The sequence below is a fragment of the Rhinolophus hipposideros genome, assembly GCF_964194185.1.
Source record: "Rhinolophus hipposideros genome assembly, chromosome: 25".
Classification (NCBI taxonomy): Eukaryota; Metazoa; Chordata; class Mammalia; order Chiroptera; family Rhinolophidae; genus Rhinolophus; species Rhinolophus hipposideros.
Window position 1 is genome coordinate 8,020,457 of NC_138071.1, and position 72,089 is coordinate 8,092,545.

General features: G+C 39.1%; 1 protein-coding gene across 2 annotated transcripts; it reads right to left on the reverse strand.

Annotated features, from left to right (window-relative positions):
* Positions 1–9,751: 9,751 nt before the first annotated feature.
* Positions 9,752–56,599, reverse strand: FAM3C (FAM3 metabolism regulating signaling molecule C). Of its 2 annotated transcripts, none has more exons than XM_081038548.1 (10): positions 56,490–56,599; positions 43,612–43,666; positions 39,328–39,432; positions 32,256–32,285; positions 31,466–31,589; positions 24,321–24,379; positions 23,258–23,308; positions 21,180–21,264; positions 12,073–12,199; positions 9,752–11,462 (listed from the first exon to the last, which is right to left on the reverse strand). In XM_081038548.1, exons 2-10 carry the CDS (start codon positions 43,622–43,624, stop codon positions 11,373–11,375), a joined length of 684 nt encoding a protein of 227 aa, XP_080894674.1. In that variant the 5' UTR covers positions 43,625–43,666; positions 56,490–56,599; the 3' UTR covers positions 9,752–11,372. The 2 variants fall into 2 exon arrangements, with proteins under 2 accessions (XP_080894674.1, XP_080894673.1); XM_081038547.1 differs by having other exon boundaries at positions 56,349–56,533.
* Positions 56,600–72,089: the final 15,490 nt, after the last annotated feature.

Below are 72,089 nucleotides of genomic sequence, written 5' to 3' on the forward strand. Positions count from 1 at the left end.
ATTTTCTGAGGAACTGTGAGTACTGATATGTTTGGTTTTACTTAGTTTAAAACTTGGAACCAGAAAAGCTTCCCATCAAAATATTTATCGGCAATTTGGTGAGCTGCTGGTACTTTTTGCATCACCTCCCAAAGACCATCAAACACTGAGGAATTAAACCAACCATTTGGACCCCATTAATTATTTACCCAGAACACCATAATCCACTTAGCTGACTTGAGGGGAGAAAAATCCAAATCATATCTCCAGGAACCATGACTACTCCTCAAGACGAGCCTTTCATAAAGAAAGTTGGCTAAGATGCCTTGATTTTTAAAATTGATTTCAGTTTCACTACACCAGATGTGACAAATCATAACATTTCTTGGAGTAGTTTGATGAGGTAAGCTGAGAGGAACAAATGCATGTGGTATACAGCCTGAAAGGGGACACAGTGGTACACTAGGGACGCATTTCCTTTGAAAAAGAAAATGGTATTAGTAAACACTTAAGGCACATGTACTATGTATCAGGCATTGTTCTAAGTAAATTATATATGTATTTAGTCCTCACAATAACCTCTCAAAGTAGATGCCATTACTGTGGTTCTCATTTTACACATGAGGAAAAAGACACAGTGACAGGGAATTAGGTAACTAGCCCAACATCTCACAGAACAGACTGGTTCAGAGTCTGTGCCCTTAACGATCAGATGCCTCTCACAGCAGAAAACAGTCAGTACACAGAGTTTACAGTATACCATTTAAAGTTTGCAAGATTTGTAAATATAATGAAAATTACAGGGTGTTCCTTCATGGTTTTGGTTATATAAACTTGGTTGAGGTGCAGGAGTGAAGTGATGGGAGAATGGAGACCTTAGAATTTGCCGTGAAATGTAATGAAAATACACTGCCTCTTGATTTCTAAGCTCAAAGTGATTTCAACTGCCTGCTATTTTAGATCCCAGTGTGGCTAACAGTTGGATTCTGCAAGAGCCTAACAATCATTCCAAAAGCAAATGACTAGGGTTATAGATCAAACTAATTTAGTGAGACATTAAATAAATACTTACATCCTTTTTATTGTTGTGCTTACAGCCAATTGTTACATAAGGTGTTATTTTTAATAGATGGAGGAAATTTACCATTCGTAATGGTTGACATTTGCATCCAAAGAAAAACCGCTAGAGATGTTTCGCATGATTAAAATCTCTTGAAACAAAATCATGCTAAAAAAGCAGCCTCTCCCACTAGTTGTAAAGGGAAAGTAATAATAAATGTGGACCAAGTCAACACAAATTAAAGTTTCATGTGTGACTTTTTTAATTTGCAGAATAAGTGAAAGCATCTGATTTGTGTGTGAGAATTGGAAAAGCAGGAAGAGTGGTGGCACAGGGCTTATTTCCCTCTGTCAAGTTGCCAGTCTGAATCTTTAGGGTAATTCACCTCCATGGAGGCCAACAGCTTTCCCTTTGGCATATTCCTAACAACCAAACACCCGTGATAGTGGCCCATATCCACCCAGCCATGTTTAGCCAAGAAAAAAAAAAGGTAGCCCCTAATAGATCTGATAAGAGGAATATCACAAAATTTAACTGTACGTTTAAACACACCTCAAACCCTTCATAAAACAAGGAAAGGTATAAACATACAGAAACTAAGTCAGTAATTACCTGCTTATTTCTAGTGCAATAATCCCTACTTTTAAAATAAGCTCTTTAAATTCGTTTGTCAGTTGTACTTTTCCCCCCTCAGCTTTACTGAGATATTATTGACTTATAACATTGAGAGAGCCTGAAGTCTTATTCACAGTTGTTGCTTCATCTCCAACCCTCTGGCAAACAACTAATTTTTGCTCCTCATCAGGCTCTATGCAAGGCAAGAAATAGCTGATGGCACAATAGAAAAATGGGAAACTGAAAATATGAGTGTGATACATCGTCTTTAACATATCCCCTTCTTAATAGGCACGGGCTAAATAATTTTACAAGCTGAAAGATAAATGTCACTATTCAGAATGAGGAATTTTCTCCTCTGCCAGCTTGAACATTTTTCATTTCCTCAAATGCCCAATTTATGATTTCTTGAGAAACTACACTTCAAAATTTGTTGACTAAATGTAGGAACAACAATCACAGAATTTAAATTGCCACAATTCCTGTAACTGCGCCTATGTCCTACACCCCCGGTGCTGTAGAATTATTAGGAACCTCCTCCAGAGTATTCCCATAGTAGAATTTTAACACTCCCTTGCAAGGTATTAACAAGAATTGGCTTTCAACCTTATTCCTGGGTCAAAAGTTTCAAGTTTCTACAGGAACAGAGGTAGAAGTTCATGTAATGATTTTACACCTCAGGTCCTCTCCCTAAGGGACAGCAGGAAATCATTTAGGGTAGGCTGCACTCCCCGTGGCAAGGGCACATAGGACTTCAGGCCCAGTTCCCATTTCTCACACTTAAGCAAATTCTCACCTATGACTCTCCCACTTCTTCCACCCAGGGCCTACACATAGAAGCATAACTCTCAGGGTGTCTTCTCTACAAACTAAACACATTTTGACTACAGTTCTCAGCATCATTTGCTTGTAAATCTTTCCTCTGCCAAGAGCTTGGATTTGCAAGATGTTCTCTTTGCAGTTCATTTCTGCTCGTGTCACATAAAGCACACAGTACTTCTCTAATCAAGCTCCCAATACACAGGGGTATACAGAAGTCACTTTTCAAATGTGCCATTTTATTCCCCTGGTGATACAGAAGGCTGAAAACTTGGCCAGGGAGTTCCCTGGCCCCAGTACTGAGTTTGTTCATCTGATTGTGTCACATTCAAGCAGTAGAAACCGCACTGTGGACGAGCAGGACTGTATTTGAACGCATAATGCATTGCTGAAAATGTTTGACAGTCAAATGTGTACATTTCAAATAAGAGACTTACTGTTATAAAAGTATCGATCCAATGTTTTTCAGTCAAGATGGTGGAGTAGGTAAATATTGTGCTTACCTCCTCTCAGGACCACGTCAACTACAACTAACCCACAGAATAAGCGTCATTGAGAATTGCCTGAAATCTTGCTGAACCAAAGCCCTACAACTAAGGAAATGGAGAAGAAGCCACCTCGGGGCTGGTAGGAGGGGCAGACATGTGGAATGTGTTAATCCCACACTCGCATGTGACCGTTAAAAATTGGGAGGGATATCTTGGCTGCAGAGGTTCCACCCTGAGGAGTGAGGGGTCCCAGCCCAGGGTTTCAGTGCTGGGAAGAGAGGTCCCCATAATTTCTGGCTGTGCAAACCAGCAGAGATTGTGGCTGAGTGAGACCGAGGGTGGCTGGAATCCCCGGTGCTCATCTTAAAGGGCCCGCACTTGGACTTACTCGCTGGTGGACTCACTCACTCTGAGCTCCTGTGCTGAGCAGCAGCTTGAAAGGTACCAGGGACATGTAGTTGGGAACTGACTTGTCTAGTTTCAGGGTCAGTCCTGGAGGGGCAGCTTTAGCCCAGACAGGAGACCAGGTGGAAGCCATTGTTTCTTTGTTGAGCCTTCCCTCTCCCAGCCTGCAGACACAGGCCGATGTCATATGTGAGTCTCCATCCAACTGGCTATCATCTTTCATCTGCTCTGTCCCATGATTCCCTGAGATCACACCCCATCCAATTTTCAAGCAACCCAAGCCCCTTTCAGTGGCTTTTCCATAAAACTTGCCTGCCTAGGCTCATGCTGCAGACTTTCCTAAAATCTCTCAAAGGTTCACAAAACCCAAACAAGCAGTGTCTGGCTTGGGCACGGTCCCATACCTCTGGCTGAGCAGCCCTAAGCCTGGCACTAGCAACAGCTGGTCTTGGCTCATGGCTTGGACTCTCAAGTCACCTCCAAACACAGCACAGGTGATGGTTATCTCTGGCTTGCTTTGTGGCTCATGCCAGGTGGCCCCGGGCAGGGCACAGACTGCAGCTGAACTTGGCCTGCAGTGGGTACTCCCCAAGGAGGCCCTGGGGATGGCAGCCCCAGTGGCCAGTTTTGGACTGAGCTGGAGCATCATTCTGCTACCTCCAAAGACCACACACCCAAAGGGCAGACTGGGCAGGCACCAGAGCCCTGCTAATGCAAACTCTGCTCTGTCAGGTCAGCCCCTGCACAATAGCTCCTCCACTGTAGTCACAGCCAGTCCTCACAACCAATCAATCCCTCCTATTGACATGTGAGAAGCAACCAAGGCTCAACTATAACAGGAGGGCACACACAACCCACGCAAGGGACACACCTGGAGTACCCAGCTCTGGTGACCAGGGAAACTGCACCACTGGGCCCCACAGGACACCTACTAGATAATGCCATTCTACTAAGAACAGGAAACATAGCAGCCCTACATTGAAATAAACACAGGGAGGCAGCCAAAATGGGGAGATAAAGAGATATTTCCCCAATAAAACAGAATGAAGCTCTAGGAAAAACAAACAAACAAACAAGAAAAAACAACTAAACAAAATTGAGACTAGCAATCTACCAAATGCAGAGCTCGAAACACTGGTTATAAGGATGCCCAGTGATCACAGGGAGAACTTCAACAAAGAGATGGGAAACATAAAAAAGAACCAGTCAGAAATAAAGAATACAATAATTGAAGAATATATTAGAGGGAATCAACAATAGATTAGATGAAGCAGAGGAACGAGTCAGTGATTTAAGGTAGCAGAAAACACCCAATCAGAACAGCAAAAACAAAAAAGAATCTAAAAAAAATGAGGAGACTTTAAGGGGCCGCTGGGACAACATCAAGCATACAAACATTTTAATTATAGGGTTACCTGAAGGAGAAAAATAGAGAGCAAAGAATTGAAAATATATTTGAAGAAACAATGACTGAAAACTTCCCTAATCTGGCAAAGGAAATAGACATACAAGTCAAGGAAGCACAGAGAATCCCAAACAAGATGAACCCAAAGAGGCCCACACCAAGACACATCGTAATTAAAATGTCAAAGGTTAAAAAACAAAGAGGGATTCTTAAAAATCAGTAAGAGAAAAGCAGTTATATACCTACAAGGCAGCTCCCATAAGACTGCCAGCTAATATTGCAACAGAAACTTTGCAGGCCAGAAGGGATTGGCAGGAAATATGCAAAGTGCTGAAAAGGAAGGACCTTAAAACCAAGCAAAGCTCTCAATTATAATCGAAGGACAGATAAAGAGCTTCTCAGACAAGAAAAAGCTAAAGAAGTTCCTCACCACCAAACCAGTATTGCAAGGACTTCCTTAAGACAAAACAAAAAGCAAACAAAACCAAAAAAATGAATAAAACGGTAATAACTACATATCTATCAACAAATTACTTTAAATGTAAATGAATTAAATGCTCCAATCAAAAGATAGGGTGGCTGACTGGATAAGGAAACAAGACCCTTACATATGCTGCCTGAAAGTAAAGAAATGGGATAAAGATATTTCATGAAAATAGAAACAAATAAACAAAAAGCTGGGGTGCAATCGTTACACCAGACAAAATAGACTTTAAAACAAAGGCTGTAACAAGAGACAAAGAAGGACCCAGTAATCCCACTTCTGGGTATTTATCTGAAGAAACCCAAAGCGCTACTTTGAGGGAATATATGCACCCCTATGTTCACTGCAGCATTATTTACAATGGCCAAGATGTGAAGGCAGCCTGGGTGTCTGTCAATGGATGAATGGATAAAGAGGAGGTGGTGCATATATACAATGGAATATTGCTTGGCCTTGGAAGGAAATGGGTTCTTGCCATCTGAGGTGGCATGGATGGACCTGGAGGGCATTGTGCTGAGTGGAGTGTCAGACAGTGAAAGACAGATGCAATGTGATTTCACTTATATGTGGAATCTAAAGAACAAAATGAATAAACAGAAACACTCTCATTTTGTTGGTTGTCAGATGGGAGGGATGTTGGGAATGGGTGAAAAAGGGGGAAGGGATTAAGAAGTACAAATTGGTTGTTACAAAGTATTTATGGGGATGTAGGGTACAGCATAAGGAATATAATCAATAATATTGTAATAACTACATATGGTATCATATTGGTACTAGATTTATTTGGGTGATAGATGGGTCTTGGGGGGGCAGGGTGAAAAAGGTGAAGGCATTAAGAAGTAAAGCATAGTGAATATAGTCAATGATGTCAGTTGAGTACTAGTCAGAAGGATCACTTTTTATATAAATGTCTAACCACTATGCTGTACACCTGAAATTAATATAATATTGAATGTCAACAGCAATTGAAAAATTTAAAAAGGGCAGGGGAAGTTGAAGGGGAGTAAGAGGTTCAAATTTCAAGGTATAAAACAAATAAGTCATGGGGATGTAATGTACAGCATAGGGAATATAATCAATAATATTGTGATAGCGTGGTACAGTGTCAGATGGTTGCTGGACTTATGGCGATCACTCTTTAGGTATATAAAGGTTGAATAACTATGGTGTACACCTGGAACTAATATAATATTGTATGTTAGCTATATTTTAATAAAAATCTTTTTTAAAAAAAGTGTTGATCCCAGAAAGCAAAACTTTCAGAACTCTTATTCAAGATTCGTCTTGCGCCCGCGCTACCTTGCAGATGGCTAAGAACCTTCCCAGGCCTCTGAGCAAGAAGCAGATGCTGGTGTGCGAGGGCACGCCAGCTGAGTCCCAGCATCTCCTCTGACCGGATGGCTGTCCCATCTTGCCCTGAGCAGCAGCTGGGTGGATAGTTAAGAGGTTATGAGGAGCAAGCATCAAAGTCTGTTGTTCTGTGCTCTTCCAGACTGCGGCTTCAGCAGACAGCTCCCCTGTGAGTCTCCTCAGCTGGCTGTGGCCAAAGGAGAGAATCAGACAACACTGGCTGCCTCTGGCTAAGGCCAGGACTTTCCCCTGCAGGTGTGCCAGCCAGCAGGCAAGCTATATGATCATTTGCAATCTAGCTGCCAGGAGATGCACAAAAGCTAGAATTCTGCATATGAATGAGGTCAAGGAGAACCTCAGGTGAACAGCTGCCTCCTCTCCTATAACCTGACTGCTCTAGTCATTTTATGGTTCCCTTTAGGCTTGTTGTCCAAGTCCGCTCGGGCTGCTGTAACAAAACACCATAGACTGAGTGGCTTATAAACAACAGAAATTTATTTCTCACAGTTCTAGAAACCAGGCAGTCCAAGATCAAGGTGTCAGCAGATTTGGTGCCTGGCAAGGGCCTGCTCCCTGGTTGAAAGAGGGCCATCTTCTCGCTGTGTCCTCACATGGCAGAATGGGCAGGGAGCTCTCTGGGGTGTCTTTTATGAAGGCACTAATCCCATTCAGGAGGGCTCTACCCTCATGACCTAATCAGCTCCCAAAGGCCCCAACTCCTAATACCACCACATTGGGGATGAGGTTTCAACATGAATTTTTTGGGGGGATGCACACATTTCCGACCATAGTACAGTGGTACCTCAGTTTTCGAACTGAGGTCTCCATTGACGAACATTTTGGTTTATGAATGTCATAAACCCAGAAGTAAACGCTTCGGTTTTTGAACACTCCTCGGAAGTCGAACATGTCCCATGGTTTCCACTGCGTGCAAGATCCTGAGGCCTAGCTCTCGGCTGTTTTTGAACGTTTCAGAACTCACGGATTACGTTCGAAAACCGAGGTACCACTGTACTTGGTATGATGGGATTGGAAAGCTCAAGAAGCTGACTTAATTTTTTCCTTGGGCTAAAATATTATGAGCCTGCAAGAGACATAGTCAACAAAAATGGAAATACTACCAGTTACATTTCATGAGTAGTTTGTTCCAGGCACTTGGGTTACCACAAACACACAGAATTGTCCCTATTTTACAGGTGATGACAGACTTTTTCAAGGTCCTCATGTAGCTGACAGTGGAACAGAGAGACAGTCAGGCATGTCTATCCCCTTAACCAGTACGCTACACTGTCTCATTACAGAATTCTCTTTAAGATTTTAGGTCCCTTTTCCCTCTGGTTATCAAGGGACGCAAATATGGGCAGATTACATGGAACCTTAGGAGTTTGCAGTTTCATAAATCAATTTTCCCTAAAAGTGGGGAATATCTTTTACCAGTTGAGTCTCCACTTGTTCTTTCAGTAGTCACTGCACTCCAGCAGTAGGCACAATGTCTGCAGAGCTGAACAGTGAGGTTAGTGATGGCAGGAAGCTGTGCCCGTGAACTAGCTGTGCTCGGGAGGACTGTCTTCCCTGTGTGAAGTTGGCTGATAAACTGCCCATGGGACTGCCCACAAGAAACCTCTCTTCTGTCTCTAACGACAGGGCTGGCCAGTCCCTTTAGCTTTCTGAGCACTCCTAGAAGAGACATCGTGGTGTGGAAAGTGTTTCCTTAATATCGCTGCCCTCCAGTAGTCTGCCCCTCAGTGGTTTGGAGGAAGGGTCTGGTGGATGGACCGTCTCTTAGGTTCTCGGATGGCCTTTCACCATGCTGCCTTCATCCTTTGCTGCTCTCTTCCAGCTGCCTAGCAACTGACTGATATTCCCCAGCCAAGCTTGTCTGCTTTCCACTCTATCTAACCCTTAAGTTGAGTGGAATCTCAAGAAAGTAGATGGGGGACAAGCAATTGGAGAGGACAAGTCTAGTTAAACTGAGGATGCTTTGAGGGAAAAGGAGATTAAGTCATTGACATGTGACAATGAAAACCCAAGTATATGACAGAAAAGTCATCCTGGGAAAAGACAGCAAAACAATTCTTCTGAGGAAAGCTTTAGAAAAGGTAAAATCTGGTACTTTATTCTACAACACTTAGTTTGTGCTTATAGGTGTCCATGGCTTAATCCAAGAGTTTAAGTGGCAAGTCTTTTCCCTGATCAACACGAGCAATTTTTCCTTTTCATATTTCTAAAAGTATTCTGAATGCATTACACTTTTAACTGCTTTGCTAATTAAACACAGCATATTTCCCATTCTTTCATTTAAAAATGGGGAGCTGTTAACCAAACTGAATCAAACTATCACCTTTTTTTGCGGAGGTCAAATTATTTATAATTTGTATAAACTGTTAAAGTATCCAGTGCGATACAGGCTAAATGCATTGTGCTTCATTGTGCTTTTAATAATTATGAAATATTAGCTCATTCATTTCCAAACAAACACAATAAAATATGGGAAGAACAAGGACAGATTTTACTCTAATCAAATTAAAGTCAGCATAAAGACTCTGGTTCAATTTTTCTTCCAGTTCTCAAATATCACTTATTTTTCCTACTGTCTTTGTTTAGTTTCTAACAAGCATAATACACTTGCCATGGGAAAGCATCTATGATTACAAATAAAAACTATGCATCCATAAGTCCTTCAACACGATTTCAAATACCAAAGAGTCACCGCCAAATTTCCAATTTTAATAAATAAAATTCTTAACATTAAATAAGCATTGTTTCATTTATAATGCTGATTTTTAAAAGACGTCTAACAAGGAAATGTAGTAAAATTATTGCTTCCAAGATTAAGTTGGTACAATCTCTACAAGACAGAACTGACACAAGAGCAAACTACCCCAAAGCAGTTTCATAACTAATCTTTATCCCTTCTTTTGACATTTGAGACACCTTTACAAAGCTATCATTTTACAGTCTTTATCTTGAAAGGGATGACCTGCTACTTAAATTCTATTCACGTTAAGATGTATCTATCCTGAGGATATTAGTGTGTTGAACCACCGAAATGCAATTTTGCATGTGAAGCAGTACAATAAATGCTTGACAAACCTGAATGTGAAGTTCTGTAGGTATATGACCCTGTCAGACAATATAAAAAAAAATTCACAACGCAAAACCAAGAGTATTTATTTTCCTTATTTAAAAAAAAAAATGCGACATTTATTTCACAATCCCTGGAACTGTAAAACACCTGTTCTTTAATTTACAGAATTGAGAGAAGTATTTTAAATGTCAAAATATACATGCTGAATGTGATTTAGCATATAGGCACCATCATCTGAAAAGTTTAAAAAAATTGTTTAGACTTGCATGGTGCATTTATTCATGAATTACACTCAGTTTGAGGGAAGAAACAGGACCCCAAATCTCATTAATATTTAAGAAATAGATGAACAGTTTCCAACTTGGTTTACAGCAAAATAAAAAATACTGCTCTTAGGTTTCTATACAAGTCATCTAAAATTTAGATTCAAAGTGTCAGTGCTGCCTTTTATTATGAATGGTAGTTTGATCATTAAATTTGTGTTCCAGTTTAAGATACTTCCTATATAATAAGTACTTAATGCCTCAAAAAATTAAAAAAAAACAAACCAAAAAAACCCCCGAGTCATTTAGTGAACATCTAAAGTTAACAAAAAAAGTTAGATCTCTTATATTTTTATGTAGAATTGGGTCTAAAGTCATTTTGTATCAAATAAAATTATTTTTTAAATGGTATCTGTCCATTCAGCAATTATTTTCTAAATATGTCACCATATAGCTTCAGGCAAAAACTGCTAGTATGAAGTTAAATAAGTAAATACAAAATTTCTTGGTTTACAAATCAAAATTATTGTGGTAGTAAAGCATGCCTCTTTCCAAGCCACTTTGTCAATGCTGATAACAATTAAACAAGGAAAATACATGCCAGTATTGCTCTAAATATACTGACACGACCGTCCTCGATGATCTAATTAGGTTGGTTGGGGAAGGGACTTGGCCTGGTTCCCCAGGTCTGTGGAGCTGCCAGCTCCACCCTCACTCTAAATAGCTTATACAAGATCAAGTCATTCACATTGCTAACACAAAATTCCAGCAAGCTATAATCATGAAAGTCATCTCCATTTATATATTTACTTTTTACTGTATACATTAAAAAAGGAATATTGTGCTTTTCACATATACAAATTTTCGTATTACTTGGCTTGTTGGGAAGGGAAGAGAAGGACTAAGAGAAGAGGTCTACCAGGAGAGTCAAATTGTAAAGTAACATTACACACACAACTAGCCAAATACCTTTTTAATTTAAAAGACATCATCAAAAGGCAATATATATAGAAGAAAACAATGCCTCCTCCCTCAAATCCACATTATTCCATGATAGATTTTCACATCAACCAGTATATCTATCAGTATACATTTATATCTAAATGTATCTATCTACATTTTCCACTATCTGTTTAGTTATCCATGAGTATGCTTTTAGAATTAGAAGATGTCCTTTCCATAGCAGTCTAAACACTGCACTATTAGAGAAATATGCTTAGACGTGGTTCAGTGATTTGTTCATTATGACAACTATTTACAGAGATATCTATTTACGTTAGCAATAAATAATCCTGCTATCCAAAGAGAGTGCTCGTGAGCACACCGAGGGCTGAACGCTCTGAAAATATTTATACAGTGTCTCAGCTGTAGCTCCCCCATCAGTAGTGAAAGTGCAGGTCCTTCCATTTCTCCTCCTTAGTCTTGCTTCTGGGGGATGCAGCCTTCCATTTCTACAACTTCAGGCCAGCCCTCATATTTGTTTGTGTCCTTATTGTTCTTTATGTGCTGTTGGAACACAATAACAGTATACAGTTTTTTACAAACTTGGGTGGACTGCTTATCTGCAATAACGTGCTTCAGTGCACTCATTTCACTAACACTCATGCCAGCAATGGGTTCACAGAAATTATTGTTCATGATATTAGATGAGCAGCCCCTGGGGCTTGGCATAGAGTGGCAGGCCTTCAAATAACAGCTGAAAGAACAAAACAATGTAGCTGCTTTTTAAAGGGTCATTTGTCAGCCCACAAGTTAAATTTACATTCTACTAAGTCCTAAAGTATTTCCAAAGTTCATTGAGTAGAATATCAAAAGCTCAATCAAAACCTTTAATAATCAAAGCTTCCTAAAAGGCTTAAGATAAATGTAATCATATGCCCATGTATTGTCATGTAGGGGAAAAAAAAATTCCATGCAGAATTTTGACTCTTTTTAAACACTGAAATTAATACACTGCCATGTCACGTTGAATAACTGATACCAAGAACTTATACATATTTATGAACATATTTAATGTCTGCTTTATCTAAGTTTTAAATAACTGGGATAGGAATATGGACCATACGATTTCACCATTTGCTTTCATCCGTGAATGATGAAAGTCTAAGACACTCACCTGTTCAAAAGGGCTTTTTGTCTTAATGCCTTTCCCACCACAGAAGACCCAGTTGTCTCTAAAAGCGAGATTGGTAATCGATGTGCTCCCCAGTTCAGCAATGAGCCGCCGTGCCTCATCGTTGAGTCTTAAAGTGAGAAAAAGAATAAATAATAAAACAAACATAGCACACTCTATGTTAGCTAAGTCATACTGATTCCCCTGGGATATTTAACATATAACATGAGACAAAATGAGAAAATGTCAGCTTAAATAAGAGAACATTAAAAACAGAATAAAGAAATGTTTTCAGAGTAACAGTCCTACTATTTGAACTTTTTAAAATTTAAGTATAGTCGGTTTGCAGTGTATCAGTTACATTAATTTCAGGTGTACAGTACAGTGATTTGACATACTTATCTCTCACAATGTGATCACTCCACTAATTCCTACTAGTTGAATTCGGTAGTGACAAAAGACATGAAATCTAGCAATTAATTTTTAAGTTTATTCTATTAAAAAGTACCTCTTAGATGTCTTTATTTCACACCAATAATTCACTTTCATCTACATCTGTCAAATAAATAGGGGATACCGCAGATAGTAGACACCCATCCAAGCTAATCTAAGGTCTTAAGCAACCAATATCTTTGTAAAACTAAAAATCACTTTGAATCTCCACTAAACCTTTTGTAAATTGCATTTGAATTAAGGTAAACACTACTAGAAATCTAGATGTTTCTAATCTTATGTTTTATTTCAAATAAAATGAATTTTGAGACTAGGAAGATAAATTGTACCTCACAACTGCCAAATGGTTCTTTAATAAACATGAAAATATTACCCAGATAGCAGCTAAGTACCCCCCAGCAGGAGGACAATCAGCGACAATAGCCAACTGCCAAGGAAACAGCTAAATGAAAAGATGCTGTTAATGAGTTCTGTGTAGGTTATGATCCTAATGCTGAGTTGTTCTCCATCTCCCCTCCTGCCTCAAAAGGGAGAAGAAATTCAGTAGATTCATGCTAGCTAGCTGCAGAGCTAAAAACAAAACAAAACAAAAAGGTAACTAAGTGCCAGCTGTGCACTTGAGTCCTTTACATCAGCCAAAACACGGCAATATGATCAACTAGAGAGGGTGACCTGTTAAAATCGAAGGCAAGGTAAGTTTTTGTTTTGTTTTGCAAATACTAGCTGGAGTATCTTAACCTGCAAGCATGCGTGAGGAGGATACTTGGTTATCACACCGAGTTCTCTGAAACAGCCCATGCTAATATCAGTTAGCTCCTTTAATATATTAATGAAAACCAAAAAAATACTAGGTACAATAGTCCTCATTTAATTGACTTAAAGAAAAATGGGACTTTTTAAAAATTTTCATGAAGCAGGAAAGAACTACACATAACATTAGATACATGCATATTACAATTTGTGCAAACCACGGGATGGGGAAGTGGCACTGGCTGAACCCCAGCCCTGGGCTGTTGTCTGCGGGGGACAGGGAGAGTTTCACTAGAAGCAGTTAAGAAAATCAGCTGTTGTCCTGGAATAGTTAGCCTTTCAGACTCAAACCTGTATAAAGCGATGCATTACAAGTACAAATAAAAATAAATGAAATGGCTGTGCAAAAGAACCAGTGGCGTCTCAGCTGCCTGAAGAATGTGAGCCTTTCGCATAGAAGTACCACTAAGTGCTTCTGGCTTGCTCCCCGAAGTTTGTCTACAGCCGTTTCCCATGCCCACCCTCACATGAATCAGCTATCACTTTTCATTTGTTTGCTCACTTGGTAAGCAACTGTTGTTTTAGAGAGGTGCTCCCTGAAAGCATTGCCTGAACCCCGTTTTCTTGTTTTCAAACAGTGTCAGCATGTCTTGGACGTTTGTGGACGTGGAAAACAGTCAAATTCCACTCATTAGTTTATTCAGTTCTACTCTCTTAGAACACTTTATTTGCATCATCAGCTAAACAGGTGAGTTTTGCAGCTATAACAAGAATAAATAGCATCGAAATGCAGAGGTCTGTCAGTAGGTTCACTGGGCAGCTTAGCAAGGACGTCCTACAGGGCGGTCCTGAGGTTCGATCACATTTACATCTCAGAACAATCACAAACTGGCACCTTGCAGAACTGAGGGTTGCTCATAAAGAGCCGAATGTTAAGTTCACAAATGCAGAAGGGATTGCTTTATATCCAAACAACTGCTTGCAAAGTAGGTGGCTATCCAAATGCAGCTCTGACACCCTGCAAAAAGTATGTAAACTCTTTCTTATCTAAGAATTTTACATCAATTAAGAAATATATTAACAGGCAGTCTCATTTTGACATCTTTTCTTTTGATTTTCGGAAGTGATCATTTTGATATGAGTGAATAAACTAAACCAATTTAGCCAGACAGCTAGAAGCAACTTGAAAATTTAGCTTCATGTTTGGATTCCATTCCTTTCTCTCCTTACTTTCCCATGAGAACACCCTTGGATCCTGCGCAGGAAAGGGTTCACAGAGCAGGCCTGAGTGGCTATCCTTAGCAAGGCCGAATAACAACACTGGTCCTTGACCAGCCTCGGGAGACTGGGATTTGGGGAGGGCTCTCACCATTCCCAGAACTCACTGGAAGGGCTCGCTGTGCCTCAACTGTACAAACAATGCAGTTTACGATAAATACCTATTTTCTTTCTAGCAGTCTGCAACTTGGGGATGTGTCAGGTTGGGGGTGCCTACGTGACCAGCTCCTGATAAAAACCCTGTGTACTAAGTCTCTAATAAGCTTCCCTAGGAGACAGAATTTCAGTGTTGTCACCATTTATTGCTGGAGAAATTAAGCATGTGCTCTGTGACCACCTGGGAGAGGTCTCTTGGAAACCTGACTTTGCCTCATGCACTTTTGTTCTTTTGCTGCAACAAATGGCAGCTGTATGTGAGCAGGTCTATATGCTGGGTCCTGTAAATCCTTCTAGCAGGTCACCACACCTGGGGGTGGTTGTGGGCACCCCTGTCCCCATCTGTATCTAAATGTACTTTTAGAACAAGATAATTCTCTTGATGGCTTCTAAAGTTTTCTGATCTGCCTATGTAGAATTTAGAGGATTTTATTAGTCTTTTTTGATATTTTCTATTTAACTAAGCAAAAGATGATTTCATAATTCAAAAACAAGTTTAAAACCATACAATACAGCCAATAGTTTAAGCATTAGATGTCAAATATACAGTAGATGTCAAAATGCCCCATTTTTTAATAGCCACAGTAACTAATGTAGTTATATAAAGCATGAAACTTAGAGATAAGCTGTTTTATTACATATAGGAACACCATGAGTGTGCTACATATATTTTAATCTTTACTAATGGTCATAATTAGCTGAATTGTTAAAAATTTCTATGGAATAAATTACTTTAGTTAAGATCTTTTTTAAATGAATAGAAAATTATCCTGTGACAAACCAGAAGGTAGACAGAGATAGGAATCAAGTTTTCCTAGAACAGACTCCAAAGCTGCACAGAGACAACTAGAGTAGAAATAGAGGAAGAGGGAACTGAAGGTGGGGTGTCTTGGGATCTGCTTCCATCTTTGATGGGAAAGGAAGAACACTGGATCGTCCTTCAGTCACACCATCAAACCCAGCCAGGGCTCCCTTTCTCTAAAAGTACACAAAGCAAGAAGAACTGATATTCTGGCTTCAATTCTGACTAACAAGAAGGGACCAGTTGACAAGTACAAGTGTCAAGAACATTGGAAGAAAATCACCATGTTACCTTAGGAGTTTGCAGAATAAGAAACTCTAGGCAAAGGGGACCATGTAGCCTAGACTTTAAAGGGAGCACACATATTATACAAAGTTCAGATTAGAAACTCTTATGAGATAATATGACTCCTTAAAAAACAAAAACCCTAACAATGTCCACTATGTAATTTGCTAATAATCTCAGGAAAAAAGGGAGACAATTTCTAAATTAGTGCTGCTATAGGAATGTTCTGTGATGGGCTGAAACTTCAAAAAGGAAGTGTACAAAAATACAAGGCAAATCCTACTACCCATGACAAAACTTTTACTAGTACTATCAGGAAGGTCTGTAGTGCTTAGAATGAGACGAGACTCATAAAACTCTAATAAAAGGCCGCAGAAAAGAGCTTTTGCTACTAAGTGTGAATAATGAAGAGAACCACTGTTTCACGAGAAACATAATATCCAGATCAAAGCACGATTGTCTTTTCCAGGAAGGCAAACATTCTTTGATCAACATGAAAAGGGAATGGCATTCAAGAATGTCCATATAAATGCTTGAAAGTACATTTAAACCACTAGTACCACACACATCACACACCTGAATTCTAAAGGAACTTGTTAATATAACCTTCAATGTAGTGACAGTTATTTTAGAAGCATCATGGAAAATGGAGATGCTAAGATATTAATAGCTAAACATTCCAGTTTTCAAAAAAGGCAAGGAATATTTTAGAAATCAGGGTCCAATAAAACCAATTCCAATTCCTAGCAACCTTCTTGAAGGGATTATTACAAGGAGATGCTGTGAGCATGAAAACAAAGAAGGAAAGAAAGAGAGGTGGTAGTGGGAAGGAGGGAGGAATGAATAAATTCAGGTTACCGTCATTTCAGCGATTTCGGCTTCGGAACAGGTTTCGGGCAGATCAGGGTACTGGAACTAGCATAGTTCATGAATTTCAAGTGAGCATCTGATAGTTGCAGAAAATAGTCTCTATGAGTAAAATAATGACAAAGCAGCTGGACGGTATGCCTGTTAGGGGCCATTGGCAGCTGTCTGAAAAGTAGTTTCTGCAGTTGATTAATAGACAAATCCCCTGCAGGAGGCCTTTCTAACAGGGTGGCATACTTACCCTCGGTAAACATCTTTATCAATGACTTAGATTTAAACATAAGAACGACTTTGGAGAGAATACAAAGCCTGGATCACAGAAACCTCATAGGACAAATGTCAGAATCAAGGCCAAGTGGGCCAAAATCAGCAAAATTAAATTTAACAAGGATCCACGAATATCAAGTCCTTTGTTTAGATGAAATCTAATCAAGTTCTGACTAGGGAGAAGACCTGACTTGGCAGTGCTTAAAACACCAATGTCTGAGATCAGATGAAAAGATTTGAGAATTTAACTTGACCAAAAACTCAGGAGCCAAAAATGTGATGGGACTGTTTAAAAGAAAACTAATACAAGTCTGAATGAATATTCAAAGAAATGTAATCTCTACAGCATGGTAAGCTAGCATCGCTATTGTGCCCTGGACTGGCCAGACCACATCTGGAACACTGTGTTCGATTTGGGGCACTCGATTTAAGAGAGACAATAATGAACTAGAGGACGTCCAAGAAATACAGCCAGGAGGGTAAAACCAGAAACTTCACATGATACATAGTTAAAAGAGCGATGTGTATTGAGCCTGGAGAAAACTAAAAAAAAAGGCTTTAAGCTGCAAATACTGAAGCCAATGATTTGGGGACCATATTTATTGTTCTGTTGTTCCATTTATCCAAGAAAAGGACTGTGGGGTGAAGTTAGAGGGAGATCACCCTGAGAACATAACATTTACTGAAGGATCGTTTAATGTTTTGCTTCACATAGAGGAATAACAAGGATAACTGGCGCCCTTAGAGGTGAGCAGTGGAGTTATTTACAGAAAAGTTCCAAGGGAATCTGGCCCAGGGTTGTGATACTATTATTTCAAGTGACCCTGAAGATCTCTTACTTCAAGACATCTATATTTAAAAGCTTCACTTAGGCATGAAGCTAACATGTCATAGACTATTCTCTCCAAAAGGAGACATATGACAGCACAATTTAACTTGCTCATGCAAACTATTATAATCTTTATTAAACAAACAAAAAACAACTTATTTTATAAAAGGTTGAGGTGGAAAGTAGGCATCATTAGAGACTTGCACCCCTTAAAATGTGAGTTTTCTTGGATATAGGTTGTTTTTCTATTTTGTTTTTACAAAATCAAGATTAACGCTGGCCTAAACAAAGGTAAAGAGGTTTCTTCAGGGCAGAACTTCAGAGCCTTTTATTGTAAACCCCTAAAAAGGTACAAAACACAAGGTGTCATCCCCAATAATTATTTGACCATTATTATAGCTTTAAAGGACTGGAGTTCCACTGAATACACTTTGGTAAATGCTGAGATGGAAACCAGTCCCAGCTTTTCTGCTGAAGTTCAGGATAGCCCAGAAGCTCAGTACGCATGGAAGTGACTAAGGAAGACCAGAGAGGAAGAAGGCAGAGCGCCGAGTACTGCTGGCATAACAAGCATAGCAACTCCTTATCTTGCCGAGAACAGGCACATCCATTTTGTCCTCACTGCTCTCTTGGGTAGAAGCGGGAGAACAAACCAATTGTTAGGAGGTAAAATCCAGTAGCCTTATATAAGGAAAAGCCGTAACACAGCAGAGCTTTTCATTCCCATGTAAGAATGGGTATGGCACAGCTGATGAGTGGCTTCAAAGGTTCAGCTATCTGCCAAGCTGTGTGGTGATATCTTGTCATATTTAACAGAGGTAGATGGCCCGTCATACGCAGTGTTTTTCCATTTCCGTATAAAGGACATGATGTTTGTAATTTACTTCACCACTGTTTAAAAGAGGGAAACACTCGAAATGTAAATTCATGTGCCCCAAATTGAAAATGCATACAAGCTGAATTCATTGAAACACACAGAAGCTGACCAAGTTTAAACACATCGACGTTTACATTTCTCCTTTTGCCTTGGAGGTTGAACCCTGTTCTGAGGCTCTTTTGGGCATGAGATGAAGACCAGTAAAGAGCCGCTAAAAAGAAAACATCATCCTGGCCTTAGTTCATAGGCATGCCTGCAATTTATTATTAGCAGAAGGGGAACAGGTCTGATGCTCATCAGGTGTAATAATGAAATAACCTGGTGGAAAACAGAGGTCATGTGTGTCTGTTCAGAAAAGTAGGGCTACTTTTTATAACACCTCAAACGATATACGTAATAACCTATTCTCTCAGCGAAAGCAAATAGCAAGTTACTCGTTTTCTGATTAGGAAGCCTAATTATACTCTGTTTAGTTCTATCTACCATTGTTTCCCTGAAAATAAGACCTAACTGGGAAATAAGCCCTAGCATGATTTTTCAGGATGTTCATAATATAAAATAAGCCCTATCATATATTCCCAAAAATAAGACCGGGTCCTATATTAATTTTTGCTCCAAAAGAAGCATTAGGGGCTTATTTTGTATTAGGGGCATCCTGAAAAATCATGCTAGTGTTTATTTCCGGTTAGGTCTTATTTTGGGGGAAACACAGAAGCTATGTGGCAATGGTAGAATACGCCAGTTCTATTTCACCTTGGAACTATGGGTTTAACACATCTGTGGCTGAACCTGATAAAATACACAATGTCAGTGAAACTGTTTCAGCTTAGAAACATTCAGAAAGTGGCATTGCTTTCTTAGTGCAAATCCACAGGTAATGAAGTTACACATTAAATACATGTATAAAAAAGTCAATAAATAGAAAGACATGCCATATTCCTGTGTAAATCTTGTAATTTAAAGTCTTTTCAAGTAAAATCTGTAAGAAATGCTTTTTATTCTTGATAAAAGTTGTCTGAAACAAGCATCACAGGAAAGATATTTTTCTTTTGAGAAAGAAGACTACTAAAGAGGAGTCTGCCCCACCAGAAAGTTATTAAGCATGCTTATTTTTATAAAAGTTATTTAAAAATTGAAATTGTGTCTTATTGGAGCAGGAATAAATAGGACAGAACTTTCAAAAACATAGTCAAATTGACATAAGAACAGTCATTATAAGTCACTGGAAACTTATAAGTGGGTTTTTACAAATACATGACAACAGTGAAATCAATGGAAGATGTGCCAAATTATACATTTTAACATGAGAAATGGTTAATATTTTTAACATGAAAAGGACTCTTACATATAAATAAGAATCAACTTGAATGGTCAAAAGACAATTTATAAAAGCCAAAACACTTGTTAAAGAAACCAATCTCACCAATAACAAGAAGGTATGTTAAAACAAGATTCCTCTCCAAAACTTTTAGGATTGGAAACTTAAAAAGCTAACAACAATCATGTCATGATTGTTCTGAGAGTCATGAAACTTCTGAGAGACATGTAAAATTGGTACACACTTTAAAAAATCCTTTTTTAAAAATGTGTACATCCTTTAATTCAACAACCTATTTTTAAAAAATGTAGTTTAAGGAAATAGATAGTTCAAAAAATATTAAAATAGTATATTTTTGCCAAGTATGAAAATTGAAAAGAGCCTAAGAGCAGTAGGTATTTTATTAAACAGATTTTAAATCATGGTATGTTTAAAAACTATACCAGGCAGACATGAGCAATTGTTATGAACAAATATTTAATTATATGAGAAAATATTCACCACATAAATAAATGAAAAGGTATGCTATAAACACTACCATTCTAAATGTTTAAGATGAAAAAAAAATATGTGCGTTAAAAAAATATGGAGATGGAAACTAAAATAATATCAATGGTTATCTTTGAGTAGTGAATTGAACTGTAACTTGTTTTCTTCTTTGTGCTTTTCTGTATTTTCCAAATTTTTACAACATATACAATTTTAAGCAAAAAGTTACAAACCATCTATTAAACTTTATGAAAAATATATCACACTTATCCTTTCACAAGTAATTTCATTTCTGGGAACTTACCCTAAGGACATAATCAAAGGTGAAAAAAGTATGTAAAAGGATGTTTATCACAATGTTACTTATAATACAAAAAATTTGGCAATAATAGGGAACTTTTATTTTAAGTAGGGATCCCTATTTTAAGGTTGGGCCATATGATCAACTGTTGGCGAACTGTGAAAGAGACTACCAAAAAATATTAATGTCAGGGAAAACAATTTAAAGTTGTTAAAAAACAAAACAGAAAAGGGTAGAACAAATTTTATGTAATTCCAATTTTGTAATATATGTATGATGAATACACAGAAAGATAGAAAGAAATATACTAAAAAATGTTAATAGTATTTATCTGGGACTTTGCTCTATTTTAGAAATATTTTTTTCAATGAGAATGTATTGATTTATAATTAAAAAATATAACTCAAAACTGTTGTATAGATTTTTAAGTTTACATACTTGGTTGCTCCATCATCATATGTTCCCATTAAGACTATGGTTCCATCTTGTATAGACTTCAGAAACTCAATAAATGGGGCCACATCTGAAGAAAAAGAAACAGTTGAAGGTGTTTTTTTTTCTTAAATGACTGAGTAATTATTATGATAATCTGCAAAGTTAATAATATAAAATATGAAGTTTGTAAATCAACAAGTTCTAATGTAGAGTAACCAAAAAGGAGATTAATAGTATGAACAGGTTAAAAAATTAAGTTTGTTCCTTAATATGATCACACCATCAACTTAAAATTTCCAATCCTGATTCATCCTATGTGTATTTTGTACTGATATTCTAGGGGCTAAATGAAAATAAACAAAAACAACAACAACAAAAAAACCTAACACACCAAAGTTATGTTAAAGCATGACTTATGACTTAAAGTAAGAAATTCAGGGAGCAGGAGAAAGGCTCATGGACTCCCTGAGTATATGTAAATTTGTTTGTATGAATACTTTTCTAAAAAAAGGATACATAAGTTTTATGCAATTCACAAAAGGATCTGTGATTTTTAAAATTATAGCAATGTGTACACACACACACACACACACACACACACACATTGATTTAAGGGATCTTCTGGGCATATCCACTTACTATAAACTAGGAGAAGGAATGTAGGTTAGGACATCACTAAAACGCAAACTAACTACGGCAAATATTACAGTCATAACCCACTTCATCTGGTGTATCAGGTTCACCACGACTTCAAAATAAACCATTTCAGCGACTATAAACTGGTAATGCAGAGAGAGAGACCCGGTACTACATATCAGTTTACACCTACACCAGTCCCCGAGTCTCACACTACATCAAAGCTGGGTCACTTCAAGTTTACTCTGGTTCTCATCACAGCAAAGACTCCAAAGATCTTCTCTCGTTCTATTTTATAACAATAGCATTTTCGATTAGGAAAAAACGTACCAGAATGGCTAACAAATCATTTCCACTTAAATGCAAAGAAGGTAGTAAACAGCAATTGTTTTTCAACGGGAGGAGTCTTTGGAGCAGTAAAGAATCTGACTGGGATGAAATACCAGAGCCTCTGGTCACATGACTGATTGCAGCAACAGTTCTGGTAGTGCTTCTAAGTAACAGCTTTGGTTGGACCAATAATGCCGTTAGGGTCTAAAATTGATGATTGCATTTTAAGTTTCCACAGTTTGACAGCTATCCTAATCGCATTCAAAAAATAAACGTTATGTGGCATCTTTTTACAAGCTGAAGAAAGATTTAGAAACACTGAACTGTCTGAAAACTCTTCAGACACTTTCCAGGAAGCCTAAAGCTGTGGGCTTCTAGGCAATATGCAAAGAGGTTGGACAGGTGCAGGGAGAGCCTCCTGTGGATACATTTCCCAAAACAACAATTTAGGGAAGAATCAAAAGCTACATCAGTGCTGATCTTCCTTCAAACTTGAAGACGAACTCCCTATCTTTGGGGCAGCATTCTTCCTCGAAGGGCCAGTTCCTCGCTTCTGCGTGCTGGTGAATAACTTCCGTTCGCTCCTTAAGGAACTTCCAAATAAGAAGATCCGTACATCACTCTAAGTCAGCTGAGCTGGAAAGGAAGTTCCATCCTTCTCTCACATATCCATCTACCTTAATAATAACCCTGGTTTTCATTGATTTTTGAGACTGAAAAATCATGTGTAAAGAAATCAATGTAGTCAGTTCAAAATGCTTCAATTAGTTATGCCCAGCGTCAAATTACTATTTTTTTTCTTTTAATTTCAGACCGAGACCTAAAAAAGGCCAAAGCTTTGAATTATTTGTCTAGCGGAAAATAGGACTCAGATTTTTTTAAATCTCAATTTTGATATTACTGTTGTTCATTACATACCACAAACAATTTTAATTTAAACAAGTATATACAATATGACTGATCACTTAAACATAGCTAGACATGTAGTGAAAAAAAAGAGAAACAATACGAACACAAAAATTGCACCATTTATTCTCTCATTAATGGGCAACATTATATTTGAGGTGATTAAGAAGCCAGAACTAGCAACAGACCGTTAAGTTATTCAAACTCACCTCCTCCCCACATGTCAAAATATTTAGTGTCTAATACTTCTCCTGTTTTTCCTGAAAGAAACCGAAGTGATATTAAATTATGCAACTAAAATATACTTTACACTGTATAAGGCAAATGATCTTATTCAATGATGGATACGAATTATCTTGGGAAACACTTAAAATCTGAACTGTAGGCATTTGAAATATATGTCTAAAAGGTCGTTTTTAGATAGGATTTTCTCACTAGTCTTGTAAGCCAGAGTAGCAAGCAGAAATTCACTACTGACTGCAGGCCATTCCAATTCAAAACTAGACATTTTTCTATCGTTGAAGACATCTTTTCATAAAATTTACATTTATTTCCCTTTTAAAATCTATTTTTGTTGTTGTTATCAATTAAATAGATAAATAGCTATAAGACCTTTTACTTAAATAAAACGAAGAAAGTAGGAACACAAAACTTTTCCTCTTGTGAAACAAATACAAAGTGTTCTCCTACACTATAGACTGGGTAAGGTGGCTGTGACTTTAATCACAGTTTTCCAGCGTTATTATACCAGAAAGAGAAGACCAGCATGCAGTTAGGCCTCACTTCATGGATTCACGTTTTCAGATCTGATTTTGCAAGAACACTCAAGATGTTCAGGGTTCAATAAATGTATCTACTATAATGAACTTATCAGAAGAAATGTGGACAAACACTGAAAAACTACATTTAATTCTTACTCTTCAACCCCCCCCACCCCCATCCAATAGTCCACCACCCTTTGTCATCTTACACCCTCTCATTCATGTCAGTCTATCTTCATATTCTGCTAGGATCCCGAAATTTACAGCAAGAATTGACCAATTTAATGTTGGATTGGTTGTATCCTGACAGTCTCCTGGAAAGCTCTCCACACACTGGAGAACAAGCTGGATGCTTCCCAGAAATCATGCTGTAAATACTCAGACACGGACTCTCCACCTCCTGTTGGTTTGTGGTGGTGGTGGGGGTGGTGGGGTGGTGATGGTGGTTGTATCAAGAGTGGCACATGCATATCTACTGACTACATCCATTAGCTAAAATAATTATTCTTACCATTTACCAAGGCGACATTGATCCCTCTTCCAACATTATTCTTCACACCACTCATTAAACTGAAAGAGAAATGTCAAGACAAATGTAGAATTAGCTATTGAACAAACACATACCAAAGAAATAAAGGCATGCCCACAAAGGCTCAAAGTATTATATGTACAATTGTTTAGTACTGCAGTGGGGAATAAAAGGTCTCTACTAAATCAGAGAAAACAGTCTAACAACTTCAAATAAGATTCCACAAATAGAAATATGTATTAACAAGTATCAGGGCAAAATACTAGACTATTTCTTGCTCTGCTGCCTCAGATATTGAAACAGCATTTTAGGAAATCCTTACAACATGTGGACACTGGGCACATAATCTACACCATCCTGAAGCAAACAACTGGCAACCTCTTCTGTAACATCAGTGCGACATGGAGTGATGGTACCCCAATCTTTCATGATCTGAAAGAACCTGGGGCGGGGGAGTGGGAGCACTCTTTCATGAATGTTCCACCGAACTGGGAAATGCTCTTAGTGATTACCAGTGTAAAGTTTCTCTGCACCCAGAAGAAGTTGTCCTGTATTTATACAATGACTGCTGCTAACCACAGTCACTTACGTCGTCATACCCGACTGCTATGACAGTACATTCAACACCCACTGGCAGCTCACAGACCATTCCACAGAAACAATGACAGTGTGAAAGGGAAGGCATTAATGACACATCTGCTTGTCATCAGTGCAGTCTGTTCGATTAGAATGATTAAACTAAAATTCTGGGTACCTTTAATAATGAAAGGTAACAGTAATATTCCCAGTGGTGAGCTATTCAGTGTTTACCAACTGGCTCGAGGCCAGGGGAAGAGTGTGCAGATGTGAAGACACACACAGACACACACACGGGCCCATATATTTACACATCTAGACATACATATGTAGGTACACACACTTATTATAAATTTTACTGATATAAAGCATGTGCAGTACGTCATTTAGCAAATAATCAAATCTAGAATACTTTACTGTAAATTCCACATGGCTAACTGATTCTCACAGAATATGTTGGTGACTTTCACAGAACGCGTATCTGCAGTTAACCTGCAACATATGAATGAGCACAGCTCTAATCTTCCAAACTCAGCGGTAAAAAAACAAATAATCTGAAGAAAATTGTCAACAGACATGAATAGATATTTCACTGAAGAGGATATATATGTGGCAAAAAAAAAAACACATTAAAAGATGTGTGACATCACTAGGCATAAGGAAAAGAAAACTGAGATATCACTACATACCTTTTAAAACAGCTAAAATAAGTAGCGGCAATACCAAATGCTAGCACGTATACAGAGAAATTGGAGCTCTTATATATGCTGGTGGGACTGTAAAATGGTGTAGTTGCACTGGAAAATGGCAATTTCTTACAAAATTCAACACACATTTAACACAAAACCCGGAATTCCTGGGCACTTTATGGCAGAGAAATAAAAACGTATGTCCACATAAAAAAACACACCTGTACGTGACTATTCATAGCAGCTTTACTGGTACCTGCCAAAAACTGGAAACAACTGAAATTGTTTGGTTGAGGACAACAAGTAATAGATAAAACAACTGCAGTACGTCCCTTCCACAGAATACTGCTCAGTAATACAAAAGGAGCAAATTACTAACGTGCGCTAGTATTTCAGAAGCACTATGCGAAGTGAAAAAAAAGTCAATCTCAATGGTCACATATCGCATGATTCTATTTATCTAACATTCTCAAACATCAAAATGATAGAAATGAGACACAGATTATCTGTTGCCAGGGGTTAGTGATGGTGGGGGGTGACTTAGAATAGTAAGAAAGAGATTCTTTGTGACGACGAAATAAGTCTGCATTTTAATTGCTGTGCTGGTTACATGGATCCACACATGTGATAAAACGACACAGAATTAGACACACACATTGTGACGATGCCAATTTTCTGGATTTTGATATTGTACTAGGATGATATAAGACAGAAGCATCGGGAAAACTGAGTGAAGAGTATGTCGGACCTCTCTGCACCATTTTGGCAACTGCCTGTGCATTCTATAATTGTTTCAAAATAAAAGTTTAAGAAACTGTTCTATTCCAATGTTCATTAAAAAGGTATTATGGAACAGGAAAGCACAAAAATTTTGATTTTTAAAAGCTGAGTAGCATTGAACTATTTATCTACCCACACTGGTTGCATAGCTGCCTTCCAAGTTCCATGTGTCGTTCTCTAAACTTTACATGCAAAGCTTAAAACTTTTTTTTATTGTGTGTGCAAGACTAGTTCTGAGAGGTGGGCCAAATAAATATATTACACACACACACAAAGGAGGGAAGTTTCCAAATACATTTGCTCTGCTCCTTTCAGAAACATGTAAGTGAACTGTATCATTGATTTGACTAGGCCGTAGCTGTGATTCACTGGCCACATGAACTATTAAATGGCGCCGTGGCTGCTCCACGCAGAGATCACGTCACAGGCGCTGCTGTGTCCATCAGAGCAGAGAAATCAAGGCAACCAGAAGCGCTATGACACTGGCTGCTCACAAGAGGGCAGCAGCTTATTAATTTTTAAAAAGTTAAATTCGGTCAGGGACATCTATAACTAACCAGCAAAGAACAAACCACTGAAGGTTTTAAATGGAGAATGGTTAGTCACGCTTACTAACACCAGGTGAAATATTTTCTTGTCTCCTTCATGAATACGCAGGTCCCCCACGCCCCCGCCACTCCGCACACCTCCAGGCCAAAATCTACAATGATCCTAGAGAGTGTACATCCTCAAATACAGCTTTGCTTCCAATACCTACTATACTTCTTAAAATGATTACTTTCGAGCAGGGTTTAACAAACTACAGCTCATGCCACCTGACAGTTTGTTTGTTGTGTTTTATTTTACTACTCATGAGCTTAGAACAGTTTTTACATATTTAAATGGTTACAATTTCAATGATTATATCGATACTTGCATAATATTCTCAATTTTACCTCTTGGCCCTCACAGCCAAAAGTACTATCTGGTCCCTTGATGGAACAAAATACAAATCCTTCAAAACAGTGTGCTGGATATTCCTGTACCAAATATTAAGATTATATAATAAAAGGTGAAGTATTACTTCTAATATCAACTTCATATAAACTGAAACTAAACAAGTATATCTCTAAAATAAAAGCTACAACGTGAACATAAGTCAATTCTATGGGTTCTCTAATAGAAAAGAAACCACAGTTTCTATTGTGTGACATCTGATGTTTATACCCAGGATTTTCTACTTCTAACTAATGAAATTCACCTTAATCTCCATAATATGTACCTTGACTGCATCTACTTGTCCTTAAAACCATGACCATGACCCAATTCGTAACTACCGCCTTTTGTCTGTATTAAGACTTCTTTAACTCTGTCTATGATACTATGGGCCTGGAAATTTGTGTGGAGGGGCTGCCCCGTGTGATGCAGGATGTTTAAGAGCATCCTGGCCTCTATGAATAGCACCTCCACAACTGTGACAACCCCAAAGGCCTCCAGATATGGACAAATGTCCCCTGGGGACCAAAATGACCCACGCTGAGAAGCACTGATCTGGATTAGTAGTTCCCAAAGTGATTTATTTACAACACATGTAGGCAAATATGAAAATGCCTCCGTACATATTTTGAGTGTCTACTTCTACATTTTAGTGAGCATATATGCAAAAATGAGTCCGTTGCCCATGGGAGGAGGCTCTGCTAGCAACTAGCATGGCCTTCCAACTGCTCTCCGCACCCCACTTCTCTAATCATTTTACACAGCTGTCAGGTCACTTTTCTCAATGTAAAGGAAGTTATGACATGCCAGTTTGAAAACTCAACAACGTGTCAACGCAGTCAGGAAAACAGCTCAGCCCTAACCTGCATGACCCGTAAGTTCCTACAGGCGTGGCTCTCGTTCACGTCTCTCCAGCTCTTTCTCATCTGAGCACGCTCTTCCTTCTGTCTGGAGGGTTCTGCCCCCACTTTTCACCTGCCCGGCTTCCTTCTTGTCCTTCAGTTCTCAGATGAGACATCACTGTGTCAGAGAAACAATTCCTGACGCACTCAATCTGCAGCAGCACAGCTCAACCTCATCTCCCCCACCCCCACCAGAGCTCATGACGTCACACCCGGCGGCCCTGCGCAGCCTGTGCCACCATCTGCAGTTCTGTTCTTGCACTCACTTCTTCAATGTCTGTCGCCCCCCATGACACTAAGTTCCATGAGTGATGCTAAAAAAATTCAGACTCTCTTTAAACCTGTTGGTGGAAAAACTTTCCGTACAGAAATGGAAGGTCCTGGAAGAAGTAGTAGATTCGGAGCTGATCTCTGCAGTTTCTCTACTGGGGATGTCTGGCCAACCCTTTGCCAGGAATCAGATTTCATGACCTTAGGCCTGACTATCAAATCCCATCGATGATTCAATCCCTCAGGGACAAGGCAGTATGGTGCCTGCACCGAGGATGAATAGGTGGCCTGCCTACCTTTCACGGTTAAAGCAACTGAAACACAAATTCTAGGCGACATCCCCCCATGCTACAATCCAATTCCCAGGCTTCCAGCCCAGTACTTATTGTGTCAGACACCACCGCCTCTGTACTATTTTTCTTTTTGACCTATATCATCTGTACATTGAAAACCTGCAGTAAAAAGAATTTGATTTCTTATTTGCATTAAAACTCACATGCTTCAAATAGGGAGAGATCGCCCAAAACAATCTAACTCAGATTAGGTATTCTGAAAGGCCTTTCTTCCTATTATTCAGAATCAAACCTGGGGCCTCTCCAGCCAAACAATATAAGATAGGGAAATGGGAACAGTCTACGTTAACAGGAAAGGTCTTATTTAATGTAAAACCTACAAACTTCTAAAATCCGAAGCTTTTCATTACATAATTGAGTAGCACAGGTCTATTATAATGAGAAATCACAAGACAACAGATTGACAATGGATTATCACTATTAGCACGAAGGAAAAAAAGGAAATGAGCAGCGGGAATCTTAAAGATCACCTAGCTCAAGCTTTTAATTTTACAAGAAAAGTGTTATTTTAAGAGGCTAACCTACCCATAGCTAACTGAAAAAGGGACTAGGATAAACGTTTAAAAGCTTCTATACTAAAAAGGAAAGACACACAAAATGCTGGGAGAAATGACCTAGTTTCCTCCCCTCTTATCTGAAAAATTACCTCCTTCTTTATTCTACATACTTAATGGGATTTTTATTCTTTTACATGAAGTTTAAATAAACTCATATCTAATCTTCCAGGCAAGAGCAGAATAAAAGCAACCAACGAAAAGTAGGATTTGTGCCTTCAGAGGCAAAAACTCCAAACAACTGATCGTTGACACTGAGGTAGGAAAGTGAAAAACCTAAAAACTGTACTTTGTTGAGCATGTCGACCAGTCAGCTCAGTGGCAAGCAGCTCTGTGCCAGGACAGGCTTGAGATTATTCCTGGATTATGTCCCACTTCGACAAGCAGCATTCAAACAGTGAAAATGAAAAGTGTCTGTTTGTGAGATGGGGTGTTCGTTATCTAGGGCACGGCTGCCAAAATAGGACTTTTTGCAATGATGGAATGAAAACTCTGTGCTGTTCCGTTTGGTAGGCACAAGCCACACGTGGCTCCTATGCACCCGAAATGTGGCCAGGTGATCGAGGAACTCAACTTTTAATTTTAATTAATGTAAATAAATTAACTTTTTCCCTATGATTTAAGAATCAAAATTAAATAGCCACATGTGGCCATGGCCACCATATGAGACAATGCAGATCTAGAAAATCCTCTCAGAGGAAATCCTTCATCTCTCCTTGAGGCTGGATAAATACCGTGCTCTTATGTCACTCTCTCTAATATGAAATGTAAAAACTTTTAAGAATCCTTAAATGTGCAGGGGGAGGGGGGAGAAATTGTATAATGAAAATTGAAATCACTTGTCTTTAGTAAAAGCATGCCGAATACATTTTCAAAAGATCAATTAAAACAAACCAGAATTACAAGAAATGTTACAGGGGCTTCTTTACAAAGAAGAAACAAAAAGATCAAAAATATGAATAACAAAACGGCAATAATTACATATCTGTCAACAATCACTTTCAATGTAATGGATTCAATGCTCCAATCAATAGATGGGGGGCTGAATGGAGAGGAAAACAAGACACTTACATAAACTGCTTACAAGAGACTCACTTCTGATTGAAAGACACACACAGACTGAAAGCAAAGGGACAGAAAAAAGCAGTGCACAAAAACAAACAAAGGTGGGACAGCAAAACTTGTACCAGAGAACACAGACTTTAAAACAAAGGCTATAACAAGAGAGAAAGAAGAACCCATTAATTCCACTTTGGGATATTTATCCAAAGAAAGCAAAAATGCTCCTTTCAGGGGACATGTGCCTTCATATGTTCATTGCAGCATTGTTTACAATGGCCAAGATGTGGTGGCAGCTGGGTGTCCATCAATAGATAAACAGATAAAGAGGTGGTGATATATATATATATATATATATACATATTTATATGTGTGTATACACACACACACACACACACATATACATATATATAACTTGGCCATAAAAATAAAAAAAATGAAATCTTATCACTTGCAACAACATGGATGAACCTAGAGGATATTATGCTAAGTGAAATAAGTCAGACAGAGAAAGTCAAATACTGTATGATCTCACTTATATGTAGAATGTGAACAACAGAATAAACAAACAAAACAGAATCAAACTCATACATACAGAGAACGTATTGATGGTTGCCAGATGGGAGGGGGGTTGGGGGGGCGTGGGTGACAAAGGGGAAGGGATTAAGAAGTACAAGTTAGTACGTACAAAGTTGTCATGGGGATGTAAAGTCAGCATAAGGAACATAGTCAATACTGTTATAACAACTATGTGTGAGCCAGCTGAGTACTAGATTTATTGGGGTGATCTCTTTGTAAGTTATATAAATGTCTAAATCACTATGTTGTACACCTGAAACTAATATAATATGTATGTCGATTGTAATTGAAAAATAAAAAATTATTAAAAGAAGCAGCTCCACTAAACACAGGCTCAATGTGCTATAATCTGATAGAACACTTTATGCTTCCACGCGGATAAATACTCACACGTTGTCTTCCAGGCAGATTTTGGGTCCCACCACATTTGCTGCTCCACTTGCCATTTTAAAAGCAAAGTGCTTCTCAGGGCAAGCTTTAGAGATGCCGCATTTGTATCTGGGGGGTTTTGTAGCTTGGGGGAAGAAAATAGATTTTTTTTTTTTAAGAAAACATGTAAATAGACTTTATAATGAGTTTGTTTCAAATCTCAAACCACAAAGGGCATTATGTAAATTACCAAGATAGACATATCTTAGAATATATACTGGGACTTTTTCTCCTGAGGGTTTCAAAGAACCTCAAAACAAAACAAAAACAAAACCACCAAGGAAATAAGCTAATAATTGACATAAATGAATCAAGTAATATGATCGTGATGAGGGTAAACATGTTTTACCTCATTTTTAAGCTATTATTTTTTAATTCAGGATGGGAAGGTTTTCAATTGTTACTCTGCATTTCAGTACAAAAATGCACAAGCAGTTACCTCAAGGACCAACTAAAAAGCCTAATGCCTCACTGAATATCTACTCACGTATTAGTTCTAGCTAGAAATTCTTTTACACACTTTCTTTCCTTATAATACTGAAGCTAAAAAACACTCATGAAGTAATACATTTATTATGAATAAATACCAAGGACATTGGGTTGTCCAATCAAATAGTATCCTTATAACTTCAAAAGCCAATTTCTAAATCAGTTTTTTCCAACATCGAACTATCTCCACTGTTTGAATATAAGTTCTTATATGCCTAAAACAGAATAAACCATCTGCAAATTATTGAGATGAAATACTTACAACGTGCAGCTGTGTCCAATGCTGATCTTGCTAAGAAAAAAAAGTTATCTTTGTTAGAGAATAAGGCTATTGGCAAGCATCCACTTTTTAAACATATTTAGAGCTAACAGGCCTATAAAAATAAAAGTGTTTGAATTATTGCTCAGTATATAATAAATAAAACATGAATATCATTTTAAAGAAAAGCGAGAGAGTAACTTGAGGCTACATAATTCACTATAAGCAATTATGTAGAGGAATTATGGAGGGTAGTAGTTTATTATAAATAAAACATTGTATTTTTACTTTACATTTTGTTGTCATTTTTAGTTATTATACATTTAAATCCCAGTCAGAAAATTATTCTACAAACTTACCATTATTTTTAATTTTTTATTTATTTTTTCCAGCTGTTCTGAGATATAATCGACACATAATATTGTGTAAGTTTAAGGTGTGCCACGTGTTGATTTGATACATTTATAAATTGCAAAATGATTCCTAATAGTATTCACTGCCACCTGCATCCCATCACATGGTTACCATTTCTTTCTTATGCTGAGAACACTGAACATCTACTCTCTTAGCAACAGTGAAGTATATGATACAGTATTAATAGCTACAAACAGTGCTGTACATCAGATCCCCACACTTGTTCATCTACGACTGGGAGTTTGTACCCTTTGAGCAATATCTCCTCCTTTCCCCCAGCCCCTCAACCTCTGGTAACCAACAATCTACTCTGTTTCTCTGAGTTTGTAAGTTGTACCATACAATATTTCAAACTTCCCTTTCAATGACTTTAAATATATACTTGGTTACTATTAGTGTATTTAAAAGTTACTGCTGCTATATAGTGCCATAAACATATGCATATAAAGCCCTGAAGTGTATACATAAACCTATCTTAGTGATTAGGCTAGGAGATTTGGGGGGTTGGAAGAACACAAGAGGGATGGTGGTGGTGGAGAGCTTTAATTTCTCTAAAATAGAAATGTACTGGGTGTGATAAAAAAAAAAAGAAATAAGGTAACTACAAGTGATTTTATAATTTATCATTTCAAGGTAGGCAGAATTTTTTGATCAAATCTTAACTTGAATTCAGAAGATCTCAACCTGACTATCTACACTAAGAACTTTTTCTAAAGCACTGATAGCTGATCCTAGCCCAGAAGATTATAATTCACATCATCAATAGTATTGTAGATTGGCCATTCCCTGATTTGGCTAATAAACATGCAGTGACATAAAGCCTGCCAGCTGTTTGATACAAATAGTCACTTAGCTTTTCTGTACTGTTTTAGATAATTGTGAACTTCCTGTGTGTAAATCCCATACTCAAACTAGAGAACAGAAAGTTAAAGCTGAAAAAGAATAGTACGTAATTGTTTAAAAAGAGCCAAATGACCAAGTAAAGAAAGGTTAATTCTCTAGAATACTCAGAACAGCATGCACCACTGATATCATAAAGGCCATGAAGAAACATGAAAAAAAGTTGAAAGCGTGGAATAATGCAGAAAACAATTTTTATCTATAAGTACTAAAAATGTTCATGAATAAGGACAAAAACCTGAATGAAACCAAAAAAGTTATCAGTTAGTAAATTAGGGTGCTGGGATGGTTCTTTCAATTTCCGTAATTATGTCATATAAGGGAAAAATAATCACAGAGACCATCTGGTCCAATGTTCTGCCTTTTGTCAACGAGAAAGCCCAGAGACTTATTAACAACCAGTGGTTAGCATCATGAAGACTAGAAATTCTCAATTTTACTTTGCTCAGGTTTTCAGATGCTTCCAGAGGAATGCTGCCCAAATCAGGAATTCTGGCCTATCTAACTTAGGGGAACAAGATGAATGGAAGCCAGCAGGAACATAACACAGCTCATTCACATATGATGGGCACTCAGCCAAGTACGTGTGCATATATTATTGATTTGATCGTCATCCCTGTTTGTAAGAGAAAGAAACGGGAACAGAGAGGTTTACGGATTTGGTTTGTTCAAAGTCATAATCATAATAATTGGCAGAGCTCGTTTTCAAAGCCGTATCTCATTCGAGCCTCCCATCTCTTATCGCAGCACCCCCGGAAACAGGAATGTCTGAGGTCCAATGATAACATGTACAACCACTGCTCGTCCCCCTGGGAAGCTAGGACGGAGCTTTCAGAACAAGCCTCCTGATGGCAGAGTGGACCGCACACTGCAGAGGGTTCCTGACTCGAGACCAGGGGTCCACACGGATGAGGAGACTACCAGAGACACCTACGTAGGTAAACAAGGGCAGCAGCCCAAACAAAGGGAGGGAATGTGGGTTTGAAAGAAGTAGACTAAGCTGAGCTAATATAGTATTGTGTTTTAGCTATATTTTAATAAACATCTTAAAAAAAAAAAAAAGAACCATCACACAGCCATGTGGGAAGTGTGAATTGGGGGAAATAGGCTCAGTGCCCTCTGCAGAACTCCTTGGGGATGAGAGAGAGAGAGAGAGAGAGAGAGAGAGAGAGAGAGAGAGAGAGAGAGAGAGAGAGAGAGATAGACTAAAGAAACCAGAAGAATGAAACTTGGGGATGGACCAGACTGGGGGGGTAATGGAAAGAGAGGAGTCAAGTTTGTCTCTCAAACATTTGGCTTTAGAAGCATTCTTGCATTTATTCACGTTAAGCCAATGAACAGAAATATCATCTCCGCACCCATTTAGGAGACGGAAGTGGAGGCTGGAGGAAGGGTTCTGCGCTGGACTTGTTCATTTTAAGATATCTGGAGAAAATCCAAGGGGAAAAGTCCCAAGGCCAGCAGTAAATGAGATCTGGGAGGCAGATATAAACTGGAAAATTAGCAAATGATTGGGTGGGGCCACCCATGGAGAAGAGGGCTAAGGAGAGAATCTTAGTACACGTGCTGCCTGCCGAAGCGCGCACCAAGGAGAGAATCTTAGAGACACCAATTGTCACCTCATGCTCAGAGGAAGAGTGACTGAGGAGAGCGAGGTGAAAGGAAACCCAGAGATGAGCCTCGGAAATGGTCAAGTTTGCTTGTAAAACTTAAGAAATATAATAAAAGTAAATGCTACTCAATTCATAAAAATGGGATGCAATTTTGTGAAAACCAGTTTCTCAATCATCAGGCTTTTATGTAAATAACATCATCTCCATTTAATTTGTATAAGAGTAAGGGGTGATGCTCAAAGGTAAAGAAATTCTTGTGTACGACTTTTCTTTCCAGGTGAAAACTACATTTATTCAATATTCATCAAAACTGAAAGCCCTCTATGAGCCTTGCAATTCTGCGAACTTTAACACCTGGAGGCCAAACAAGTAAATTTTCATAAAGAAAGCAGGATTTTCTCCACATGTAGCGTATGGGCACAGCATACAAACACAAAAATCCTGCCTTTTCTGCAACTTTTATTCCTCCAACTACCTTGATAGCTTTAATTCTTAATATCTTCCTAATACGTACAACTTTCACTTCAAGGTACAATAATAAACATTTTCGATTTGGTTTCATCAATAAATGTCTTTCAAGGAGTCAGGCTACAGAAATCAGAGAGAACTACATCTTACACTTTAGTTTTTAATGATGTGAAGTAATTTATGTTTACACTGTTTCAATGGTTTAAATCTGAAAGGGCAAAAACGAAGGAACTCACTAGAACATGAAGTACTTACTGCAGTGATACATGCAAAAATAATTTGGCCCATGTTCAGAACACTTACTAGTTGTTAAGCACCCAGGTTGAAAGCTAACACTACATCAAATCACAACCAGAACTAAAACTGTGGATTGTATCCATGTTGAGATCCTGCTTGCGACACTGTATATGGTTTTGTAAGACATTACCAGTGTGAAAAACTATGTAAAGGGTATCCAGGATCTCTGTGTATTATTTCTTGCAAATGCATGTAAATCTACAATTATCTCAAAATGAAACATTTTGTTAAAATTGTTTTTAAAGAATCATAATCTATTTTGTTAATTTCAAGTAGTAATGGAGGACACATTTTTTTTTCATTCTTCCTTCCTAGATAGAAGTTTGCTTATTTTTCTAAAATTGTACTATATAAATCTAAATTTATGGAAACTATCAAGTAAGGTAGTCTATCAACAAGTGGGGGAAAAATGGTAATATTCACCACCCAAAGAACTACAGTTAATCTCAGGGTCCCCTAAATCTATATTAATTATAGAAACAATGTTAATGTCCAGTTAAAGTTGTTACCCTTTGGTAAATAAAGTTGGATGCTAAACAATGGCAAAGACAACCATATCTCTATCTTTGCTCAATTATTCTGAAATGAGAATTAAAACATAACCATGCAAATGTAATTTTCACCAATTCAGTAGATTGGAATCCAATAAGATTTTGTGGATATAGTGGTATACAACTTCAGTTGTGACAACAAAATAAATCATGTGTCCCCAGAATGCCTACATCAGACAGCTAAAACACACAATATCACCTTGCAGGTTCCTAACATTAGGGAAAAAATCACAGTGGAAATTAAGAGACAGCTAACCTAGTTAAAGTAGCTCAGGGTCTGTTCATAGCTGATGACCAGCAGCTTTTCAACTAACCCAGCTTTCAATGAAGCTCACTTTGGAAATGTTCTTCCTTCCCATGGAAGTATCCTAACCCTCAATTACCTCCATTCATTTTCCATTCAATCAGCGCGTACTATCTGCAGCGTCCGGCCCAGCACTAGGTGGATGAAGCACCAAGATATTACTGCCCTCACGATTCAGATACAGATACATAAAAAAGAATAAAAGAAACTCTATAATGTAAGGAAGAATAAAATCAGGGCCACACTGAGATGTAAGTACTATGCACTGGAACAAACAGTTCAGAGAGAGGACAAACACATTCTAATAGGAAACGAGGGAGGTTCAAATACAATTTCTCTCAAGAAGGGGCATTTATGCGGTTTTGAAAAATGAAAAGGATTACCAGATGACGGGGAGATGAGAAACACGTGCAGGGTGCCAAGGCTGAGGTAGGAAAGGGCAGGATTTGTGCCCATAGTCATATGCAGATGGGCACAGGGGGTGTGAGGCTGCGTGGGGAGGGGCAGAGAACAGGTGAGGAAAGCAGAGGCGGGTCAGGGGCCTGAGTGTCATCCTAATTAGGAAGTGTGGATTTCACTCTCCAGCAATGGGAAGTACTAAAGGTTCATGAGTTTTAATTGGTCTGGCAGTGGTGAGATGGAAAGATATCAAAGATGGGAAACAGACATAGCAACAGCCCAGTGACGCTGACGGAAACAGTCCAGACTAGAGACAGAGACCCAAACAAGGCAAACACTGGCTTCCCCCAGCCTCTTCTCTCTGAAAACAGTGAGCCCTTTGCCCAAAGCTCTATTTGTACCAATGGGCCCATCGCCTCCCTTCTCTCAAGGATCCTCCCTTTCTTGTGTGTTCAAGCTCTGCCCGCTGTTTTGTAATTCACTGACTCTTTGTCCAAGGCCTACAGACAACTAAAAGTCTCTCCATTACTTTAAAAAAAAAAAAAAGTTCAACTTGCCTCTGCCTCAAGCTACCATCCCATAATCTTCTCCCCTTCCTATCAGCCTTTCTTAGAAGAATGAGCTACACACATTGTTTCCACAGCAACAGTGAACAAGTCCTCAATGCCTTCAGTGTTTTTCTGCCCCATCATTCAACTGAAACCAGCTGTACTCTCAAAGGCCACCAGGCTGGTCCCTTTGTAGTAACAGAAACACTCTATACAGAAGAAGTAAAGTTAGGTCTCACTGTACTTTGTAATATCTACCCTACGCTGGATCCTGGATACTTCATTTTCAGATGAATACTGAAAAATAAACGATTCAGGAGAAGAATAACTAGCACATTAAGAGGAATGGTGGACAGGGAGGATTCCATAACTTGATTAAGATGAAAACTTGTACAAAGGTGGCCTGAAAGAGTATGACTACAACTGAACTCTCTGAGATGTCACTAACAAGAAGAGAATGCCAGCAGGGGAGAAGCACCATCAGTGGACTGTTATTACTTGGGAGGACAAAAGGCACAATTTCAGGGCAGTACAAGAAAGTACTCTGAAGGAGCTGTTGTAAGAGAAGTCCCTGAAAAGATTTATACAGAAATTGATGTCTACACGTCAGAATTGTCTAAAGCCTTGCTATTTGGTATGTGGTCCATGGATCGGACCTCAGCATCACCTGGAAGCTTGTTAGAAATACAGACTCCCAGGACCCTTCCAAAATACTGAATCAGAGTCTACCTGCATTTACCAGCATACCCTGGAGAGTCCTTTGACATCAGAGTTTGAGCACCACGGGTTTAAGGGAGTCTTGAAACTAGGTGTGAGGGAGTGAATTAGGTCTTGGGGATCCCTTCCAAATACTAGTTGACGGAAAGCAAAACTCGCTATTCCAGAGAGCTGAAAGTTGTTTCATCTGATCTCTGCCTACTGGATCAACATACTTTTTACCAATTTTACAGTCGCACCTTTCATGGGTCATTTTGTAATACCTTAAACTAAACAGCAGCCAAAGCTTATGCAAACATTTTAAATGTTAATTTGCTTTATTAATGTAAATATTTTGTTAAACAATGAGTTAAGGTAGCTTACAATGGTATGCTTACAAATATAGCATTAAATAAATTGGTAAAAAGAAAAAATGTTGTAGAAGGAAAATAAGGGAAGGAAAGCAAGATGGACTTCTATGGCTGGTATTTAACATGCATTATCATGACTCCTAACCACTTGTTAATTGAGGGCTAGGTTTGGTTCCAAGTTTTGCAGCAGCCAATTCAAATAGTGTGGAATCTTCTGGAATGTGCATTCACAATGCCATGATTAATGAACCCAAGCGTGTACAAAAGAGACTCTATTAAACATATTCAAAATGTTGAGTAGAAGATTTATGACTTATACTGAATTAATTTTAAGACTTTCTATTGCATATTTTAAAATATTCTAATGAATCACACTTACTCGTCTAATTACATTTTCTTTTCTAGACAGACTAAACAGCAGAGAGACTCAATGTTGGTAAGTGGTAAAATTTAAAAACAATCACGTCAAAAAGAAGATTTAAGAAAGTCCAGGAAAGAAATGAAACTTACTTACCAAATAGATTTCCTAAACTTGCATCCATTTTTATTTCAAATACTTGAGAAATAACATAAAATGTCAATAAAAATACTGCCACAGCTACCACCAACTTTGCAGCACCTAGACAAAGGACAGACATAATTCAGCATGAGCTTATGAGCCCACAGAACTTTTATAACAGCATTTCAGTGAAAAATGTAAGTTTATAAAAAAAATTTTAAGAGTAATAAAATTTCCCTTTTGATCTATTGGTGCTTCACTTTACTTGACTTACAACAAAAATGGTACCAAATATCCATCAAGATATGGGATTTTCCTGACCAAAGATTTATCAGGTCAGCTAGAAATTTAGACAAAGAACTAACTGCGTGAGTCATCTAATTTTACATGCAAAAAAAAAAAAAAAGAGCCGCCTTTAATCACTAGCTGACTACACAAAACTATCATGGCTAATGGAAGACTGCCATCAAGTAGGCTGGATGACCCATTTCTAATCCTTTTCAAGTATAACAGGCAATAATACCAGACAGGGATGATACCAAAACACTGGACCTCTTGGAGATAATAAGGCAACAGAGCAGAATGTGCACTAAGTAAGGAGTCAAATGGGGTGTCCTATCACCAACCAACCTACCTCTCGGAGCTGCATAAGTGCCCTTGGTGTGGTGAACAGAGAATTCCTCCTCACATTTGATACCTAGTTTAAGACAGTCCCTCTCCACTCCTGGAGGACTTCATCTGACACCTATTCCGTGTGCTTCATGACGTGGTTACATGGGAAGCTCCGTGAAGACACACGCTCAGTCTTCCATACATATATAGCTTTACCCATTTCTGAATGCCTTACAGATAGTTAGCACTGCTAAAGTAGTAACCAATTCACTGCTTAATGGGAATCATCATTTGTCCTCTTTCTCCATAGCTAAGCAAATCTAAAAAAGAAAAAGAAAAAAAATGCAAGACAGGAAAGGAAATGGAAAGTGACAGGAAAGAAGCCATCTTCCTCTGGCCCTTAGGATTTCAGAGCCATCACATTAGGTTATTCAGGAACAAAATGAGTATCAGACTGTCCAATCACCATTCCCTTCTCCTACCAAATGTTTAATTTATACTGATACAAAAGGTTGATAGGATCAGCAGTCATCTTATTATCCTTCAGGAAACAAAGGTCCAGTGGTGAGGCAACTGAGCAGGATGACAGGTAACTTAGTGGCAGCACGAGGGCCAGAATCTAGGGATCCTCACACTGCTGGGTGCAAATTACTACATTCTCCCGAAAAACTACTGAAACTCTACAGGGTTAGGAAGAGTGAAAAAGCACTATATTCCTTCTAATTTCATAAACCTAAAGCAATTAGGACTACAACCTTAAGAGTGGGGAGGGAAGGAACTGCTGATGCTGGGAAAGGCTGAGGATGCCGAGAAGCAGCAGTGCTCTCAGAGCTGCAGGTTTCTGTTGAGAAACATTATAAATACAGAAGGGAGGTGGCAACAAGGAAGTGTAACTACCGTGTTTCCCCAAAAATAAGACCTAACCGGAGAAAAAGCCCTAGCATGATTTTTCAGGAGGACATCCCCTGAACATAAGCCCTAATGCGTCTTTTGGAGCAAAACTTAATATAAGACTGGTCTTATTTTCGGGGAAATATGGTACATAACTAATGACCTCACCTCCCTCCGTTTCTTATCTTCTCTTCTCCAAAAACTGTGCTTCCTGTTTTCAAGAGCAACTACAAGTCACCTAAATTTTTGTGCGAAAGACAGTAAAGTTCCATGAGGGTCTGAACGCTGTCCCCCACAGGATCCAGCAGAGTGTCCCGTCCACATTAACACTCAAAAATGTTTGCTGCATAGATGAATGGTAACAGGTGGTGCATTTCTTGTTGATCATTTAAGACCAAAGGCCTGAAGATTATAGTCTTGACATCTCATTGTCTATCAGTCGTGGGCAGGTACAACTAGAGATAACCTTTTTCTAGTCCTTTAAAGCAGATATATGAAATCTTTGTTGATCACGATTGGAATACTAAAATACCAAGTCTATAATAGATGAAAGTTCTAGACCAAATTCAATACCAACTTAACCTTAACCTACATACACAAGCTACACGCATCACACTACATATGCATGCACATACACATACTTCACACACATATGTAATAAACACACACACTATTTACTTAGTACCTACTACACAGCTAAATGCTTTGTAAGCATAATCCCACTCACACAGCTTTTCAAGATATTATTTTCATTTTACAAAGAAGAAAAACAAGGCTAAGAATTCAGATCGCATGCCTAAGTTTACCTAATGAGTCAGTTGTAGAACTGAGTCTTACACCAAGACCTACTCACTTACAGAGGACCATCAGAGGAACAAGGGGGACACAAAAGCTCTAAGGGAGAGAAAAGTCAGAGGTGGAGACACTAACTGGTAATAGAATCAGCAGATGGTCCCTGAAAGGACTGGGCCGGTGAAGACTAGCAGAGCCCCCATAATGGTGGAGTTCTGGAACTTCTGTTACAGTGAGTCTCCTCCAGAAATGACCATCATCCGACCGTGAAGTTGGAGGGGCCTGCCCATCCCAGACCCAGGTTCCCATTAATAACTTCCCCTGAGATTCCCTCTTCCTTCTAGTCATGCACTGCACTCATCTGAGTACGTCCCTACTTCTCACAAACCGAAAAGCATAAACTCTAGGCATCAATGCCTCACTGTAAGAATAACGACTATGCAGATATTTCAAAGCAACCAGGATATTTTTTTAAAAAATTAGAAAGAATCAATTGGTTTAAAAGCAATAAACTAATAGTGAATCCTCCTTATTCATTCATTAAAAAGAAATCCCCGGAAGACCTATGCTAGGAACAGTGCCAAACAGAAAATAAGCCCTTAGTGAATAATTATTCATTAATTGACCTTGGTATTAATTGTCAGAATCAGAGAAACGGACTTGATAACAAAGTTCATTTCAACTAGAATGAATGTGGAATTACGTGAGAGGGAGAAACTTGCTTTGATTATTTCAAATAACCATACTTAATTAACTAATGGACTTTTAAAATCATCTGCAAACATGTAGTCATAAATAGTCCGTCCTGCTGGATTCAAAGATCTTTTAAGGACATCATAACATGTTTTTTTTCAACCACAAACAAGCTCTTGATTTCTGGGAATATTTTTCTTCAATAATTGGACAGCTACTCAAAAAAGAATGGATTTGGGAAGTTCATGACCAAGAGATCCAGATTTTCAAATTTCTACAAAGACAGTTGTGCACACCCCTCAGTGATCTTTGCTGAATAATCATGATGTTCACTCACCTGCACCTGATTCTACGTGATTCTGGCTGAAGCAAAAAGACTTGTGTGCTTGCCCGCGCCCCTGACTTTAGTAGGTACTTCGAAGAGATTCAGCCGTAGGAAAATATTTTGTTTGCCGGTGAGAAGATGTTAATTAAAAGAAAGAGCACCTGGATTTTGAGAAATTGCATGGTGTCTCCTATGCTGCATACACACTTAGTAGAAATGTCTACGTAAAGTGTGCATTTCCTCTAGGGCCTTTGCTGTGCTGGGGGTGGGGGGTGGGCATGGAGGGGTCACACTTATTTTCACTACAGGTAGGAAGAGGGAACCAGCCCTTCCAGTTATTTGTGGACCTGTCTTTTTATAATGTGGAAGGATAACTACCTTAATATGTACTATGAACATCAGTCAAGTGGTGGTTTTCAATTTCCTCAACATGCTGCCCAAGGAACAGATGTTCTTACACGTAACCTCACTTAGATTGAACTGGAACTAGCAAACACATAGTCACTTAAGCAAAAACACATTTGGTTGAATGCTTCAATATTCTAGTATTAACTGAAGTATACACATATGAAAAATTTCAGCTTTTCAACTTTACAGCTCATTTCCCTCAATGAAGTAGAACTTAGCAAACACAAAAATCAGCCCCGCTAGGTTGTCAAATTGTTCTTTATATGGACATTATCTATGCATTATTAGGCAAATGAGCTTAATGTATAAGAACATAAACATTAAAACTGTAACTTAAATCATTTAGCATAAATAATTTTAACATAAGTGCCCCCGAACACTTATGTAACACTCACTAAATGTCCAATTTGTGATTTGCCAACTATATAAGAGCAAAGAGGCTAAATAATGATTCAACTTATTATATTTCAGCTTTGTACTCAATATAGAAAAAGATTATTTACCCTCTCCTTTAGTCATTACTAAATAAACATGTTACACAAAAAGCAAAAGTATTACTACTGAATTAAATATCTTACCTGCTACCCTCATGTTTGGTTTTTCAGTCTATGGCACTTTTCATTAAATAAGCTCCTAAAATCAAAGGAAAAGACAAACAGCATTAGGTTTAGAACAAACAGCCCTCCAACATAATTTTGTATAACACAATAGGATAAGCACTTTCTAGGCTTCTTATTTTAACACCAGGGTCCTCTTCCTCTTCATGTTTTCAATTTAAGTTTGCATAAGTATATATTCAGAAGTACAGACATACAATTTTAAACATTTCAGCAATTATTATGTTGGTGCAAAAGTAACTGCAGTTTAAAAGGTTAAAACTAATTGCAAAAAACGCACTTTTGCACCAACGTTGACGGTGTATGTTATCCACCAATGAAGAAATTACTCTTTGATAATAATAGCAATATTTTATTAGCAATATTTGATATTATCCAACAAGCAATGCATGCTAGAAAAATATCTGCGCATGTGTATTTCCCCCCTAAGAAATAACTCAAGATAGGGGAAATTTTTAAAACCAAATGGAAAAGCAAGTACATGAGCTTGACAGGAAATTCATGCCCACGTTTATCTGGACAGCTACTACAGTCGACTTAACCTATTGTACAGGAAAGGAATCCAAAAGAAATTTTTGATTAATGAGTCACATTAATCAAAAATACATCTTTCTGTTTCTATTCTCATACTGATGTTTCGATGCTGAAGTCTGATATAGTAATGCACAGCGTGCTTTAATAAAAATAATGGTCTACGCTTGAAGGTCACTGAAAGGAAGAAATTCACCAAGAGGAAGGGGGGTCAACCCCAAATGACTAACGCTCTTATGCTCACTCCCTCTCTTCTGCCCAATCTGTCCTGAAGAAAATATCAACACTTGAACTGATACTGAATCGAGCATTACTGATTTTTTTTCCTTTGTTAGTTATCTGAACACCTTCCCCATGATAGGAAAAGTCAAAGTTCTATATCTATTTAAACTAACTACTTAGTCACAGGCTTGGAAAACATGGAAAGGAAACTAGGGATTCTGAAGGCTCCATAAACCATCACAGAACAGCCGAAAAAAATCCTCAGCTTTTCAAATGAAAACCTCTAGGGGTTGTAAATCCTCTTTGGATTTCAAGCAAAAATGGACAGGCCTTTCACAACACACACATGCCTTTCTTCCCAGCGAGTATCCCCAAATAACTTCTCTCTTATCTGAGTGTGGCCTCGGAAAATTTCTCTGAAAGTGTGATAAGCAGTTGGGAACTCACTTGCTGCTCTATTTCACTGTTTCCATTACCTGCTGAGGAGGCCACAGCTGTACCATTGAAGTGACTGCCTCACATGCCTGCCTCTGTTTGCACTGCCCAAGACGCCTGCTTCTAAGCCCATCACTACAGAAGAAGGCAATATAAGGAACTACAATTACCTACCTGAATTCACAGGTCGTCCATTAAGTTTCTCAGAGAATAACATTTAGTAAAATCTCTAAATTCAAATTTCATCAAATCTCAGTTATAGCACACTTTGCATGAGTCTGCTTAAGAAGCAAATCACTGTTGCTGAGTGTAAATCAGCATGAGGAACGAGCATTGACTATATCTGAGAGCAAATCAAGGAGCCTGTTTATGATGCGCTAATCCCAAGTAATTCCTAACTGGTTTTCTGAGGAGTCCATTTCAAAACAAAGAAAATCATTACATATAATCATCTTAGGCGGGGAGAAAAAAAGCAAAAACTTACTAGAATCTGGTAGAAACCTAAGGCTGAACCTCCAACAATCCAGTGGGAATTGGAACAGGTCCAGGGAACATGAACACAGTGATGAAAGGGTAAAGAAACACCTCTGCTAGAAAGTCACAGCTCTTTAATCCACAATACCACATCAAAGAATTTATTTTTCTTATATGCTCATTAAAAGGTAGAGATAGAGAAATGAGAGCCACTTACCAAAACTTGAATATTGGGGGTAGGGGAAAATATTTTTAAGGCTGATTTAAAAAAAAACCCAAAAAACAAAACCAACTCTGACAGTACATTTGTGAAACACATGGAGGCCCAAACACCAAGGTTCTAAGTTTTAGATAAATGACTGAACCAAATCAGGTGCTAATATGTAAAGTGCACAATCATCTGAGTGTCCACCGCAGGGGGACCACAACGACGTCCCTGCACAGGGCACTGTTCTGGATAAACAGTTGAGTGTGTGATCTCCAGCCTGAAGAAGAGCCTAAAATAGTCTCAGACTGACACACTGGATTTCTTTGAATGCCTTGTCATTTGAACATTCCCTTTATCCCAACTATCTACTTTAGTCTAATTTAGGGAAGTTTTGTTAAAAACAGGCCTGAATAAGCCTGATTTAGATATTCTAGGTATTGTTCTAGAATCGATTAGCTTGAGGAACAACGAATAAAAACACAGATCAAGTGATACTTTCATTTTTGCCTTGAGAAGTGAACTCTGATGTATGTGAATTACAAGAACACCATTCTGTATTAACAAAATAAGCCATAAAAAATAATCATTGATCAGAAGGGGAAGTTCTTGCCAGTTACCGTAAACCATGCATACAGCAGAGCAACTCACACACATTTTATTATATGTAATCTTCCCAAGAGCCTTCTAGTTGTAGTGGGTATTATGACAGCATTAGAGATGAGGTCAACGATTTCTCTAAGGTCACCTGAAGGCCAAAGAAGAAGCTGATACTATACGCAAATTCACTTCCCTTTCACCTCAGCAGCTCACTTATATACTAAGCTCATTGACCAAAAGTGTATGCCAATCAATTTGGTTTTTGCATACTGCTCAGGAATTGCTCATCTTTGCTGCTAGCCAGCCACTCCAGAGATTTGAGTTTGTCAAAATGTCTAAGCATGTATATTAGAACCAAGACAGAAAGGATAAAATAAAATAAAGCACACAAACATACCCACTGATGTATTTAATATTAAAAACAACACTTAAGCCAGAAGAAAATCCTATAAATTACACTCCATAAATACAAAGAAACCATTACTCAATTCAGTCCAACTTTATCTCAGTGCTGGCCAAATGCTATTTTAAATGAATTGAGTGAAGTTCATATAATTCTAATATTCATATGAACTGGGGCTTTTCATCAGAATTAAGAAAAACAGGGTCCAAGCACAAACAGGTATAATATTTTTACTCCCAGTACTGGTTAATTACGTGTGTCAACTTGACTGGGTCGTCAGGTGCCCAGATATTTGCTTAAATATTATTCTGGGTATGTCTGTGACAGTGTTTCTGGAGATGAACATTTGAGTAAAGCAGTTTGCCCTCTCCAGTATGAGTGGGCCTCACATAATGTGTTTGGAGGCCTGAACAGACCAAAAAAGGCTGAATAAGGGAGAACTCACTCTGGTATCTGCAAGCTGGGCTATCGATCTTCACTTACCTTAAGACTTGGACTGAAACTTACACCATCAACAATCCTGGTTCTCAGGCCTGTGGACTCAGATAGGAACTACCCATCTGAAAGCCCATACCGTGGGCTCTCCTGGTCTCCTGCTTGCCAACTGCAGATGCTTTCATTTCTGTCTCCACAACTGCATGAGCCAATCCCTTACGATTATCTGTCTATCGCCTATCTATCCATCCATCCATCCATTCATCCATCCATCCACCCATGCATCTCCGATTGTCTGTTTGTCTGGAGAACCCAGACAAACCCAGACAGGCTCCCACAAATCAGAATGTAAAAGATTAAATTTTCAGTCCCAGAGCAGTTACAGAGAATGCTGAAATCAAAATGTATGATACAACTAAGTCACTAGGTTATTCTGATTTTACATTTACAAACAAAAGTTATTTAAAAAATTATTTGCAGAAAGTGCCTGCATTTATGTGAATAAAATAGAGCAAGTGTTGGCAAACTTTTTTTTTTTTTTAAACGGCGCGATGGCAAATATTTCAGGCTTTGTGGACCACACTCTCTCTGTTGTAGCTACTGAGCTCTGTGTTGTAGCTGGAAAGCAGTCATAGACAACATGTAAACAAATGGACCAGGTTGTGTTATAATTCAACTTTATTTGTAGATCCTGAAATTTGAATTTCATAAAATTTTCACATTACAAAATATTCTTCTGATTTGTTTTTCAACCATGTAAAATCCAATCATGGCTATGGGTCATATAAATCCTATGAGTTGTAATTTGCCAACACAAGATAGAGGAATAAGAAACATTTAAATTAAAAAATGTTTTAAAAATAAGAATAATAAAAATTTTGCTGACCACACTCTAATATTCCAACATTTTTTGCTGGGCTATCTGCAGAACACACAACTCCCACAAAGGCGTCTGTTGGTCCTCTGAGAAATACTACTACGGAAGTAGTTTCTGTGTTCTATATGTGTTCATTTTACATTTTCATGATCGACTACTCCCCACGCAAGAAGCATGTACTCCATTAAGAAACAACATAACGGGTCCTCTTCAGAAGGGAGGAAAAGTCCTTCCCTTCCCATCTCTAAGACAGGAATACATCTAGGCTCTGCAATGTTTTCCAAAGCGATCACAGGAGACAGTAAAAAAGGGACAAAAATTCATCTTATTATATCCCATTTCCTTAACTGTAAAAGTTACGTTGGTGAGGAGAAACTGACACTACAGTTTTCTTTATGCAGATCTTTAAAAGTAATTATTTTTGTGATGGGCTTAAAAATGGGATAAAGGGGGCAACAGTGCATCTCATGTTTAACTTTTAAAATTCCAAATATTTATCTTTTCAAAACCTTTTCTAAAAATAAAAAGTTATCACTATAGTAGAATGCTATCAAGTACCCTGTCTAATCCAGATACTACTATACAAACATTTTGCCTGGCTGAATAAATTTTGAAATAACAAAATGAAGAAGGGCAAGAAGTGGTCTTCATTTGAAAGAATCTTAACATTTAAAAAACTCAGTAAAATATCTGAGCTGCTTTCACTGCATTATGAATATTGTGAATTTAATGAATTTGCTGTTCTTAATACTAAATGGTTAACAGAAGAAATCCAGTTACTAACATGTGAAAAGTATTTTAGTACTAGTAGGAAACTGATACTGAAGCCTATAAAATGGATTTTTAAAAAAATCTATTTTAACACACGTGTCATACACCTTTTCAAAGTATGATTTGATAAGAAGGGGAAATTTTTTAAATGAATACCTAACACCTAGAAAAATACCCTACGTTTTTAAATGACCGAACTAACTTTACATTTTGACTAGAAGAAAAATGAGCAAAAAACAAGGTATTTTGGTGGTTGTTGTTTAATTTGGGAAGTGGGAGAGGAGATCTGTATAAATTCTACAGCCAAGAATAACCACTTTTTCAAAAAAAATCACTGAGAAAATATAAATGTCTCCAATCCTGCTGTAAAGTGGCCTTCAAAAAGGTGGGGCTGCAAAGCAACAGACCAGAACCAGTCAATCAATCTTTCAGAATAAAATTTCAATGTTCTGTTAAAGACCTGAGGAAAATAGAAATATGGATGATCTATGCTCGGATTTTTAAATTATCTAAACTTGTGTCATATGGCTTTTCCTGTTTTCTTAATAGCATCATATTGTAATTACATTTAAAAAGAATTAATGTCCCCAGTCCTGGAGTTAGGGGGCTCTTCTGTGCTAACAGTTTGGGGAAGAAAGACATAAGTTGGTTTGAAAGAATTCACATTGGCTTGAGATACAGGGGGTGAGAGAAGGTGAGGCGGAGCTAGTTCTGGGATAGGAGCAGAGTCCGTAGGGAAGAAGTGTTCGCTCTTTAGTATGGGTTGTGGGCACCAGTATGGAAAGACCACATGTGACATAAGCCAGTAGCAGAGGGCTCTGTGGTCTGTGTTGGTGGGTGACTTGACTGTTCTCTCCCAGACAATCTTGGAATAACCACCTGGAAGTTACTCGAAGTGGCAATACACATTCAGGAATGTGAGCCGTCTTTTGTTGGTTCTGCTGGGCAGTTGTTAACTGAATAGTGTCTTGTCTCTTCCTTCCATCCTCCAGCCTGTTCTAATTTAAGTTAGGACATCTCAGAATTTCTTCCTTGTCATAACCAAACCTGACAGATCACACACACTCCTTTCTGAAAGCAAAAGCATTTCAACATGGTTCATCTCCACACTAAGAATTCCACAGCACAGCCCCTTCAACCAGTGTGGATTAGCGAGCGATCTATAGAGATCTCTTCGGAAATTTGCGGTATCTGATTTCTGAAATATTTCAGCTGACCAACAAGCATTTAACGACGTTTTCGGTAAATACTTCAAGTGATTAAACATTAAATGGGCACGTGTTCTGCTTCTCTTCCCAAATCCAACATACCTGTTTCCCTGAAAATAAGACCTAGCTGGACCATCAGCTCTAATGCGTCTTTTGGAGCAAAAATTAATATAAGACCCGATATTATATTGTTATGTTATGTTATATTATATCATATTATTTTATATAAGACCCGGTCTTATATTATAGTATAATAAGACCGGGTCTTATATTAATTTTTGCTCAAAGACGGTCTAGCTAGATCTTATTTTCGGGGGGAAACTGTACTAGCTGAGCAACTCTTTCCTGACTCAGACATTTCATTTTCCAAGATGATGCCACTTAAGGAATAACAGTAAGCAGGTGGGGTTTTGCTTCACTGAATTTTCATCCGTGAAAACAGGTTTGTTCTCACCTACATTCACTCCTTCAGTAGCACCCAATATGCCACCCTTAGCAGTCCTTTCAAGTTGGCAGCCACAGTTCGGGTTTACTCTGGCAGGTTTGGGTATTATAATAAGCATTTAATCCTGATTATTATCACTATATCCTAACATTACTCAGGAGAGGACAGCAGGTACACATGCTTATAATCAACTAGCGGGCATGAATGAGGGGTAGGGTGATGACAGAAATCAAATGATCAAGCTACACCCAATGTCAACAGGACATTAAGTAAGCATTTCAGTGGACTGTAATTACAAAGCGGAAATCACTGAAGTACAAATAAGTTAGACATAAGACTTCTGAACTGAACCATCAACACGTAAATGGCTGGAAATGGGTAGGATGAAAAGAACAGGGGGTCAAACTGGAGTGCTTTATGCCATACAATATAGCTAAATTGCATTTGCAAAGTCATCGTATAAATATAATCATCGATATATAATCACCATCACAAATAAATGTCAAGAAAGGACACCTTAAACCCTACTGAAAACAAACATTTTACATGATACAGACCTGAAGAAATGTCGCATCATAGTTGCTTTGTTTCTTGCTTCCCGTGCTTCCTAGTACCTCTTTACCTTATCACGAACAAGGGCATGTACTTCAGTCTATTTTATTGATTCTAAGGTGCACACTATTTCCCTCATTTAACATGTCTGCAATCAGGATTAGGCTTTCTTTCTTTCTTCTTAGTAGTATATGAAATAACGGTGTACACACAAACATCTTCGATTCAATGAAAGATCATATCTGGGTTTTTTGAAACCCTAACTACAGTGTAACCCGCAGCACAATTACCAGTGGTGGGCTTTTTAAAATGCAAATTCCTGAGCCCCAAATTCCTAGGAGGGAGGACTAAAACTCCTGCATGGTTAAGGAGCTCCCCAGCTGGTTCGCATTCATGCTCAGCTCTGAGGACTTCAGATCTGCACCAATCCAAACACATGGAGAAATTTAGGGGAACTAAAACAAACAAACAAAATAAACAAACAAACAAAAACTGAGGCAGATCTAGGCCAAAAAAGCCCAAAGGTAAAATTCATATGACAAGAAATTTCATTCATTCCTTAACAATGAATGGAAATCATCCTGACTCTGGGCCAGGTCTCCTGTGGGGGTTAAGAGGGAGAGGGGGCAGTGAGTAAATCTGGGGACAGCATACTGAGAAACAAACCAGAGAACTCCTGTCTGCATGGTTACAACAGAATTTTGGATTAAAAATTACCCAAATGTCTGCTTGCAGTTTTTCATCTACCTAGCAGAATTTTCCTTTAAAAGTCATAATCCAGTTGAAGAAATGAAATGATCAGATTTCTGTAACTGAGAGCCCAAACGTCCCCCAAACAGGAAACAAAATGCTATTTAGTTCTGCCTGCTCCTTCAGAGTTCTACAACTGTTGATTAAACAATTGTAATCTAAACTACTTTAACCCTACACTTTGCCACTTAGGAGGAGAAAGATAAATGGATACAAATAAATATTATTTAGAACAATGGCAAAAATAAAATAAATACATTTAACTATAAAAAGTTAAACATAAGCAGGGTAAAGAGGTACACCCTCCCACCCCTCTTTGTAACTTGCTACAAAAAGAGACTCCAAAGGCACAAATTTATATACAGGATGACCATCTTCATCTCATGTAACTATTTTACTTACATCAGATGAGAAGTTACAGGTTCCTATTCTGAACCAATGTTTAAGAATTCCCTTACATATCCACTGCATTTTACCGTCTTTAAGTAGTCTGTAGAACTTAACTACATGAGGAGAGACATAATTCTCAGTCAGACCTTCTATGTGAAGAAATGGAGGAGCAAAGTGGTTCTACCTGCCCAAGGGCCCTGGATAGCACACCAATTCTACCAAAAAAAAAAAAACCCAAACAAACCCAAAACAATGCAAATTAGCAGCCTTTTGCAAAAAATGGGTAGTGAAAAGCTTCTAGTGTAAAATTTTCTGAACCAATGAAAAAATTCATTTCTGTGAACCACAGTTCCTTCAAAATACATTTAATGATCACTTAACTAAAGATAAAAATATCGATAATACAACCTGTTATCATGATACAACCTTTACGAGTCTCGTCGAATTTAGGATGAAAATTAATCCAGGAAATGACTCATTGCTACAGATGTCCATTTAACTTTTTCTCACCAGCACACAAAAACTCACCAGGGTCCATCAATGGATGAATGACTATAAACAAAATGTGGTATGTATCTGTAAGTGGAATATTATTCCGCCATAAAAAGGAATGAAGTCCTGGCATATACTACACAACTTGGATGAACCCTTAAACACGATGGTCAGTGCAAGAAGCCAGACACAAACGATCACATATTGTATGATTCCATTTATATGACACATCAAGAACAGGTAAATCCACAGAGACAGAAGACAGACTAGTGGTTGCCAGAGGTTGGAGGAAGGGGTGAATGGGGAGCAACTGCCTAATGCACATGAGGTTTCCTTTTGGGGTAATGAAAATGTTTTAGAACTACACAGAGATGATAATTACAGAACTCTATGAATGTACTAAATGTCACTGAATTGTACACTTTAAAATGGCAAATTTTATGGAAAGAGAACTGACTCTGGGTGGTGAACACACAATGTGATATAGATGAGGTATTATAGAATTGTACCCTGGAATCTATGTAACTTTACTAACAATTGTAACCCCAATAAACTTTAATTAAAAAAGGCAAATTTTATGTTATATGAATTAAATTTAATTTTTTAAAGAAAGGAAATTATAAAGAAAAAACTCACCAGAGTAAAACTAGAAAACTCATGAACAGCAGATAAAAAACTAACTACACTAGTAATAAGGAAATTGTAATATAAGAATAGCTTCAACCAAATGAAACAGGCCAATGAAGAAGAGAATGAAAGAACACTGATGAGGTAAACTGTGGAAACTCAGAGGTGGTGAAACACTTAAGTTCCTCCTCTCAGATTCAGTCAGCTGACTTTATTTTAGAAGATGAGTAAAGGTCATAAGACCTTTTAAAGTTTCAAGATCTTAGAATACTTGTTCAATCTCCCCAATCAGATTACAAAAACAAGGCATTGCATGATATCAAATAATTTGGTCAATGCCATTCATGAAGTAATGAAATGTAGACATAGTAGGCACTCTCACAGTTTTCAATGAATATATATATATACACACACACACATATATATATACACATAGATATAAAATATGTATATATGTATATATACATATTGTATATATTATATACCAAACATATACAATATCATACACAATACATATATATGTATATATACATATATTTAAATACTGAGACTCACCATTTAAGACATAAAATTGTGGTTAAAAAAAAAAAAAAGTAAGACTTTTATGATCCCCAACAACTTTTTTTTGCCATTTAACAGTCTCAGCCTTTTGCCCTCTCTCCAATTGCCTTTTCTTTTTTAATGAAACTTCATTATGAATCATTATGAAAAGATTAACTAGTTGGCAATGCTTAAAGTAGCAATCCACATTAAAATTTTGTAATAAAACAGCCATTAAATTTATTTTGAAAGTTGCTTTACCCAGTGGTGCTCAGTCTTCTTTTAACTCCCTATAAACAGAAGCCCCCCATACACTAAGAATTTTGGTGAGCCTGGCCTGTGTCCTTTTTAAAAAGTTTACACAGTGATGGATGATTACTAGAATTAGTGGGGTGATCACAGTGTAAATTATAAAAAGGTTGAATCACTATACTATACACCTTAAACTAACCAATATAAAACTGTATATTAGCTATACTTTTAAAAATAAATAAAAAGCCCCATTTGTGGGTAATTCTGAAAGTTCCTCAGGTTGAGAATCACTGCATTTATCTCTTACTTCTTTACTATCAAGAAATGCTGGTCTTTAACAAGCTGAGAAAACACCACGCGAAATTTGTGAAACAAAGCTTCTAACCTGTTTAAAATTAAAAAACAAAATGTGACTAAATTAGCAAACAGAGCATTCAAGGAATTGGCAGCCTTTAAGAGGTACAGTGAATGATATACTCAAAGCCGGATGCAGATTCTTTCGATTTCCTGTTGAATGGCATAAGTTATTGACTTTCATAAAATTAAATGGAGGTCCCTTTGTATTAATACCCTGTAATACATTGTATGAATACAGTTATGTGCCGCTTAACGACAGGGGACAGGTTCTGAGAAACATGTCGTTGGCGACTTCATCCTGTGTGCGTACACACACCTAGATGGTACAGCCTACCCCACGCCTAGGCTGTATGGTGGAGCCTATTGCTCCTTGGCTGCAAGCCTGTACAGCATGTCACTGCACAAAACAACAAATCAAGCATGAGAAAAAGATGCACTCAGGTGATGCTGTAAACACGAGATGTAGGAGGCTGCTGCAGGCCTAGCACGGCATACTGTTTTACAGTGAACTTTTTATAAGCAAAAAAAGTATGCTTAAAATAATAAAAAATACAGGACAGTAAATACACAAACCAGTAACATAGTCGTTTATTATCATCATCAAGTAGTATGTACTAAACATACATTTGACCTTTGAACAACAAGGGTTGGGGGGGTCCTTACTTATATGCGGACTTTTCCCCCAATAAATTCAGTCAGCCCTTTGCATCATCTGAGTGTTCAAGCAAAATGTGCATCAGAAACAGTGTGTTTGATCCACAGCTGGGAATCTGCAGTCGGGAAACCGAAGTTGGGAATTCAAAAATGGGTTTCCACCTGCAGTTGGTCAAATCTGCAGACAGGAAAGGCGACGGTGGAGTCAAGACTTACACATGAATGTTCGACTGCGCACGGGCGGAGCCCTTAACCCTGACTGTTCAAGAGTCAACTGTATGACCTCTACTCTTCAACGACTGACAGCGCAGGTCGCCTTACACCAGCATCACCTCACACACCTGAGTAACGCGTTGCACAATGACTTCACCAGGTGATAGGGAAATTATCAGCTCCATTATAATCTTCTGAGGCCATGGGTCTGTCGTTGACCGAATCGTGTTATGTGGCATATGACTGTAATAGCAATGTTTCCCAGAACTTGGACAAAGTGACAGGGCACAATTAGTGCGGCACAAAGGTCCAGGGTGCAAGGGATTTGGGATCTACTGTCAGCACCAACCTTTATGTAACCTGCAGGGAGTTCATGTCTTCTCTGTAAAATTGGGAAAGAGACGTAAGAGGACCTACCCTATGGGTTGTAAGAAACAAATGTGGCTATGACAGTGCTTGGCTATTACTAGGCTATTACAGTGCCTAGTAAGTTATCATATTATCTAATATGGTATGCACAGATTTTTGACTAAAGAAACACAGGTTCTGTCAATTAGACAGTAGTTCTGTACTATAAGAAAAGTTTTTTGAACGGTAGAGGAAGTTTAAAACACGTAAGAATCTCAGCTGGCCGTCTCAGTATCAAGTCGTCAACCTGTCACTGATCTCTGGATCTAGGGTCACCCATCCTCCCATATGCTAGAAACTGAGGCTAGTAAACAAATGAGGAAACAGAAAAAGAACTGACAGCACATTTCTCAGTGTCACCCAACCCCAATGGGCTGGGTTAGGTTTTAAAAACACAAGTACCTCCAGTTTAGGAGACACTTAAACTTTACAAGTGAGCCAAGACGTCCCTCCACTGAGTTCAACGCAACGTCCACTCCATCCCCGCCCCTTCGGGGCACTCAGCCCACATTCCCGAGCCGGAGCCCCGCGTGGAGCCCGCGCCCCGCGTGGGGGCGCCAGGTGCAGGCGTCGCCCCGCCCCCCGCGAGAGCCCGGGGAGGGGACACCTGGCGGGAGGTGACCGCGCGGAGGCGGCGGCTCGGACCCCGGCCAACCGCGCTCCGGGGACCCCGGTGCTTGGTCGCCCTCCCCTAGCGGGACGCGCCACGACGAGCCGGGCGCGCCCCGGGGCTGTCCCCGGCCGGCGGCGCGCGGCGAGCGGACGATGAAGGTGAAGGAGGGTGCCCGGAGCCCCCCAGCCTCCCGCCGTCCTCCCGCCCTCGGCCGCGGCTCCGGCCGCCTCCCCGCCCGTCTCACCGGCCTCCCGCCCGCCTCTCCGCCACGCTCGCCCGCCTTCGGCCTCCCTGCGGTCGGCGCTGCCGGAGGCCGAGGGAGACGCCGCCGCCGCCGCCTCCCGTGCGCTCCGCTCCCGCCCGAGCTGCTCCGGCTCGCCCTCACCTCCGCGAGTGGCCAGGAGGAAGCCCCCTCGCCGCCGGGCCTCCTCCCCCGCGTCCCCGCCGCGACCAATGGGCCCCGCCGCCGGGAAGCCGCGCCCGCCCCCTGGCGGTGGAGGACCGAGCGGGCGCCCGGGCGGGCCGGAGGGAAGGGCCGGGGCGGGCGGGACGCGTCTGCCGTGGGCCCGCCGCCCTCCGCCCTCCGCCCCGGCGCCTCCCTCTGGACCTGCCACGTGGGAGCCGGGCCCGCTGCGCGCGCGGGGCTGCGGCCGAGGCGAGGGGCAATGGGTCGCGCCCTGTCCTGGCCGTTCACGCACACTGTCATCACCCTTACCTTAGGGCCGAAATTGTAAAACAGCCAGTCCCAGTCTAGAGATCTACGGCTAGGATGGGTTGAGGGGGTCCCAGTTATCCACCTGGCACGTTAGTCGGTGTCCTCTGGACTCCTTCCAAGCTCGTTAACCGCTCGTGAAAGTGCTACCTGGTCGGAGCGCTGCAACGCTGGTAACCTTAAATGTCTGACCCAAGGAACCAGTAGTGCCTGGATTTTGCGCCTCATTTTGTTTAAATTATTTAGCAACACAACAGTTAGAAATGGTTTTTCCTCTACACATGTTTACTCCACGATTGTGTCGATAACTAGGTAATCGATGCAGACCCCAATTTTGTGCAGAACACAAAATGGTTGCATAATCCATATCCTTATATCAGGACAATGCATGGTTGTAGAAATTAAGCTGCATTAAAGAAATAATAAGAGTTGACCATAGTAAGTGTTCTACCACGTCTTAGCTTTTCCTCTAGAAATATAAAACAAGGAACCTAAAGCATAGCTGATTTCTGGAGTTTGTTTTCCATGGTTGTGGGAGGAACAAGAAATGCATTCTGAGAGAACTTGGTGCCAAAATTTAGCTGGGCCTTTGGGTGTGTGTTCTCATTTAATGCTCACAGCTCAACCAAAGTAAGTATTGCTTGTGTAATACTTCAACAAATCAAAAAACCAAGACTCCAAAATTGAGTTGAAAAAACTTGCTAAAAAATAGTGTAGTAAGTTGTGAAGTTGGAATTCCAGCCTAGCTCCATTGAGCTCCAAACAAACAAGGCACTTTGTTTCTTACCAAAAAAACACAACATTTACTGTACACATGCCTTCCCTGGTTTCCCATGTTTCAGTAAAAGAATTTATGAAGCCTCTTGAGTCGGGAGTCAGGCCACATTTGTGAAAGAGCTTTTTGCTCCATAATAGAATTGGCCTGTAGGAAAACGATATGTGCCATATTCTTATAGCACCACACTTGAAATAATTCCTCAGCTGAAAGTGTGTTTAACATCCCAATTCACCAATGACCATAATATATAGCTTAAAACTCTTCAGTAATAATTAAGTTAATAATATGGGTCAGAACCAACATGTTGATTCACTGAAAATGAAAAAGAATCACAACTTGAGGGTAAGTATTGTTTCATGAAACACTTGCACAGTTTCAGGAGTGGGTGAGTTTCTGGGTTACAATGTAAATTATATTTTTAATACAGATTGCAGCATTTAAAATATGGTAAATCGCTTCTTTAGAACACCCATTAATTAACCAGTTGTTTCAGCTACCTTTTTACTTGGCAAGAAGTGGAGGAGGCAGAGGAAGTAATCAGGATTAATGATTAATTTTAATAAGACTACAGAAAGCTTTGCAGCTCCAGGAGGTTTAGTCCAAACAGGTGTTGCTGTGTTGCATAATAGGTAATGATCATTTATAAAGCCAATATTTATTGTATACTTACTGTATGCCAGGCTCTTCTCTAAGCACTTTACATATATTGATGCATTTAATCCTCACAATAATTTGATAAATTCAGAGGAGAAAAGTAGGAGACTGAAAGGGAAGTTACCCAAGGTGCAACTGCTCGTACCTGGCAGTGCCAAGGTTCAAACCCTCATGCCCAGCCTCCAAGCACATGCCTGGTGTATATTTGAAAATTCACCCTCTCTTCAATGGGTGCAGGGTTTTATAGAAAACTGTAACTTATACTACGCTATTTCCCATAGAAGGATTACCTAATATTGTTAAATAGAAAACTCGATGAAAAGCCTCAGAATTTTGATTGGATCCATTCTCAAGCAGAATATTCCATTTGGCATCAGTTTTCTGATGAATAGTAGATTGCTTGCAAATATGGTCACCAACTATCCCTTCCATTCCTGTAAATTCATGCCATTTTTACCATCAAGAGGTGGAGTCTGTATTCCCTCCTGTGTAACCCAGACTGGCCCTCGGATTCATTTTGATTCATAAAATGACATGGAAGTGAGGCTGTGTGACTTCTGGGCTTTGCAGCTTCTGTTTCACTGTCTTGGGATCCAGTCATCATATAAAGAAACTCAGATGAGGCTACTGAATCAGGAGAAACTACATGGAGAGGGAAAGAGAGACCTAGTTAGGCCCAAACGATTCCAGCCACCCAGCTGAGGCACCAGCCGTGTGAGGAAGTCATCTTGCCTGTTCCAGTCCCAGCTAAGCCCCTACTTGAATGTACCACAGTAGTGACCCCAGACAGGGGACCACCCTGTTAAGACCAGCCAGCCCACAGAGTCTTGAGAAATAAGTGTTTGTTGTTGTTCTAAGTTGCTAAGTTTTGTGGTAGCTTTTTACAGTATAACTGATAACTGAAACTTGGAGGAAATGGTTTTTTGGGGGAAGAAAAAGCTGACCAGTTCTGGGAGTAGAGTGTAAAGTTACATTAAAATATTGAAGCGTGTTTATATTGATTATAAAATCCAACCTGTAGAGAGAAACGTGCCTACCTTTTTTAAAAATAGCAGGAGAAAAGCAGGTAGAATAATAAAAACAAGAATTAAAGTGTCAAACTGATATATACACTGGGTTAAATACCACAGGCAGGCGTGGTTTAAAAATTATCATTCAGAATGTTTACAAAAATATGCCTTCAGAACTCTCAAACTTCATCCAGCCTGTTGGTAGAAGCTACGGATGCTAGTGTTACTCCTTTCTTCCCACCAACTCCTTTCCTGCCAAGCCGGGCCCATCATCAGTTGAGCCACGTTGAATCCTACGTGTCTATATGGATTCCACATTTCCCAACTTCTCTCTTTTTTTTTTGCAGCCTGTGTTGGCCTGGTGAGCCAGCTGGACTTTTGCCCATAGGCATCACCCAAAATTCCTCTCCTTTCCTCTCATCCTCTGTTTTTGGCCAGAGAGAGGCTCTATACCCAGGCCCATGTCCCAGGCCTATCCCCACTCTTTCTGTCCTTCACGTTGGAGTCCTGACTTTTGCCAAGTTGATGCAGAAAGTGTAATGGATCATCAAGGAAAGACCTAGGGATGACTCAGTGGAGTACCTGCACTCAAACCCAAGTATGTAATAAGGTATACTGAGTGTCCTTGAGACTACCATATACTAATATCTGTACCTTAAATAGCTGTATAAGGATGCTGTGCAGGAGTACCATCCATGGACTAGAAGGCTAATATTTATGGTGAAGGTCTACATCTTTGGAGGAATAATGCTCCCCATTCCCTTCAGCCGAGCCTCCCCAAATCAGCTTTGGAACCACTAAGGGGGTCTCGGTTTCAGGGTCACGAGGACCCATTTAATATGCTCTTTTTTTTTTGGTTCAGCTACAAACAAACTTTATTTGTTCATAGTTATATATGTTTTAGTTTTTAGGAATCTGTAAGGGCAAAATACTAGTTTATAAAGCTAGAATGCCTACATGTGTCATGGCACATTTGATACATTTACCATATTAACATAAATGTTATCATTTTAACCATGTTAAGTGCACAATCCAGTAAACTAAGCATTTTCATATTGTTGTACAACTCGCACCACCATTTATCTCTAGAACTCTTTTCATTCTGAAAAACTGAAACTCTGAACCCATTAAAGAATAACTCCTAATTCCCCTGTCCCTCAAACCCGTAGAAACTACCATTCTACTTCCTGTTTCTGTGAATTTGACTACTTTTTGACACCCCCATATAAGCAAACTAGCATAGTTCAAAGAGCTGGAATGCCCACATTCTGTGACACCATATTTGATACATAAGCTACACAGTTTATACAAAATAAGTAATTTAACTTACAATGAAACATATGTAAAATACAATGAAATAATATTATAACAAATGTATCTCTGCATAAAGGACTCTAGTTTTCTTTCCATCACTACTTTTCTAGCAACATACAAGACTCGATACCATAAAAATTGAATTCTTTAATATCTTTGTGATTCTACTCTGTTTTAGATGAGGTCTTTTAATAGATCTTTCATTGTGGGAAAATTTGGTATTTTTGTTTGGGTTGTAAATCATATTAAATGAAATACTGAATATGGTAATCCACATCTAAAATATGTACTGGACTCATGACTACAGAAAAACTTCCCTTTCCCTGAAATTATATACAAGTGTGTATTATAAATAATTATTAAGATCACTAGGGGTTTCTTCAGGATAGTTTACTTTCTGTCTTATAAAATATTACCTCCTAGAAAACTTTCTGACTCAGCATCGCAATCTAAAAAATTACTTGTTTTGAAGTCTTTTGTGGTAATGTTACCTGTTTGTAATGTAATATGCCAAACAAAGATACAGAAAACACACACACACACACACACACACACACACACACACACACACACACACACACAATATACACATAGTCTACAAGGTATTTTAAAATACGTATTTATCAGACCTTGGGAGAAAATACATTTTTTTTTTACTGTCACAGAGCAAATGGGAAAATGTGACTACACCCCCCGATGTTCAAATAATTCTAAATAAATGAATAAATAATACTCACATTCAGTCGTCTAATAACTTCTTTTCACATGCCGTTTAAAAAATGTCGACCAGAACATGCTGAGAGGAAGCAACTGAACAAAGTTTGTGTTTTTCTTAAACATAATTGCTTCAATCTGTAACTTCAATTCTTGACTAAGAACTGCATATGGGACCTTTAGCCTAAATACAAAAGGATGCACTGTCTGTGGTATTGAACATTACAATCTCTAATTACATTAAATTGAAATGCACTGTTTGCTTTGAAAGGCAAAGCAGTAGGAATATGGGTAACACGATATCATCCAGTTGTTAGTATTACATTCAGACCTGTTCTCTAGTGTATTTAATGGTCACTGAAGATAATTTAGTAACACTCCAGGAGGCCAAAATTCTATGTGGTTACAGCTGGTCTAAGAAATAAACAAGTAGCAAAACAAACACGAGAAAGCAAAACAAAATCCACTCCAGGTATTGTTGCCATCTTTGTGTGCTCTTTTCACGTAGTTTCATACATAATCCTAAATTTGTTGAACCTTTCCCCTAATATTGCTAATTTCGATATCTCCTGTCCAAGGAATCAGATGGAAACATGGGAATCCCAGAAAATGCCTTTGGCTTTCAAATCTTACAGACGGTATGATTAGTGCAGGGTTGTATGTGCAAAATGACTTTCCTGGCTACACCTGTGATCTCATAGGGAAAGGGATAGCATACCTATCCCAATTTGTTTCATTAACTATATTTTCAATTTTAGGTCAATTTCTATTACAGTTTCTTCAATCCTCCCTCATCCAAAAGCTACCACATCTGCGCTATTTTGACCTTATATCCTGGTCAAATATGAAAGGATATTCATTTTTTGCACTTTTATTTTGAAACATTTCTTGTAGAACTGCTTTGGCCTGACTGAGGTTTGGTACATATTTTTAAGTGTAATTTATTTACCCAGAGAAGTTTTGCTCAAATATAGCATCTGGTATTTTGCAGAGTTTTATCCAATAGTCAAATTTTCCATCTTTATTCATGAAGCAAAAGCCAGGGAAATTGCTCACTTCGCTTTAAAAAACCAGGAGTAGGAAATGTAACCTTCAGTTTCTATAGAGTCCAAAATAATGTTACTTTCCCCAATTCCTTTTTTCTTCTGTCCCACCAGGACACCCCTCCTGGACCCCACTGTTGTTTAACTCAGCAAGGAGCCCGAGATGGGAGAGTTGGGCTGGATTTGGAGTCAGACAGATGAATTTAGATCCTAGCTCTCTATTACTAGCTGCTAAGTGACCTCAAACTAATTGCTTAGCCTGTCCAAACCAGTTTCCTCCCTGTAAATGTGAACCATAACAGTTCCCTCACAGTTTTGGGGTTTTTTTTTGTTTTTCTTTAGTAGTGGAGAACATTTAGTGTAGGAGATGAAACTCCTTTGCTATATATGGTCCCAGAGAATTCTTACGTGCCCTCACCCACTGCATACAAAACTTTGGTGAGATGTCAGGCTCCTGGTTGTCCTGGAACTTTGCATGGTCTTTCTTTACTACTCTCCAACACTCTTGGGGCTCATTTTTTAAGGGCTGTGTTCAGTTATTTTCTGTGCTGCCCTTTGCACAGAGCCTGTGCCAATTCGTAGGGGCTGATATCTCATGCCTCCTCGCCCCCTTGGCCACCACCCAGCCCACCAGAACTGTCCTATCTCCACCACCAGTGTTATAGCTCCTAGGTGCTCAAGTTCATCACTGGTCTTTCTCCCCTCTTCCAGGAGTCTAGAGACCACATGGTTCATCATTAGCTATCTGTACTTGTATCTTAACCGAAACTACTTACTCTGAAATTCTTAACTCACCTGCCAAATCCTCTCACAGTTTCTCACAGTTCCTTAATGGAGACAGAACTTGAACTTTTTTCTTACACAAATACCATTGTATCTCTTCATCAACCCTTTCCCTTTTTGTTTGTTTGTTTTTGTTGTTCAGTCATATCCTATTTCTCTTGGAGCTTCTTATATGTTGTGGGTCATTTCCCCCACCAAAGGGCTTAACATTTAATTTCATTTTAAAGGTTTCTCAGTTGGCATCTTAATGCATTTCCTGAGGCAGAGATTGAGTATTCCCAGCATCAGTGTAGTGTCCGACACATGAAAGTTTTTCCCAAACATTTATTGAATGAAAAAATTAACTTGCTCTATAGGACTCTGAGTCCCCTGAAAGTGTTTAAGTACATTTCACTTTCAAGAGAATACACACCTTCTGGCAACTGTCGCGTCCTGCACAACACAAGCAAGTGGGAAAGGACAAGGGAGGCGGCTAGGGTTAAGGTTTATTAAAGAAAGAGACAAGAGACACTGAATGCAAAGAAACCACAGAGGACCAAAGGACTCACAGCCTTAAGAGACTGGAGCCCCAAGTCGGGTCGTCGTGGGTATTTATTGATTTTTTACAATAGGCATCACATGATTCTGGGCAGGGTCTGCAAAACTCTGACACCACCAATACAATTAGCATATTTCCAATCACCCAATTATTTTGTCCCAAAGCAACCTGTACATGCCGTCCCCACATGACCAAGGTGCGGTGTGTGATCCCTGGGGGAGCGGATCTCTCAAAGCAATTATCCCATGAGGTCAGCGCAGAGCAAGCTGGTTTCGCTCAATTACTGTTCCTTGCACAATAGGGTGCCGGACATCTGAAACATGCGTCAGCAGCTTCTCAGAAAGTGTTGGAGGATGGGCACACCTCACAACTTAAGGTTAACTCATGGGGGTCCCTGGGGTCCCGCCTGGCTTAAGTTGTCCCTCCTTTGAGGAATCTTACTCGTCTTTGGCTGCAGACCCAGCATGTTGGGACCATGAGAGAGAACTTATAAAACTCAACCCCTAAAGGGAAAACCCCGCAACCCTCTCTCCCTAAGGAAAGGGTGGAAGGGACAGATGGTTAAGATGCTGTGTGACAACAGGCAACCACTAACCTATTATCCACCTCTGCGATTTTGTCATTTCAAGAATGCGATATAAATGGAATCCTACAGTATGTGGAATAACATTTTGGGATTGCCTTTTTTCAGTCAGCATAATTCCCTTGAGTTCCCCCAATTTGTTATCCTCAAGGATAAAGATGGGAGTGGGACACGAAAGGAAGTGGGTGTGGTTATGAAAGAGGAATTGAAAGGATCTTTGTGGTAAGAAGCTAGTAGTTCTGTGTCTTGTGTGGGGTGGTGGATACATGAGCCAACACAGGTGATCCAATTACATAAACTAAAAACACACACACAAATGAGTATGATTAAAACTAGGGAAATCTGCCTGAGATCGTTGGATTGTATCTATTTCAATAACCTGGTTGCAACATGGCACTACAGTTTTGCATTATGTTACCATTTGAGGAAACGGGGTGAAGGGTACATGGGATCTCTTATTTCTTACCACTGCATGTGAATCTCCAAATAAAGTGTTTTAGAATACTTTATTCTAAATGAGGCATTTTTGCCTAAGACATCATTCTTGAGAATCATGTAATTTGAATGTCAGTTTTTGAAAGAACTTGTGGGATTTTGCACCTGCCATTTTAAAGAATTCAACGAGCCTAGGCCATTGTCTCTAACTCCTAAGATAAACATGGTTCTATTACACACAGATATGATGGAGACTAATTTCTACAAACAGCCCGAGGGAATGGTGGACATGTAAGTTTCCTGATGCTGCCCATAACAAACTACCCCAATCTACATGTCTTAAACTACAGAAACTTGGGGGGCACTGATTGATTATATTTGTGTGACTCTGACAGAGAAGGGCCCAAAGCAGAGGCCAGCTCAGGAGCTCTGGTGCAGAGCTGGCAAGAAGAGATGAAGTTCTGAGCGCATCTGGCAACAGTGGGAATTGAAAGAAACTGAGGGTGTGGGAGATACCCAAGGCTTTATAGGGGCACACTCAGTGCAAGGGGCCTGTATTAGTCAGGGTTTTTCACAAGAACAGAACCAACGGTAATATAAATAATTGGCTCACGTGATTATGGAGGCTGACAAGTCCCAAGATCTTCATGGTGAGTCGGCCAACTGGAGACCCGGAAGAATAGTTCCAGTTCACAGGCCCGCAGGACAAAGTTTAAGACCCAGGAAGAACTGCACTTCCAGTTTAAGACCCAGGAAGAACCTTAAGGCAGGACAAAGCTATGTCCCCGTTTGAAGACGGGCAGGCCGGAAGAACCTACCTTACTCAGAGGAGGGTCAGCCTTTTTGTTCGAATCAGGCTTCGAGCGATTGGATGAAGCCCACACAGAGGGTAACTGGCTTCACTCAATCTACTGACTTAAATGTGAATTTCATTCCAAAACACCCTCACAGTAACACCCAGAATAATGATTGACCAAGTATCTGGGCATCCTGTGGCCCAGTCAGGTTGACACATACCACTGACCATCACAGAGCCCCGCACTCAGAAGGACCCTGCCTAGGGTTTAATGCCCTGTGGTCACTGTCTTAAAATTCATTATCATTTTATCTTTGAAGTGTGTGTGAGAGAAATCTGATAGAACAATGAAGCGTGCTTTGGAGACCTGGAGCCACTGTTCACTTGCAATCCTACCTCCCGAAGTCTCCCCATCTCCCCACATCAGGTTCTCTGCCACCTTCCTCACCACCTCCCTAGGCTCTGCCCAATCTCGTAGCTGTGGCTGTCCTCTGCCACCGGTGGACCCTGGTGCTGGTGCAGGGAGGATAGCAGGTGGGCAGGATCAGGACATGGTCAGTGGGCAGCTCCATGGGAGTGAGTGCTTGTTCCTCTCCCATCTAGGCACTAAGCCCATCCTGACACAGCAGTTGCCATCTTATGGGTCACTATCTACTGGGCATCTGAGCAGAGGGCTTCCTTGATCCCACCTGGGGCCTGAAGAGCTGGTAGGAAGGGAACCTGGCAGCTCTAGTCCTGGGGATGGGCTTGAGTGACCCTATGAGTGGGGAAAGTGCTAATTAACTTACAAATAAAACACACCAGGGCAGACTGAGAGAGCAAGACCATGGAAGGGCCATTTACCTCCTTTAACAGTGTCCTTTTTCAGCATTTTCATTTTGCGCTGGTCCTGACAATTTATGTAGTCAGTTGGGAAATACCATAAAGAAAGAATAGGCTTTGTGATTGAATATGTGAAAATTGCAGAGACAAAATTTATCAAGCTTATGATTTTAGATGACAGAGGAAGTAGAAAGCTCTATTACCGAAAATTGCTAGTCAGAAAAGAGCTAATCTCTGAGGACGGCGGCCAATCATGTTTGGTATGTTAAAATGTAAATGTGCATGTACATCACATTTCCAGGACTAACATTCAGAGCCCTGACGGCTGAGTGGACCGTCATGCAGGGGTGTCAGGTGGGGTCTCAGCTCCCTCTCCCCACATAAAAACGCAAGATATGGTGAGGCCAAAAAGGAACACCCACGGAGCCATAGATATGGGAGTCATATCACTATATTCTTGCTGGCAGCTGGATTGGAGACACAGGAAGCAGGAGCCACACTATCTGCAACCCACCATGCTAACTGCAGTCCGCGCTTGCAACCTCAGCCACCATCTTCTTGCCAGCCCCCATTTGCTGCTAGCGTAGCCACGGCAGTTATATTAGTGGCCAGTGGTCACTGGTTACAGCTGACGGCCAACTAGCCACAGCTGACGGCCATCCAATCACAGTTGATGGCCATTTACTACCTGAGCCAGCACCTTTCTATGTGAGGCCGAGAGCTTGGAAACTGCACTCCTGGCGCTGTCCCCACAGACCCCAATGTGCTCATTCTTTCAAGCTGTGGAGGTACCACCTTGACTTGGGGCATCTTCCTTTCCCTAAACCTCATACTCCTCCAACTCCCCCAAAGTTGCTCTTTGCATAAGGTGCAAAGAAGCTGATTTAGCTTAGGGTCATGTGTACTTGTCTCAAGGAAGAGACTAGCTTAAGGGACCATTGTGACATTTGTATTTTACTGTCATTCACTTCAGTCTTGACAGTGTGATAATTCATTTGTTTTAGTTTGATCTCAACACTAGGGTAGTCAGTTGCCCTCGTCAGAAATTCACAATTTCAGCGTTGTCTGTTCACATTTAGGAAAGGCTTCACCCCAGAAGAAGCTATACTACAGTCGCACCAGACACCTTTATCTCACATCACCACCAAAGGCTTTGCTAATTAGTATAATAATACAAGTTAGAAATTGTGTTCACTCATTAGATAAATTAGTGGTTTTGTGATATACATATTAGAGAAAAATATTTTAGAATGTCCCTTCCCCATCATGTGAACAAGATATAAGAATCTAGTAAACCTGTATCCTTAAGAATGATCCCTAAAGTTACGAACATATCAAATGAATCTCTTCTGCAAGTTGTGTTCAAACCTCTTCAGAGCACAGAGAACTGAGATTTCATAGAGTTTATGGAACAGGTTGTATGAATGGTTTTGTGCCATTTTTTGCCCATTTGCTTCATAAAGGTACTTGTGGCAGATTTTGGTCCAGGATTCACTTTCGTTGTAAACTGTTAGCAAGTTTTAGCATGTAGATATTAGTTAACCTTCAACCACCTCTATTGGCAACTACCATTAACTATAACAAATCATCTAAAAGTTGTAATGAGCATATCGGCTTCAGACAGGTTAAAACTCTTCATAAACTCATGTACATACTAGTCACACAGAGACACTCATGTAGCAGATATTAGTCACTTGGGTGTCTTGAGAGCCCAATGCTATTGGAAATTAGTGAGATGAGTTTCCAAAAGAAAACGCTGAGAATTTGTCTTTGGAATTTGAAAGAGAAATCCAACGAAAGGAATGGTTGGTCTTGGCTTCGAAAAGATCTTTGCAGCGATGTCAAAATACAAATTATCTACAAAAAAGAAAAAGAGGAAATGCCAAAAAAGAATCTTAGTTTCCTGGAGATGTTGATGTGTCTTTGTAGAAAATGAGACACATGGAGATTTTTTTTTTTAAATACAAAGGGAGTTCAGAAATATGCAATATAAAATTACTTTTTAAAAAAATTTTCCTCTCTATGAGTCCCTTTCCTTGTTAATTCTTTTGTTCCTAAGTGTGGATAAGTATCCCAGAAAAATCATGGGATTCTTTCCCCCACAAAAAATGTTGAAGAATGAAGAGCCAAGGTGTTTAGCTGAACAAAAGGACCACGTAATTTGTAAGCAGCATCAAGCATTTTCTTAGACCTTGTGGTTTCCTTTAACAGGTTCAACTTCCTTAAAAGAAAGTAAGTTATGGTTCAAAATAGCATTTTTCTTTTGTTATGCCTATTATTTCAGAAAACATATGGAGCTTCTGAAGCCCGTTATGGACACCAGATTACAATCACCTTAATCACCCTTTCAATTACGAAAAGGCTGCTAAACAAATCATCCCACTGGCCAAATACTAAAATACTAAGTAGTGAATAACTTCCTGAAGGTTAAATGATTTTAGTGACCTAGGGAAAAGACTGCTTCTTAAATAACGCTGTTTTAATACTTCTCCACAATATAGGATACAAGGATATAATTGTGTTCAGACTTTTATTTTATAGGGCTAGCACTTTATGAGATCTTTTATAAAGGCCATATCGCAAAGGCTAAGTAAGTGGTTGGTTATTTTCACACATCTGACCAACCGTAGTGAAAAAAATAATACTAAATATATCTGATATGTTTAGTTTTAGTTTCTTTTGATAAACTTTAAGGCTTTTATAACCTGTCTGTGGGGACAGTTCCCAGGCTCTCGGCCTCACGTGGAAAGGTGCTGACTCATGTAGTAGATGGCCATCAGCTGTAACTAGTTGGCCATCAGCTGTAACCGGTTAACCATTGGCCACTGATAGAACTGCCATGGCTGAGCTCGCAAGCGCAGATTGCGGTTAGCAAGGGGTTGGTTGGTTGGCAGAGAAGTGGACGGCAGGCTGCGGATCGTGTAGCTTCTGCTTCCTGTGTCTCCAACCCAGCCGCCAGTGAGACCATAGTGGTATGACTCCCTTATCTATCGCTCCGTGGGTGTTCCTTTTTGGCCTTACCATGTCCTGTGTTCTTGTGCTGGGAGCAGGACTAGAGTCGCTGCATGACATCATCTCTTAACATCTTTGAGCTTTTTTGCATAGTCACTTTTCCACTACAAAGTTTCAGTAATCTTAAATGGGCATTTGAATTACATTTAATATGTAATATTATTATTTTCTACTGCTTTTAGCATGTCTTATATGTAAAAAGAGAAGAGCATGGATAGGAAAAACACAATACTATGAGCTAATCTGAGCCCGCCTTTAAATAGGATCTCATTTTACCCCAATTAACTGCTACTTCCTTCACAGGTCCCACTCATCACTTTCTTTCATGGATTCCATACAGCCCAACACCACCAGTAATTAATCTTTAGGCTATTTGGACTTCTCCTCGTCTAGGTAGGAGAAGAAAAAAATCCTTTCACCTTGGTTACAATTTGACAAAAGGAATTCATTAATTAAGAGGCTAAGAGAGAAAAAAATGAAATAAGGAAAAAATAACGGAAATATAGGAAGAGACGATATCATAGAGCGAAATGGCATATTTTAAGGTAAACAAGGTTAAGTTATACCTGGACTTGGCTGAATAAAGTTGTCAGGACAAATATCCAAGCCCCAAAGCAAACAAGCCACTGAGACACCTAACCTCTGGCATCTTTGTGTTTGTCATAACGTGGGTGAGTCAGTGGGGATCTCTGTCCCTCCCAGAACCTACGTTTCAATTTTCATTTTGAGTTTAAGCTCTTGCCTATCACCCAGTCCTGAGCTGGTTTCCAGCTATGTGTGACTTTTGCTTTCTTAAGCACTCTGTACCCCATCTGGTTAAGAAAGCTATTGCCACACGACTTTAGGCTGCCTTGTTTTTTTCATTTTCTCCTCTCTTATAACTGCATTGTAATATTTTGGCCTCTTTTACTCCTTGATTTATCCCTCCCACTACCAAAATACTTTCCCTACATGCAAAGGAATTCAGAGCCTAGAGAGAGGAGGAACTCCCACTTAATTAATGTGAGCTCTCCTTTCTGTGATTCAGCTTCCTTGCTGCTGGCTGAGGATAACATTCTGGCCTGATCACCATGGCAGTTACATGGCTTTTGATGGTGGTGCCATCTTTGTGAAAAGCTGTTTATCTCCTGTTTTTCTTGCTTTCTGTCCACATCAACGTTCTTTTTTTTTTTTCTTTCTATTCTGAAATGCCCATATCCTAATTCACTCTCCACTGAGTTCTAGTTTCAAATTTCAGATATGTAACTTCATCTTAGTTGGTTTGGGGTGTAAATGGAATCAGTCAATGCACTCAATAAGTCCCCTGATCCATCTTCCCAGGTGCTGGCTGATGGCTTTCTTCCCAGAAGCAGTTTATTATTCTAGTAAAATGGGATTTTCTGTTTCATTTACCTTCTTTGTCTTTTCTATTCAGATCCCTCATGGTCTTTAAGCAAGGAGTGATCAATATTAGCGGGAGAAAGTTCTTTTAGTTACTCAAATCTAATGTCTGTGGGAATTTATTCATTAAATACATGTGTGCCAAGCGCAGTTGTGACAATTGGGGATTTGGGAAGGAATATGTGGAGTCGATGTCTTTATAGAGTGTACATTATAATAGGGGAAAACTTGGGGGTATGTAGGGACTTGAGATGGTATGTTTCTGGGCAGGAAACTTTGATTAATTTTGCAAGCTCAAGAGCAGAGACCAAGGCCAGTACCTGGAGGAAATCTGGTACAAAATGAACGGAAAGTGTGGCTCAGGGAGAGATTGGATTTCTGGACACTCAGGGTGAACTTGGCATTGGCTGAAATGTATCATAAGAGAAGAACAAGTATAAATTCGTATCAGTTTCTGGACTCCAAGTCTACTCTTGGTTGACCACCAAATCAGATTTTTTGAAAGGTGATAAATTAAGTGAATTCTGTATATCTTTCTCACCATCATGGATCAAAATTGAGATGGATTATACAATATCAGAAAATAATTGATTTTAGAAACAAACAAAAATGAAGATTATCTCATAGCATGTGTGTACTTGTAAATAAAAAAGATTGTATTCAAAGCATATAATCAATCAAAAGGCTTCTTCTAATTATAAACGATACTAAGATATTATAATTGCTTAAAGTTATTGTTTTTATAGCTTTGTTTTCTCTTTCCACCTGGGGGAAATTTTAGAAAGGAGAATGAGAGGTTAATAATACCTACATTTCCTTTTAATTACAAACATCTTTTAATTCACTGTTAAAATATTTCGATAGATATGTTTAACTCCTAAACCTGTAATTAATGGGGGCATAAGTGAGTTGAATTAGTTTTGTCAATTCTCCTCTCATAAGATTAATTGAGTATATATTATATTCTATATTCCAATCTATATTACCAAGCTTTGAACAAGGTAGAGATATATTTATATTCTTGATAATATTTCTTCTGTTTAGAAAATTGTTGCTATTATGCATGTGACGTTTATAAGTTCAACAGAAATGTATGTGGATAAACTTTTATCCTCATTCTTAAAAATTACTTTTCATAAAGTTGTATATTTTTCTCTCCTATTTACAAGATTCACCATTATACTTATATAATGCTGACTCTATTCCTGAAAGCATTTATTTAGGTAGTACTTGGCATTTACTTAGAGAAGTAAAATAAAACTTACTTCTGTTTCTTTGCTCCGATTTTGTGTTTACTCACCACAACTCGCACCAATCTAAAGGAACTCAGAGTGTACATGATGACCAGGTGGTTAAGTAGGAGACTTTATTTGACTCACCCAGTGCACAGATAGACATTCCCACTCAGAGC

Coding starts and splice junctions, on each gene's coding strand:
- FAM3C (XM_081038548.1), bottom strand. Junction 32,286..39,327: donor AAGTTTAGGAAATCTATTTG/GTAAGTAAGTTT, acceptor TTTTTTTCTTAG/CAAGATCAGCATTGGACACA. Junction 23,309..24,320: donor CAATGTCGCCTTGGTAAATG/GTAAGAATAATT, acceptor GGTTTCTTTCAG/GAAAAACAGGAGAAGTATTA.